The sequence below is a fragment of the Oreochromis aureus genome, linkage group 3, assembly GCF_013358895.1.
Source record: "Oreochromis aureus strain Israel breed Guangdong linkage group 3, ZZ_aureus, whole genome shotgun sequence".
Classification (NCBI taxonomy): Eukaryota; Metazoa; Chordata; class Actinopteri; order Cichliformes; family Cichlidae; genus Oreochromis; species Oreochromis aureus.
Genome location: NC_052944.1, coordinates 49,243,877 through 49,313,890, shown reverse-complemented (window position 1 = coordinate 49,313,890; position 70,014 = coordinate 49,243,877). Strand labels below are relative to the sequence as shown.

General features: G+C 40.7%; 11 protein-coding genes, 1 long non-coding RNA gene and 1 pseudogene across 13 annotated transcripts; 7 read left to right on the top strand and 6 right to left on the bottom strand.

The window, feature by feature from the left end:
- Positions 1-10: 10 nt before the first annotated feature.
- On the bottom strand, positions 11-1,863 carry LOC120439492 (tripartite motif-containing protein 16-like; the record flags this gene model as incomplete). The annotated part of the gene is made up of 1 exon (XM_039610548.1): positions 11-1,863. A coding segment is annotated over one exon (861 nt), but the record flags the coding sequence as incomplete, so codon positions are not given.
- A 5,137-nt stretch (positions 1,864-7,000) lies between these two features.
- LOC120439496 lies at positions 7,001-8,516 on the bottom strand. Its single transcript, XR_005612661.1, has 3 exons — positions 8,376-8,516; positions 7,600-7,768; positions 7,001-7,276 (listed from the first exon to the last, which is right to left on the bottom strand). It is a non-coding gene; the product is annotated as an uncharacterized LOC120439496 (long non-coding RNA).
- Positions 8,517-13,594: 5,078 nt separating this feature from the next.
- Positions 13,595-14,015, top strand: LOC120439488 (histone H2B 1/2). Its single transcript, XM_039610543.1, has one exon. It carries the CDS (start codon positions 13,612-13,614, stop codon positions 13,984-13,986), a length of 375 nt encoding a protein of 124 aa, XP_039466477.1. The 5' UTR covers positions 13,595-13,611; the 3' UTR covers positions 13,987-14,015.
- A 9,722-nt stretch (positions 14,016-23,737) lies between these two features.
- Positions 23,738-27,496, top strand: LOC120439466 (annotated as a pseudogene).
- A 7,119-nt stretch (positions 27,497-34,615) lies between these two features.
- Positions 34,616-35,291, top strand: LOC116328959 (histone H4). The gene is made up of 2 exons (XM_039610545.1): positions 34,616-34,645; positions 34,977-35,291. The coding sequence occupies exons 1-2, from the start codon at positions 34,632-34,634 to the stop codon at positions 35,272-35,274; spliced, it is 312 nt and encodes a 103-aa protein (XP_039466479.1). The 5' UTR covers positions 34,616-34,631; the 3' UTR covers positions 35,275-35,291.
- A 3,877-nt stretch (positions 35,292-39,168) lies between these two features.
- On the bottom strand, positions 39,169-39,629 carry LOC116318753 (histone H3). The gene has a single exon (XM_031737874.2). The coding sequence runs from the start codon at positions 39,607-39,609 to the stop codon at positions 39,199-39,201; it is 411 nt and encodes a 136-aa protein (XP_031593734.1). The 5' UTR covers positions 39,610-39,629; the 3' UTR covers positions 39,169-39,198.
- Positions 39,630-39,917: 288 nt separating this feature from the next.
- Positions 39,918-40,568, top strand: LOC120439483 (histone H2A). The gene has a single exon (XM_039610539.1). The coding sequence runs from the start codon at positions 39,956-39,958 to the stop codon at positions 40,340-40,342; it is 387 nt and encodes a 128-aa protein (XP_039466473.1). The 5' UTR covers positions 39,918-39,955; the 3' UTR covers positions 40,343-40,568.
- Positions 40,569-49,449: 8,881 nt separating this feature from the next.
- LOC120439487 (histone H2B 1/2) lies at positions 49,450-49,885 on the top strand. The gene has a single exon (XM_039610542.1). The coding sequence runs from the start codon at positions 49,467-49,469 to the stop codon at positions 49,839-49,841; it is 375 nt and encodes a 124-aa protein (XP_039466476.1). The 5' UTR covers positions 49,450-49,466; the 3' UTR covers positions 49,842-49,885.
- Positions 49,886-52,250: 2,365 nt separating this feature from the next.
- On the top strand, positions 52,251-52,934 carry LOC120439475 (histone H1-like). Its single transcript, XM_039610530.1, has one exon. It carries the CDS (start codon positions 52,280-52,282, stop codon positions 52,916-52,918), a length of 639 nt encoding a protein of 212 aa, XP_039466464.1. The 5' UTR covers positions 52,251-52,279; the 3' UTR covers positions 52,919-52,934.
- A 1,831-nt stretch (positions 52,935-54,765) lies between these two features.
- On the bottom strand, positions 54,766-60,061 carry LOC120439482 (histone H2A). The gene is made up of 2 exons (XM_039610538.1): positions 60,033-60,061; positions 54,766-55,145 (listed from the first exon to the last, which is right to left on the bottom strand). The coding sequence occupies exons 1-2, from the start codon at positions 60,055-60,057 to the stop codon at positions 54,784-54,786; spliced, it is 387 nt and encodes a 128-aa protein (XP_039466472.1). The 5' UTR covers positions 60,058-60,061; the 3' UTR covers positions 54,766-54,783.
- A 324-nt stretch (positions 60,062-60,385) lies between these two features.
- On the top strand, positions 60,386-60,875 carry LOC120439480 (histone H3). Its single transcript, XM_039610536.1, has one exon. The coding sequence runs from the start codon at positions 60,402-60,404 to the stop codon at positions 60,810-60,812; it is 411 nt and encodes a 136-aa protein (XP_039466470.1). The 5' UTR covers positions 60,386-60,401; the 3' UTR covers positions 60,813-60,875.
- Positions 60,876-63,912: 3,037 nt separating this feature from the next.
- Positions 63,913-64,368, bottom strand: LOC120439493 (histone H4-like; the record flags this gene model as incomplete). Its single annotated transcript, XM_039610549.1, has 1 exon — positions 63,913-64,368. A coding segment is annotated over one exon (300 nt), but the record flags the coding sequence as incomplete, so codon positions are not given.
- Positions 64,369-68,059: 3,691 nt separating this feature from the next.
- On the bottom strand, positions 68,060-69,717 carry LOC120439478. 2 transcript variants are annotated; one of them, XM_039610534.1, is made up of 6 exons: positions 69,238-69,717; positions 68,911-68,972; positions 68,776-68,835; positions 68,632-68,691; positions 68,418-68,549; positions 68,060-68,335 (listed from the first exon to the last, which is right to left on the bottom strand). In XM_039610534.1, exons 1-6 carry the CDS (start codon positions 69,428-69,430, stop codon positions 68,306-68,308), a joined length of 537 nt encoding a protein of 178 aa, XP_039466468.1. In that variant the 5' UTR covers positions 69,431-69,717; the 3' UTR covers positions 68,060-68,305. The 2 variants fall into 2 exon arrangements, with proteins under 2 accessions (XP_039466468.1, XP_039466467.1); XM_039610533.1 differs by having other exon boundaries at positions 68,060-68,549.
- Between the last annotated feature and the right edge of the window lie 297 nt (positions 69,718-70,014).

The window sequence follows — 70,014 nt, the reverse complement described above, 5'->3', positions numbered from 1 at the left end:
CAGTCTCCTTGTTATTAAGGGTCAATTTATTGATATCAAACCACATCTTAAAAATTTCCCGTTCATTTTCAATTGTATACAAGAGATTCTTTACATTTTATGTCCAGAACACAATAAATTTGTATCTTCTGTATAAACAACACAGTTTTCCATTTTCCACAGGAATAGGCGACACATCTTATTCCATATCTCTCTAGTTTCCTGAATAACTGATATGATCTACTGTATGAAAAGCTTTCTGTAGGTCAAGATAAAAACCATCAGAGAATTCATCATTTTATTGATTTTAAAAGACTACGAAACTTAGATTTACTCTCATCAACACAGCGTCAAAGCAGTTTGAGAATTATTCACAACATTTAATCTATCAGTTAATTTCTGCCACAAACTCCCATCGATCTTACTGAGTTCACGAGACATCACACACTGGACTGACTGAGAGACATGAACTACTTTTTGTGCAGGTTTTCTTCTATTAAAACAATATTTTCTTCTCTGTAAAGGAAGTAAATAAACAACAGAAAGGAAGAGAAATCCTGTCAATTCAGAAAATAGAACAAACTACATAATATGTAGTTTGTTCTATTTAAACTACATTAGACTGGCCCCCAATAAAATCCAAATCTTTAAGAAATAAAACTAAATAAAGTTCCAGTGTTATTGTCGTTTAAGCAATGAAAAAACTTGAGGCCCTAAAACTGTTGAATTATTGCTTGATTATGTTTATGATCATTACTTCCTTTACTTACTTTGGGGTCCAGTGGAAACTGTTTTGAAATAAATTTCTCACATGTCACTCTGATCTGTTCACAAAGACTCAACAGAGAAAAAGTGCTGCATTGATTTGAATACAGTTTCAGGTAAATTTATAGGTAACTACAGACAATCAATCAGAAGATGTCAAACTCGCAGCCATAAAGTGATCTCTGTGCAGAGAAGAAACAGCACAACAGTGAGCTCTCAACAGCAAAGACAAGAACAAAAAACTGGAAGCTCAAAGGTCTATTTGACTTTAATCAGCTCTGCAGTTGCAGTTTTAAGCCCCAAAAGATAAAGTCCAGCATAGAGCGGCTGAGTGAATGTGGTCTGGACTCTGTGGAGGAGAGTCATGGTTTCAGAGATGATGTAGAAAGACAGAATACCTGCTCTGTGATCCAGGTACACTCCTACTCTGGAGGACCGAGGACCTGAGAGGACAGTTTGGACTTTGTTGTGCCAAAATATATAACTGTTTGTGTCACAATGTAAAGACCAAGATTTGTCATTGAATCCAAATACGCATTCATCACGGCTCCCTGCTCTGCTGATATTCTTGTATGCAACTGCTACATAAACTCCTCTCCCTCTCCACTCCACCTCCCAGTAACAACGTCCAGTCAGACTCTCTCTACTCAGGACCTGACACCATTTAGTGAATCTGTCTGGATGATCAGAATAAGACTGTTGTTGATTCATTCTTGTTGATTTTCTGTTCCCCTCAGATAATAACAAATGTGTGTTTGCTGTGTTTGGAGCCAGTGTGATTTGACGTGAATATTTTAAGAATCCAGCTCTGGTCTTTGGCTCTGGTGGTGACAGTAAAACATCCTCTTCAGTGACTGTCAGTGAGATGTTTGTCCATTCCTCTCTCAGAATGTCCTGTAGTTTATCTCTGGTCTCTGACACAGCTGCTGTCACATCCTCAAAGTAGCTCAGAGGACGAATATTGATGCTGGATGAGTGTGTAGACTCACTGAGTGCTGACAGTGAGGGGTAGTTGTGTAGAAACTGGTTGTGATCCTCTGTGTGTGAGAGCTGCTCCAGCTCGCCGTCTTTCCTCTTCAGCTCAGCGATCTCCTGCTCCAGTTTCTCCTGAAGCTCTTTGACTCGACTCACTTCAGTTTCTCACAGTAAGAGGCTGGACAAGATAAACAGGACTTGATGGCTTTCAGCTTCCTCCCAGTGCAGACATCACAGGCCACATCTTCAGGTCCAGCATAGCAGTGATCAGCTGGAGCAGCTTGGAGTCCAGTCTTCTTCAGCTGCTCCACTAAAGCTGCTAATATGATGTTTTTCTCCAGGACAGGCCTCGGTGTGAAAGTCTTCCTGCACTGAGGGCAGCTGTGGATTCCCTTCCTGTCCTCTTCATTAAAGTGGGTTTGAATACAGTTCATGCAGTAGCTGTGTCCACAGGCTGTAGTCACCGGATCCTTCAGTAGATCCAAACAGATGGAACAAGAAATTGTTTCTCGGTCCAGCTGAACTCCTTTCTGCGCCATTTCTCCTCTCAGTCTCTCTTTGGCAGAAACGAAAGCATTCTGACCTCTGATGTCATAACATACTTTTCTGTAGTGAATGGAGCCTGTCGGCTCTGGAATGTTACAACATGTTTGTTACACCCATCTTCAAACTGCAGATCTAAAGGGGAGGGAACAAGGAAATACATTTACAGTGTTTCAGGAAGAAGAGGGAGTTTGACGTAGACGCTGTTTGTTTAACACTTTGAACATGAACAAAGGAGGCGGATCAGTTTTTACATTTTTAATATATGAATGACAAGTAAATAAAAAGCTGTCACACCATGGCACATATTATACCATGAATTGTTTCTCATTTCAAAAATGTTCACATTCAGACACAAAAATCATTAAATATTACACAGTTATTAATCCTTCAAATATGAGACATTTGGCTTTCAGATACAGAGCCAGTGTCTTTATCTTAACTGCAAGTATTTTTGTGTTTTACGCCGTTGAATATCGAGTTAAATATGCTGCAAAATGTGAACATTTACAGAATAAAAAGTCAGAATGTGTAGAACAGGTTTTTTTTCACTTATAAAATGTTTTCAAATTCTTGTCTTTTAAACTCGCAGATACAGAAAGAAATATTCACAAACAATTAATACTTGGACAGTGGATCCAGCCTTTCAGAAGTTTCCACCTTGTAATATTTTACTGTTGTCTATCTCTGTATTTAAAAAAATCAGTTTGAGGTTGAAACAGTCGTGACTTGAGTCTGCTTCTGGGTCCACTTTCACGCTGGCCTCTTGGCGCTGAAGGCTTGACTTCTCCCTCTCGAGTCACCAATTCACGCATTGTGAGCTTCGACTTTTGCTGCGCTTCTTAAGAGAAATCTGGTACAAAACTTGCACTTGTAGCTGAAGCGGGACAGGGGGTGATGAGGGAGTTTGTGTGATTGAATGCAGAGTCCATAGGAATGGAGGTCACCCAATCAGAATATTGATAACTGGTACGTATTGCGGGTCTTTGTGTTGTGTCTTTCTGGGGGTGTCGATCAGAACAAGCAGCAGCCAATCAAATGCAGTCCAGTCATTTATTTAGTTGTCTCAGATATTTACACAGCACAGTAATGAAGGGCACAGTACAGGTTTTACAGTCTTTGTAATCTGTGAGTGTGCATAGGTTTGCTCTGAAGAGGAAATAAACAACAAGAAATAACATTTAGATTCATGTCACGTCTAGTTTATATAATAGTTACAATCACTTAAACTAAAACTCGTACACATATTTCTGTGTTAAACTAAGTAGATCCTAGTCATGTCCAAATTCATGGGCTGCATCCTCCTGAGGACCCAGCCTTCGCGGTCAACGTGGGCCGGGTGCTCAGAAGGTCGGGTAGACCGGAAGTAAACGGCTGTGAAATTGGACGGTCTAGCCTTCTAGCGTTAATAAACTCAGCCGTCTGCTCCTTGCTATGTAAAACATAACAGGACACTGGCATAAATTCTCGACCATCTCACACTTCTGTTTAATCACTTTTCTGTTTGACGTTTATTCAGCTGTGTGAAAACCAAGGAGGAACCCACCAAGGGGATTAATAAAGTTTTATTTTATCTAATCTAATCTAATAACTTTGATCTCAGCCAAACCGATTTACTCCGGAACAAATAAAACACTGAAAAAAGCCAAACAATAACATTTTTAGGTTGTCTAAGTGACTTATATGTTACGTTTAACCTGAGTAGCGAAAGTCCGCGATGATCTGAAAATGAATTGTGCCGTTCTCGGCGGCTTCAGTGACCCTCGAGCTCTCTGCTAGCAATCGAGCTAGTGGGTAACAGACGTCTCTGAAAACGTCGGCGCACTTTTGCAAATATGCGATATCTTGATAAACCGAGCAGATATTTGAAGTTTACACACCCACATTCTCGCCTGAAAATATGTTAAAAGTTTATTTTGTGACCCAGAAAGATTAATAAGAGTAATTTTAAAACTTAGTAGCGGCCGCCATTGACGGAAACTGGAGTTTGGCTGGGCCGGGCTATGAATTCTGGGATATGGTGGGGCTTGAAGGACACACCATCCTTCAAATTCGGGGAAAAGGAGGACGCATTTATCAGCTGCATTTGGAGGAGTCTACGAATTTGGGCAGCCTTCGGCGCGTCGCTGTGACGTAATCGGTCTACAAATGCGTCATCAGGACCACAAGAGCACCTGGCTGCAGCCACTGTGGAGCTCCACAGTAACCGGATACACGTGACCTCCACACTAACCGGAAACACGTGACCTCCACAGTAGCCGGAAACACGTGACCTCCACAGTAGCCGGAAACACGTGACAGCGAAAACTAAATTGCGTTTTTGTTACTATTGATGCTGCTGAGAAATAAAAATGGTTTTAAGTGGGGTTTTTTAACACTCTGGGTTTGTTCAAAAAAATTCACCATCCCCTAAATTGTTCGTGGCCAAAAGTGTACAGTGATCCCTCGCTATAACGCGGCGCACCTTCCGCGACACTCACTGTTTCGCTGATTTTTTTTTTTTTTTTTTACAGCACATCGTGTTGTGCGTTCTGATTGCTGTAGACCATTGTCAATCGATCTAGTCCAGTGTCTCTTGTACAGGAGCGATCCCTAATAGGCCCACGGACCGGTACCGGTCCGCGACAGTTGAGGCTCCGGTGTGAAATGTATGGTTGTAGTTGTGTCTTATTTTGAAAGAACTATTTACGCGTTACCATAGCGACCAGAGAGCATTAAGAAGCAGAGAGGAGGACGTCACTGTGATTGTTGTTGGCGCACAGCTCAAGTCACGTTTATTATTATATTTACAAAATACCACAGTTTCTTTTTTTATTCTTTTGTTGTATTTATCCGCGACACCTTAAAGGTCGTTCCTGAAAACATTGTATGACATTAAAGTGGTCCGTGGTGCAAAAAGGTTGGGGAGCGCTGCTGTACAGTACAGAATGCTTGTCGAATTTACATAAATCTTCGATCGCTAGCAGTGTAACTCTAAAGTGCTGCACTGTATGTTTGTAAGTTTTCTCCCAAACAAACACAACAATGCCGACGAAACGTTTTGCACCCTCAAATGCACCTTTTGGTTTCATTCCATAATACTGGACTTATGTTTCTACGAAGGTTTGAACTCTAAGAGCGTTTAAACAAAAGAGAAAAGTATGACAATGTTCATGCCTGTCTGAGAAAAGTGTATAAAGCATGTAGTGAGGGGTTTACAGTCTTAACATCTATAATAATTGTAAAAATAAAGTTGGCTGCTTCATGGATTTCACCTACCGCGGGTTATTTTTAGAACGTAACTCCTGCGATAAACGAGGGACTGCTGTATTATTAATAGTAGAGTCTGGGACATCTAATTGATTAACATCAACACTGATTATTATGCACTGTTATTTTTGTTCAAGGAGAGCAAAAAATATAAAACTCTCTCAGCTTGTTTGTTGCCAAAAATGGCCACTTTTTGTGTATGTTCACAAAATGCTATAAAATGTATATTTCTTAAAACATTTATCTACTTTTACTGACGTGACTCTTTAAAATAGCACCAGTCCTTTTCATCAAAATCAAAATTGTATCTAAATGTTTTACTCTTTATAGCCAGTTAGGTTATATATTACCATTAACTGTTCAGATAAAACGGTGATAAAGTCCTAATGTTTTCATGAAACTTCCTTCTTTTCCCAGCATCGGGGAAAAGGCTGTTTTGCAATTGTTGAGGTCACTAGTGTGTGCCCCATTTCTTCCAGGATCACTCTCTTTATAGGTTTTAGTGGACTCCTAGTACTGTGAAATGGTTTCATGGGACAAAGGCATTGTATTCCAAGATCTGGGAGATTGTAGAAATGAGCAGTGATGTCCTTGCTACCATCTTTCCAGAAAAATAAGTGATCTGGAAGCTGTTAGGCTTACTTACAGCAGCAGCACTTTCTGCACCTGCATAAACTCCCGGACACATTTACTAACAGTGTTTGTTGCTGTATGTGCTGCAGCTTTGAATTTTTTATTAATATATATTTTGTTAATATTTTGGCTATGGTGTCTTTTTATGAAATGTACAAGAGTAAAAGTGTTTTTAGCATGTGCTTCAAAGCTAAGTTTGACTGGGAAACTCAAATCTCATTAGCCAGTATCAACAAAAATTCACTGCAGCCTGTGTAATATTTGATGAGTCATTATTTATTTCAGTCTATCTTGCAAATACATATTTGTGTTGCAATGTCATGCACAAACACACAGAAGTATTAGATCCTTAAGATCAAACCTGCATCATTCTTTTGGTCCACTGCAGTGTGGTAGTCAAAAAAAAAAAAAAAAAAAAAGAGGTCAAGCCACAAATGGCCAGGATAGAGCCCAGAGGGGTAATGCGTAAAATGTATAAAAATATTATTGATTACAGGGTAATATATTAATGTTAATATCAACAAACAATGCTGTTGCATTTACACTTAATTTTTTTACTATAACATGGAAACAAGTGAATATTTAATAATAAGTTTAACTGGAATTCTGTACACTGAAAAACAAACAACAACACATAAAAAACACAAACAAACAGCCAGTGCCTTCATCTGTCCATTAAATGTCAAAAATCGCATTGACCCGTAGTCCCTGCTCATCAGCACAAGCTTTTAAAAAGAGCTCCATGTCCTCTGCAAACTGAAAACAAAGAGGAAGAAGTCCTCTACACAAAAACACTGCAGATGACAAGCCAGGCAAACATCTATTTGAATGCCTCCTCATCATGAGAGACTTGAAGTTTTTTTTAAGAAGACTAAGACCACAGTGAGGGCATTTCATTTTCAAGGACTTTCCACAAGCCACAGTCTCATTTAGCACAGAGGGTAGAACACATGAATGTTCTACTGAAGATTCAGAAAATGGTTTAGATACTGGAGACAAGACATCGAGAGGGAGATGGGGCTCCTCGGAGAGTTCAGTGGGGAGCAGTCCTGAATGCTGACATGAGAAAATTTGCCTTGCCATATCCCAACGCTGTATGACTGTCATGTTACAGACAGGGCAGTGAAAGTGTCTGTAAGAGAGAGAAAAAAAGAAAACAAACAACAACATGTAATTTAAATGTAGTTGTATAGAATGCAATCAGTTTATCTAACAATCGGATTGTACATATTAACAAAAATATCCAAGCCATCCTCAATAATGAAAGCAAAATGGTGTGGATCACAAGGAAAAAAATTTTTTTTAATGAAAACACGCTTTTTTCTCTTGCTGATGAATGCACTGAACTGTACAATGTGAAAAGCAACTTTTAAGTCAACAAAGAGACTGCAGAAGTGCTGAAAAGAAGAGCATATTTATAACTTTAACTATGAGGTATATTTAATATCAACATACCTTTGAAAGGCAAAGCATTTTTAATGTGTCCATTTATATGCTCCTCAATCTTTGCCTTGACAGTAGGGCTGAAAGTGGGGCACAGAGGGCAGTGAAAGAGTCTTCTGCAACATGTTGTGCATTCCTGCAATTCTGGATTGGTGGCAGAACTCCAAATTGATATGAGCATCTAAAACAGAGAGAAAAACAGATAAACACCATATACACATTTAAGTTCAGGTTTTAGCAGAAATACCACATTACAGTTAGCATGTAAGAGATTTGGTGAGAAAATTCTTTACAAAAGCATAATTTACAAAACACTTTTATTTGTGGCATACGTATCTATTGACATATAACAGACAATTTAACAAAGGCTAATTAAAGTCTGGGCAATAAAAAAGCAGAACAGAATGGAATAGAGAATATTAGTATTTATACATATATAAACCTCTTTGTGACGACCTTTACAATGTTTTTGCAGGTGGAATGAAAGACATGAATAAAGTGCAATATGCAGTAAATGGAGCAATGTGCATTGATGTTACAGATAGTGAAAAGTAGTTCAATAACAAGCAAAAAATAAATACGTTTGAAACTGACCACTAAATGCTAACCAGAGGTGTCAAAAGTACACACACTCCTTACTAAAGTTTAGATACTTCGGAGGTATGACCGTTTTTGTAACGCTAACGAAGTGCCAAAGTAATCAGTGTAAGCAAACTAGATGATTCCTAAAAATATATAATTATTAACGGCAAAAAAAAAAAATTATACATGAAAGACTCTGTCCCAACCTTTAGGATCCACTTGCAAGATTTCCACAGTCGATGATCCACGCAGGAACGTATTTCTGCCTACTGTGGAGGTCACGTGTTTCCGGTTACTGTGGAGATCACGTGTTTCCGGTTACTGTGGAGGTCACGTGTTTCCGGTTACTGTGGAGCTCCACAGTGGCTGCAGCCAGACCCTTCTCCCATCAGGAGGATGCAGTTCATAAATTTGGACATGACCCCTAACTCTGACGTTACAGCGTTCACAAAGACAAACACAGTCCAACAGCACCATCTACTGACTACACAGGTTTACAGCAGAGTGATCATGTGACTCTACATTTGCACAAACATGAGTATCAAGCTAGTTGCAAACTGTCTGTATCAGTGTTTCCATTCTGAAAGACATGGAGAGGTTTTACAAAATAAATACATATGAAATAAAATAAACTAATAAATCATCACACTTTTAGATTCAAATATTTGATTAATTAAGCAATTCCAGGTTTCTAACTTATGAGGACAACATAAAGTCTATTGATCAATTTTAATGACACAGTAAGTATGTTATATTACTGTGAACATTTAGAATCATCAATAATTAAAGACATGATTAAAGACAAAAATAAATCAGTAAAACTGTGTCCACGAGCAAGAAAAAGCTGCATTTATTAAAGGAAAAATCATTATTGAACCTCTTTTAAATGTAAAAATGATGCAGATGTTTGCTAAAAATAGATCCACAACAACTGCATCTGTTTCCTTCCTGGTAATAATTAAAGCAACAAGAATGATAAATGTTAACAATAAATAAATAATAAATAAAACAATAAAAGCAGAAATGCTACTCAAAACATAAACCTGCTTAAAAGATGCTGATCAGTACGACAGAAAATCTTCATCACCTCATCATGACGAGAGCAGATGTTCTCCTGGAGCTTCTTGGAGGGGGCCACCAGCTTGTGTTTCTTTAATGGAGCTGCATCATAGTGAGGTTGGAGGTGTTTCTCACAGTAAGAGGCTGGACAAGATAAACAGGACTTGATGGCTTTCAGCTTCCTCCCAGTGCAGACATCACAGGCCACATCTTCAGGTCCAGCATAGCAGTGATCAGCTGGAGCAGCTTGGAGTCCAGTCTTCTTCAGCTGCTCCACTAAAGCTGCTAACATGATGTTTTTAACCAGAAAAAAAAGGTGCAGTTTGAACCTTGGCAGCATTTGTAACCCTACATTTAAATATGTATCACTTTGAACTTTGCCAAGATGTGTCACCCTCATTTAAATTGTAGAAGACTGACCTTTGGTTATATAGGATAAGAGAAAATCATGTATCTAAATTTACTGTGATGCATTTGCTCTTTTCTGCCAACAAGTAACATTGATAAACCCAGCTAAACAAATCATGCAAACAAACAGTAACATCTCCACAGAAAGTAACAACAGCTGCAAGTAAATAAACCTTAAACCAACAACTGCAGATCACAACGTTTGCATCTAAACTAAACACTTAAATACAACACTTAAAACACAAGACAGGAACTCCTAAAGCTTGACTGCCTGTAATAAACCACCTCAGAAGCTGCAGCACCTTCATTGTAGATTTTGCAACTACTGCAACACATACAATGAATCACTGCAACTATTTCCACTGAACCTGCAAATGATAACGCTCCAGAGCAACTGGGCAATCATCAATGCGATAAAAGAACGCTATCACTTCTGCAACAAAATAACTCCTAAACCCAGCAACCTTAACCAAAGGTTGTCCTGCATTTAGCTTTACAGAATATCGTGACCTGCTCAACCTGTACGCCAAACCAGCTCCCCACGCCTCATTTACGAGTTCTCAGTAGTGATTTTTTAATTTTCTGAACAACCACTGACAGACTCTGCCACACAGTGACACACGTCAATAGTTTGATCACCAACAATGATGAGAAAACATAAAGGAAGAAAGTGCTAAATCTGGCAGCTTAGTGCTTGAAATAACTTCTGCAACTAAACAAACTTTGGTCAGCTCAGTTCTTATGTTCAAAATGATGAACATGCTGAGGCAACTGTTGTGATTTGGCACTATAAAAATAATATTTAATTGAATTGATCAGTAAATAATATCAGAAAGAACTGATTAAAACCTACTTACAGAAAACATTGAGACGAGTTCAACAAGTCAACACTGTGGGGTCAAAGGTCAGTTAGTGAGTCTGACCCCCTACAACATCGAAATCTTTCACAAAACTATAAAATCTTATTGGCAATAAAGAAAAACACTGAGTTTTATTACTGCGTGTATATTTTTTGTATTTGTTTCCTTCTGCATATAAATTAAGTAGAAGCAGTTTTGGGTTTAGTGTTTTAAAGATAATTATAGATTTCTTTGTTTAAACAACAAGTACCAGCAGTCAGTGTAACTCACATGTGATCTCTGTGCAGAGAGATAACAGCAAAACAATGAATGATGGTGATCAAAGAAACTGGAAACTAAATCACACATTTTAAGCAACTGTCCCTCTGTGGTTTCTGTCTATTTCAGTTTAATGAACTCTGCAGTGACTTCGTGGTATAAAAGCCAAAGTCCAGCATAGAGCGGCTGAGTGAATGTGGTCTGGACTCTGTGGAGGAGAGTCATGGTTTCAGAGACGCTGTAGAAAGACAGAATACCTGCTCTGTGATCCAGGTACACTCCTACTCTGGAGGACCGAGGACCTGAGAGGTTAATATAGTCAGTGTTGTGTAAAAATTCAAAATTGTTTTGGAAACAATTTTCAGAAACAATAATCAGTGAATCTGTGTGGATGATCAGAATAAGACTGTTGTTGATTCATAAATATTGTTTTTCTGTTCCCCTCAGATAATAACAGATGTGTGTTTGCTGTGTTTGGATCCAGTGTGATTTCACATGAATATTTTAAGAATCCAGCTCTTTGGCTCTGCTGGTGACAGTAAAACATCCACTTCAGTGACTTTCAGCTTCCTCCCAGTGCAGACATCACAGGCCTCGGTGTGAAGGTGTTCCTGTGCTGTGGATTCCCTTCCTGTCCCCTGCATCAAAATATATTTTAATACAATTCATGCAGTAGGTGCATCCACAGCAAATAGTCACCGGATAATTCAGTAGACCAAAACAGATCAAACAAGAGAAGATTTCTTCTTCCAGCTGAGCTACTTTTTGTGCCTTTTGTCCTGGCAGTAACAAATGAATGTGTTACTCGGTGTGTGTCTGTGAGTTTCTCTTTTGTCGAAGTGAAACTAGACTTAACAACCTGTGTCTGTGCAGTGAGTGGGGGCTGTCAGCTGTCAGATATATGTGTACAGAGTGTATCTGGTGTGTTTATAGAAGAGTAGGGAAGCGATATCAAGCTTTGACTTATTCCGAGAAGAGGAGTGATTTGAAGCACTTTAACGTTTTTTAAAAGAACATCCCATCTTTAAAATGTTTGTAGGCTCAGTTTTAGGTGATAAATTTCAATCAGTTCCAATGCAAAAAATTAAAAATCTGAAAAATACAAAATCAGTAAAATCATATGCTTAAAGAAGAGACTGTCTATGAATCAGTCACTGCAATACACAGAAATAAATGAGTTCTGCAATCAAAAAAAACAATGTAACTAAACACTCATTATAATAACTACTAAACACTGTGACGTGATGACAGTATGAGGACTTTCATCTAGTACAGACCATCATACTGTCTCTCTCCAGGTACATATTATATGCATTTAGTGACAGCAGTAAAAGAAAGAGGTAATCGTAAAAGCGCTCCTACCTTGTGACTGAAAACCTTTCTGCAACACTTTCATGATATGAGGTAATAAGACACAGTTTCTTCAGCACCAACAGCCACTCTGATGCCACTCGGGAACATATCGGCCACTCTGCCTGCTGTGTAAAGTCAAACGGCTCCGGAGGTCCAAATTTAGCCATCTCTTCCTCAGCGTGAAGTTCTTAATTCTGACACCATGTATTGAACTGTAGCAGCAGTGTACGTGGCTACATCAATGCTCAGTAACAAACACACATAGGTGAAAATTTAGAGACTGCATCCTCCTCAGGCCGCAAATGGCAGAAAAATGCGTCTCTTTTTTCCCAGAAATTGAAGGATGGGTTGAGTGTATCCTTCGTGAATAAATGAATTCTTAATTTGTATAATTTAATGAAGTTTACTGAAGGCAAAGCTGGAGCTAAGGCTAAGACCCGCTCATCCCATGCAGGGCTTCAGTTCCCCAAGGAAAAAAAAAGCAAGATAAGTGTTGACAAGAAGCTATCAGCTCTCTAAGTTAACTCAGGGTTTTTCCAGAGCGTTCTTGTGAAAGTGTTGGCAGCATCAAACTAATCTAACTGTCATCTATGAATCTAATTCACGGGTCATATCTGTTCTCCCACAGAAAATGATCCTTATTACTGCCAACTCTTCCAGAGATGTGAAAATCGACAATACAGAGATCATTAAAATCTACCAGTCAAACACAACACTGTTGTAAAAAGGAAGATGAGAGACGGGCGCTTGAGTTTGTGCAAATCAAAGTGGAATGAATGTGATTGGCTGAACAGGTGTTCTTGCTGTGTGTTCTGTGTTATCCATCAGCATCAAAGAGACTCAGCAGCAGATTAAAATGAAACAGAACAGCATTTATATATTAGAATAAATCACCAAATGAATACTTTTGCCCATGTTCCTGTGGAAATGCAACGCACTGTTTGCTCTCCCTCTCTCTTTCTCTCTTCAGTCTAAGTTCAGTCTAATATGTGCGCTCCAGTGAGACATATTAGACTTCAGTAAAACTATGCAGTTACCTAATTATGCCCAGTGTTTAATCTCCACTCAGAGCTAAAACTCAGCGAAGTTTTAAAGCTGTGTGCTGGTGACGGTAAACTGTGACTATCACCAGGTTACATGGGCGCTACAGAAACACAGAGACACGAAACCAGGTGGAATTGTTATTCAAATGATTTCATTGTTGGCTGAAGATAATACTGATACTAACACATCCATATCTGCCACACAGAGCTCTACATTTACTGCTCATTTAGAACAAATGACAGTCTCAGCAAACGAGGACACAATCACACAGTCCACTGTCTTTGTTAGATGCGCGCCTGTTTCAGCAAAATTCATAAATTCCCTCCAACACAACGTCCGGCCCACTGTGCGGCTCCACCAATGAGATCCGAGGGCCTGCGCAGTGGTATTAGCATACAGCCTGTATAAAAAGCGCTGCTCTCAGTCACGGAGCTCATTCGTCGAGTATCGAGGAAAGAAAATGCCTGAACCCGCCAAGTCAGCGCCCAAGAAGGGCTCCAAGAAAGCCGTGACCAAGACCGCCGGCAAGGGCGGCAAGAAGAAGAGAAAGACCAGGAAGGAGAGCTACGCCATCTACGTGTACAAGGTGCTGAAGCAGGTCCACCCCGACACCGGGATCTCCTCCAAAGCCATGAGCATCATGAACTCGTTTGTCAACGACATCTTCGAGCGCATCGCTGCCGAGGCATCTCGCCTGGCCCACTACAACAAACGCTCCACCATCACGTCCAGGGAGATCCAGACCGCAGTGCGCCTGCTCCTCCCCGGTGAGCTGGCCAAGCACGCCGTGTCTGAGGGCACCAAGGCCGTCACCAAGTACACCAGCTCCAAATAAACGGACTGGCCGTCAGACGTCAACACAACGGCTCTTTTCAGAGCCACACACTAAACTAACGAGCAAAATTCCTACCGTCAATCAGGCTATGTTGTGACTACTAGAATCGCGGATGTGCACCTCCGTCTCACTGGGTGGTATTAATCCGCTGTACAGAGATGTGTTCCTGCTTTTTACATTGTGGAAAGACAAACTCACTACAAACAGAATTAATGCGAATTTGTATTTAACACGTCGTTTTAGTTCGAAGTATACTTTTTTTTTTTTTTTTTTTTTTTTTTTTTTTTTTTTTTTTTTTTTTTTGCACAGTCACGTTTCATTTTGTAGCAGGTTCTTCATACATACATTCATGTTGTCCTGTCATATGCAGCACCATCCTCCTGCTCCACTGTGTACTGCACATGGTTAAAATGACAGACCCACCTGACTGGATGTGCACTTTAACACACAACTAGACTAACTAGGATACCAAGGGCTTGTTTGTTGGGCTATTAGAGGGCAAAAATTGGCTAATTAATGCCAAAATGTATACAAAGAAAGATGTGAGTTGATATCATCACTTTTTTGTACTCTTTCCTCACGCGTGGTGCCCCTTGATGGATGACACTATTTTGCTTATACTGCCTATGCCACAGGCAGGCCCTGCTGTGTCCTTCCCATCCAGCTTTCCTAGCAATGCCCAGAGGAATTTCCATCAAAACTTCTTCAATCTAATTCTTAATTTGATGGCTCCGTGCCACCTTTTTATCTGCCTTTATATAATGCTACAATAGTTGCATTATATAAAGTGCTGTGCGTAAGAGGACTTGTACCGGAGGTAGGTAGGAATGATTTCCTGTGGTGTTCAGAGGGGATTTTTGGTCATCTCAGTCTCTCACTGAACCCACTCCTGTGGTCAGTAAAGAGCCCCAAGAAGGTGCTGAAGAAGGCTCCCGCAGCAAAGAAGTCCCCCGCCAAGCCCAAAGTCAAGAAGAAGTGAGCTGCCACCACTCTCACACTCAACAACGGCTCTTCTCAGAGCCACCACAGCAACACACAAGAGCTCCTTCCTCACACTCACTCACCACTCTATCATTCAGAATGTCCTTATTATTGAAGCACACACTTTCCCCTCATTTTACTCATTACATTTATGACTTGTATAGTATTGTGATGCACATTAGTGATGTCTTCACAAGTCTGCAACTCCAGAAAAGACAACAATACAAATATTAACAACTCAATATTTACAATCATATCTTCATAATACAACACATCACATTTTTATTTTTTGAAAGCCTACACTGGCTGTTGTAGTGGTAGTAAACTGTATATTTTAATGATACCTGACCAACATAATCCACTTGAAATGCTCTAGTCTACAACCTTACCTGACTAAATCTAGGCCAGTTGAATTGACATCGGTGATTTCAAGGATACACATTTTACTCCAAGCTGAACCCGTACTGCTATTTATTTTACCATGTATTTATTCATTACTCATTTCATAACCATTTTGATTCATGTACATTTGAACTAATGGAGTTCTGTAGCGTTAAGGCCACAGGGAAATCCGTCATATCCCAGCTGGAGGAGAAGAGTCAGTGGCTGCCCTGTGTCCCCCTCCTCAGTAGTTTTCCACTAATTCTATTCTTGAGTTGGGAGGCCTGTCCTCTCCCCAGACTAGTAACTGTGGCTTCCTGTTCCTGGCTGACGCAGCTTTCACTCCTCATTTAATGAAAGGCAGACCCCCACTATCAATACATTTTTGACACTATACAGTTACACACCAAAGTTGATAGCTAATCCAGCTGATTTGGCACGTCAGCGGTCAGGGTTCAGCAACGTAATCTCAGTCTTGAGAGCTTTAAGGTTACATGGCACAGTGGAACAAATTCTCTTCTTAAATAAATAAAAACGAAAAAGGGTTACCTTAAATGCATCATGTTGTTAATTTGCAAGTTCATAAGCATTTTCCCTTTCCATTTCACAATCAATTCTACCCCAGGTCAAAAATATGAATAGGAAAATTTCCCTAATATAATATTGTTAATAAATATACCCGTCTAGCAATTAATTGCATAAGTGCATGGAGGCAGGACATCACAGTAGATCATCAAGGAGTCACAAATAAAGAAAGACCACACAATGGTGCATGTTTAAATAAATAAAGTTTATTGGTCAAAATTAGTTATTAAACAAATAAACCACATTTTTTAACCCCCCAAAAATACATGTTCAAAGCAACACAACAGCAGCCCAAGTCTAATATGACTTCATTGATAAATTGATAAAGGAACACATTTACTACATTTAATGAATACCAAACGTTCTACAAAGACAGCAATTTTGTAGTGAGTAATGTACTAAGCAGGGCCAGATCTACAGTGGTGGCACATCACTCAGTGATGCTGCAGTGTTAGTTTGACCCTCTATGAGCAGTTATTAATTCAATTCTAGATTTAGCAGTATTGATAAATTGTCAATATTATTTGATCATTGCAGTCTCAGCATTCACACAGGGGAAAGAGGCCCCCTCCTTGATTCAGCGATCATCTTTCCCTTTTCACATAAATGTCCTCCTTGACTCAACACTCAGCGTTCCTCTCTGTTCAGCATTTATACATCCTCATCATTGAAAGAGTGTCCACTCCTCTGACATCAGCAGGGCAGACCAGCAGTGTCCAAAGTCACTTAAATCAGATTTAATCTTCCCCCTGATTCTCAGTCTGACTTTCAACAGGTTGTCTTTGCCATGTCTACAAATATTTATTTTAATGAGCTGTTGAACATATGTCTGTGAAGGTTCTCAGTCATCCAGACGCTTCCAAGCTCCTTCGACTTGAACTATGAAAATGGCAAATGCATAACGATTTAAAATGTCATGTCTGACACTTCAGGCTTTGAAATGTTGAAGTTGAAGTTCTTCAACATGCTGATATATTTACTGTCAGCATTTTAATCACAATTTAATGGCTGTAGACTGCAGCCATTGCTCTAACACTATGTATACATATAACAGGGCTCAGTGCTGCTTCTTACAGTTTGAGCTTTATTTCTGAAGAGCACATTAGCTTACTAAAAACAGTACCTAGCTAATACTGTTGGGACTTATTTTTTTTAAGCAAAGATGATCAGACAGTCATGTTAGCATGTTGCCTTCAACAGGTGGTTAGGCTGCCCACAGGCGCACACTCGGACGTTCAGCTCTACATTTCCTTGCAGTCCCTTCATATTCTTAATATATCAATGATATATCCATGCTCTGTTAGCTAATATAGGAGCTAATCCTATCGTTAATTCCAAAGCTAATTCATTTGTCAATATGTGATGGCTGCACTTACAGCCACACAGTGGTAATATTCACCATATTAGTGTAGAGGCTTATACATAACATTGCATTCACATTTGTCTTTCTTTAAATATAGGAATTAATTTACAGGACAATAAATAACTGGTTTTGATGTAGAATTAATTCACATACATAACACTGCATTCTAAAATAAGTGCGCACATTTTAGTTTACACTGTTATGTGTGATTTAATCTTTGTTTTCTAAGTTACCTTTGTTGCAGCTGCTCCAGTCCCTTGATTGAGGAGCCAAGAGGTGGAAAAGAGGCGGAGCGAGCTTTAAAGGAAGACTGCAAATTGATTCGTTCCAGAACTCGGGACCATGGGGGTGGTGGGGGGGATTAATGAAGAATTTTAATTTTATGCGTTTTGACTCTTCTGGTCCTACATAGGAGTTATGGAAAGAACTGCAAATATCAGTGTAATGAAATCAAACTCTGCGAGGTGGAGCTTACATGGCGACAGAAATTGTAGGAGAGAGGAACCATAGCAGCAGCACTAATGGAGCAACAGCACTACAAATTAAAGCAAAACATTAATGGAGATTAACATGTTCATTTAGATATGTGTTTATGGATTTTTTACAATGACAGAAATATTATTTTATCTAGTGGATGTAAAGGAATGTCTGTCACTTTTATTTATGTAGCAAATACTTAAAGCACTTATTAAGATAGAGGGTAACTGACCCAAAACACTTTCTGGTTGATGGAGAGGGAACAATAACTTAAATCTAAATCCTGAACCATTAATCAGGAACAAACAGGTTCATCTTCAGCTTCAGAACCATTTTTGTGCTCAATGGAAAACTCCTCTTGTGCTTTCATTTCTGGTGAGCACAAACATAAAAAAACTCAAGGCTTTTCAACATGGTCCTGTTTGGTTGCCAAAATATATTAAGAATGAATCTACAACTTTAAATTAACTGCTGCATTATGATCGCCCACCCTACAGCTGAATTGACAGCGTCAGTTTTTTGGATCCTGGTTTAGCAGATCGCTGCCATCTACTGGCTGATCGGCAGTAATGCTATAGACCCTGTGCATGAGAAAATGCTAACTTCCTGGTTTGAGACCGGATGTAGGGCTGTACGTTTCCGGTAGCTTTACTTTGTGGTCAATCGCTACTGCAAAGATATACTCCAAAATCATGTCCAAAACTCAAAAACGGAAAGATCGCATTTAAGTTACAAAGAGCAGAAGGTGGGAACACTCACCACTGTCGTATCATAAAAAATCTAATGATCAATTTTGACGCTTAAAGAGTGTAGATCCAAGGGCGTAGGTTTGGCATGGACGGAAGGGACATGTCCCCACCAATAATTTGATCTCTTCGAGTAAAGAAAAACAAACCCAATAGAAAGGAAAAAAAAAACGATCTGTCAACGTCTCATTCACCCAGCGGTGCAGAAAGAGTTAAATTACGTTCTCTACTGGAGTCCTACCTCATGTGACAAATATGGCCAATGTGATTGGCTGTACCTTTCAGGGAGCTCTGTTTAGTTTTAGCAGCGGCAAGCCTGCGCTGCGAGGACCTGCAAGGAGGAGAGGAGGATGGCAGCAAAAAGGAAGAACCTGGATATAAGAAAGTATTTTTCAAAGAAACCTGTAAGTCACTTAAAGTCAAGTTCACTCATAAAATGTGTCCGTCATAATAACGTTACAGGCTATGCTAGGCTTTGGCCCACATCAGTCTAAAAATGTATGTAACCATGAATAACGTGTTTTGGAAACCAACTGCACAACAGGCAGCACTATTGGTTCTCTCAGTCTCAGAGTAGCATTTCTAATTTTGATTGAAACTGTCAGAGAAAACGGAGCCTCGAGCAAGCCAGGATATTAGTTTACAGAGGCTGTACCATGTCCACCAGGAGAGACTGGACAGTATAGATGTAAAACAAATATCTCAGTTAACCACAGTGATGGGAATAACGGCGTTACAAGTAACGGCGTTAATAACGGCGTTACGTTTTTCAGTAACGAGTAATCTAACTAATTACTATTCCTATCGTTACAACGGCGTTACAGTTACTAACAAGGAAACGCTGTCCGTTACTATTTTTCAACAAACAGATGGTTGAAGCTGTGTTCAGCTTACCGCATCTTATATCAGCTGCACGGAAGTAGCTGTAAGTAATCTGGACGCTACAGCTTTAAGCAGCTGCGCGCTCCCGCGGACGGTAATCACGATCACTGTCTAGCACAACACCTGGAGCTCAGGAGGCAAAACAATCGCATGAGTGCTGCTGTTTGACTGAGGAAGAATAAAGTAGTCGTGGTAAGTCAATCACATGACCACTTAAAGACAAAGCAACAAGGTGCCAGTTTTTAAATTGTGTTGATAGGCCACGTAAAACCAGAGTCATGATAAACAATATATAGGCGGCGTTTTTTCCTCAATAGTTTCGCCACGTTAGCGCTAGCAAGCACTCTCTGCTTATGAGCAAAAAAACAAAACAAAACAGGGGAAGTTTTAGGAGTGACGGCGAGAGAAAGAGAGAGAGAGAGCAGGAAAAGAGAGAGAGCCACTTTTGAGATGTGAGAGATTTGTGACGTTTAGTGTGTTTGGAGTGTGTAGTTAATGTGTTGTCTTGTGTAGTTAGTGTGTAGTGTTGTGGATAGTTTTGTGTTGTGTGTCAGAACAATGAGGCGACTGCTGTCTCCAGGTAGAAACAGGAGTGATACACCTGCTGCTGTCAGACCTGCAGGTATCAGGCTGTGATGTTCTCCTTTGTAGTGGACAGAAATTATTTTTTTGGAGTGGCACAAATAATTTGTGTGGCATCTTATTGAAGAACAGCTGATTGTTCTTTAAATAGTTTGAAATGGTTATTTAAAAAAAGGGTAAAAGGTAAATGGATGCAAATAACTTTGTTGTTTGCAAAACTTCTGCATAGGATTTTAAAATTGACAATTAATATTTGCATTTGAAGTTATGAAATATGATTCATTAAATATGTTTATGGTTGTTACAGTAAAAATATAACTTTTTCTACTCTGATTTTATGTTTTTTGTCTGATTTTAGATCAATTCTGGTTATACAGTATGACAAAATGAGAACATAACTGTAAATTCAGGCACGTGAGGTTGTGCTGAAAAGAATGATACCAAACAAGGCAAAGCAAATAGTTTTTAAAGGTAATATGTGGAGGGAAAATCAAGAGTAGTAAAAAAATGGCCAATTATACCCTGGACCCCAGAGGGTTAAACGTTTTGTTTTTTTTAAAGTAACGCAATAGTTACTTTTCCAAGTAATTAATTACTTTTAGAATATTGTAACTCAGTTACTAACTCAGTTACTTTTTTGAAGAAGTAACTAGTAACTATAATTGAATTACTATTTCAAAGTAACTTGCCCAACACTGGTTAACCAGAGGAGAAGGCATGTGTTTGGCTCCTTCACATAGTGGACATTGAGTTGTTGTGTGGGGCACCAGTAATCCATGTGTGTTGCTGTAACAGTAGTTCATGTTTAGAATAAAAAATCCCAGCTCACTGATTTGATCGGGGCAATAGTGCCTAAAATGTTGCATAATTTTGCTGAGAGATCTTTTAATTTGTGGTAATCTTAGATGAGTAGTTTTATGGACAAAAACCAGCAGGTCATTCAGTGTTCCCTTAGTGCTAATGTATCAGAGATGTGGGTGCACTATAACTGAACTAATGTTGTTAAGTCCTTAAAGTCATATTCTTTTATTGTCATGACTCTATTTTTATTTTTGTATGATACCTGATATATATGGAATATGGCTGAAGTAAACTAAAGTCTAAAATACTTAGTCAGTCATTTGTTTAATAGTAATTTAACATTATATAATTCACATATAAAACTATGAATTTTAATTCTAAATGGTTTAAAAGCATGTAGAATAGCATATGTAGGCAAGTATATTTCTCCTTTTTTTTTTTTATCAAGAAGCAAAGACAAAAAGGAAAAAAAAAGAAACAGGGCAGGGTTCGGTGGTCGAATCATCCGTCCCCACCAATGCCAAAACCAAATCTACGCCCTTGTGTAGATCGATCAGTTGTTTACATAACTCAACACAGGCAGAACTACATCACAAAATCAGAAGACACATCGTCCACATTCAGAAGCACATCTCTGTATAGTGACTGGTCTTATGATTTAAACAGGCAAATGTTCAGCATTTAAACTACAGGTGAAGAATAGTCAAACCAGATGTTTCCCCCGTTATGTCGATATCAGCTAGTCAAGTACACACCTACACAGCATGTCAACAAACCGTGAAAAAAAGCCACACAAAAAATGAATAATTGCTGGTAAGAGTTTCTATACATTAGTATTTACGAAGGGTATGTTGTGACTTACCTTCAAAATTACAGTGGTCCCTCGCTATAACGCAGTTCACCTTTCACCTCGCTGTTTCGCAGATTTTTAGTGCAAGTTTGCATGCGTTTCTTTTTTTTTTTTACATCACATTGTGTCCTGCGTCCTGATCGCTGCAGACGATCTCCTCCGTGAACGTTTCTTCTGTACAGTACAGAATCGCTGCATCGATCGCTAGCAGTGTGACTCTGAAGTGTAGTAGCCTACTGTATGTCGACGATGTCGATGAAACGTTTTGCACCGTCAAAAAATAAAATTGCTTTCTTGATTTCACCTATCGCTGGTTATTTTTAGAACATAACACCTGCGATAAACGAGGGACCGCTGTTTACAGATACTGAGAAATATAACATTTGAATCCCTTTTCTCTTTTGCTCTGAGGCGCGGGGGAAAAATATCGACAAGTCGATGAACATCATTTACAGATATATTGGGTAAATGCCCAAAACACCTATTGAAATGTAAATCGCCGCTTGATTCATTCATTTGCTTAACTTGTTTTGGACCATAAACAGGGTCTAAACAGCCTCTTACTGTGAGAAACACCTCCAACCTCACTATGATGCAGCTCCATTAAAGAAACACAAGCTGGTGGCCCCCTCCAAGAAGCTCCAGGAGAACATCTGCTCTCGTCATGATGAGGTGATGAAGATTTTCTGTCGTACTGATCAGCATCTATTAAGCAGGTTGTGGATCTATTTTTAGCAAACATTTGCAGCATTTTTACATTTATAAGAGGTTCAATAATGATTTTTCTTTTAATAAACTCAGCTTTTTTGTGCTTGTGGACACAGTTTTACTGATTTATTTTTGTCTTTAATCATGTCTTTAAATATTGATGATTATAGTCATTCAGACAATTCATATACTTTATTATGTAAATTTATGAATAGACTGTTGTCCTCATAAGTTGGAAATCATGAATTGCTTACTTAATTAAATATTGTAATCTTAAAGTGTTGTGATTTATTAGTTTATTTCATATGTATTTTATTTTGTAAAACTTCTCCAGGTCTTCAGAATGGAAACACTGATACAGACAGTTTGCAGCTTGATACTCATGTTTGTGCAAATGTAGAGTCACATGATCACGCTGCTGTAAACCTGTGTAGTCAGTAGATGGTGCTGTTGGACCGTGTTTGTCTTTGTGAACGCTGTAACGTCAGAGTTAGAATCTACTTAGTTTAACACAGAAATATGTGTACGAGTTTTATTTAAAGTAATTATAACTGTTATATAAACCTACAGACGTGACATGAATCTAAATGTTATTTCTTGTTGTTTATTTCCTCTTCAGAGCAAACCTATGCACACTCACAGATTACAAAGACTGTAAAACCTGTACTGTGCCCTTCATTACTGTGCTGTGTAAATATCTGAGCCAACTAAATAAATGACTGGACTGCATTTGATTGGCTGCTGCATGTTCTGATCGACACCCCCAGAAAGACACAACACAAAGAGCTGCAATACGTACCAGTTATCAATATCCTGATTGGCTGACCTCAATTCCTATGGTCTCTGCATTGAACCACACAAACCCCCTCATCACCCCCTGTCCCCCTTCAGCTACAAGTACAAGTTTTGTACCAGATTTCTCTTAAAAAGTGCTGCAAAAGTTGAAGCTCACAATGCGTGAATTTATGAGTCGAGAGGGAGAAGTTAAGCTTTCAGGGCCGAGAGGCCAGCATGAAAGTGGACCCACAAGCAGACTCAAGTCACGCCTGTGTCAACCTCAAACTGATTTCATTAAAGACACAGATAGACAACTGTAAAATATTACAAGGTGGAAAGTTTTGAGAGGCTGGATCCACTGTAACAGAGGAGAGTGGTATTATTTCCAGTGCAGGTGAGTTGTATTGCAAGAAGATTGCTTCCTTAGCAGGCTGGTGAATCTGGGTTTTGGAGGGAGGGAGACCTTTTCTGAAGTCATGGATGGTTACAGTGAGCAGGAAAGCAGACAGGCAGGTTTCCAGATTCTCCACAGGAAGTTGGGTGAAACTGAGCAACGCCTACTGGCAGGTAAGATTCAGGCAGGCAGCTGGTTGGAGGGAAGCACCAGTGACAGAAGAAATCCAGATAAGAGTGGAGGTGAGTGGATAATGATCTGGAGGTGCAGGAAACTGGAGACACAAGAAGGTGAAATTAAACAGAGGAACATTTGGAGCAAGCAGAACATGGAGGCTGATTTAAAACTACTGTTTAGATGACAATCTGATAAATACTGGAGCTCTGAGGTGGACCATAAAACTTCATCGCTGATTGCAGACAATGAGCCGCATGTGGAGGCAGATGTAGACCCAGAACTTCACCTGGAGGCAGGACCTGAGCTTTGAGTAAGAAAACATTCCCCAAAACACCACCGACACCCCAGATCATGACACCAGCACTTGTATTCACTGATCTGAGGTTGGAGTCACAGAGTTGTGGTTCTAAGTAGTAAAAATAATAAATAAGAGTAAAATTTGAATTGGAAATCTGCAGCTCTCAATATATTTGTGAAAATATCAGTTGATTGCAAATATTTTTTTTCTGTATCTGCGAGTTTAAAAGACAAGAATGTGAAAACATTTTATAAGTGAAAAAAAACCTGTTCAACACATTCTGACCTTTTATTCTGTAAATGTTCACATTTTGCAGCATATATAACCTGATATTCAACGATGTAAAACACAAAAATACTTGCAGTAAAGATAAAGACACTGGCTCTGTGTCTGAAAGCCAAATGTCTCATATTTGAAGGATTAATAACTGTGAAATATTTAATAATTTTTGTGTCTGAATGTGAACATTGTAGAAATGAAAAACAATTCATGGTATAATATGTGCCATGGTGTGACAGTGTGACAACTTTTTTATTTACTTGTCATTCATATATTATAAATGTAAAAACTAATCAGCCTCCTTTGTTCATGTTCAAAGTGTTAAACAAACAGCATCTACGTCAAACTGCTCCACTTCCTGGACTGTGTCAAAGCCTGATAACTCCTCCCTCTTCTTCCTGAAACACTGTAAATGTATTTCCTTGTTCCCTCCCCTTTAGATCTGCAGTTTGAAGATGGGTGTAACAAACATGTTGTAACGTTTCAGAGCCGACAGGCTCCATTCACTACAGAAAAGTATGTTATGACATCAGAGGTCAGAATGCTTTCGTTTCTGCCAAAGAGAAACTGAGAGGAGAAATGGCGCAGAAAGGAGTTCAGCTGGACCGAGAAACTATTTCTTGTTCCATCTGTTTGGATCTACTGAAGGATCCGGTGGCTATTCCCTGTGGACACAGCTACTGCATGAACTGTATTAAAAGTTTCTGGGATGAAGAGGACAGGAAGGGAATCCACAGCTGCCCTCAGTGCAGGAAGACTTTCACACCGAGGCCTGTCCTGGAGAAAAATCATCATGTTAGCAGCTTTAGTGGAGCAGCTGAAGAAGACTGGACTCCAAGCTGCTCCAGCTGATCACTGCTATGCTGGACCTGAAGATGTGGCCTGTGATGTCTGCACTGGGAGGAAGCTGAAAGCCATCAAGTCCTGTTTAGTCTGTCTGGCCTCTTACTGTGAGAAACACCTCCAACCTCACTATGATGCACCTTCATTTAAGAAACACAAGCTGGTGGCCCCCTCCAAGAAGCTCCAGGAGAACATCTGCTCTCGTCATGATGAGGTGATGAAGATTTTCTGTCGTACTGATCAGCAGAGTATCTGTTATCTCTGCCTGATGGATGAACATAAAGGCCATGAAACAGTCCCAGCTGCAGCAGAAAGGACTGAGAAGCAGAAGGAGCTCGAGGTGAGACGACTAAACATCCAGCAGAGAATCCAGGAGCGAGAGAAAGATGTGAAGCTGCTTCAACAGGAGGTGGAGGCCATCAATGGCTCTGCTGATAAAGCAGTGGAGGACAGTGAGAAGATGTTCACTGAGCTGATCCGTCTCATCCAGAAAAGAAGCTCTGATGTGAAGCAGCAGGTCAGATCCCAGCAGGAAACTGAAGTGAGTCGAGTCAAAGAGCTTCAGGAGAAGCTGGAGCAGGAGATCGCTGAGCTGAAGAGGAAAGACGGCGAGCTGGAGCAGCTCTCACACACAGAGGATCACAACCAGTTTCTACACAACTACCCCTCACTGTCAGCACTCAGTGAGTCTACACACTCATCCAGCATCAATATTCGTCCTCTGAGCTACTTTGAGGATGTGACAGCAGCTGTGTCAGAGACCAGAGATAAGCTACAGGACATTCTGAGAGAGGAATGGACAAACATCTCACTGACAGTCACTGAAGTGGATGTTTTACTGTCACCACCAGAGCCAAAGACCAGAGCTGGATTCTTAAAATATTCACGTGAAATCACACTGGATCCAAACACAGCAAACAAATATCTGTTATTATCTGAGGGGAACAGAAAAGTAACATTTATGAATCAACAACAGTCTTATTCTGATCATCCAGACAGATTCACTTATTATTATCAGGTCCTGAGTAGAGAGAGTCTGACTGGACGTTGTTACTGGGAGGTGGAGTGGAGAGGGGAAGGAGCTGGTGTAGCAGTCGCATACAAGAATATCAGCAGAGCAGGGAGGGACAAAGAATGTGGTTTTGGATACAATGACAAATCTTGGGTATTACGTTGTGACACAAACAGTTTTGAATTTCGTCACAACAATGTCCACACTGTCCTCTCAGGTCCTCGGTCCTCCAGAGTAGGAGTGTACCTGGATCACAGAGCAGGTATTCTGTCTTTCTACAGCGTCTCTGAAACCATGACTCTCCTCCACAGAGTCCAGACCACATTCACTCAGCCGCTCTATGCTGGACTTTGGCTTTGGGGGGCTGGAACTACAACAGCAGAGCTGATTAAAGTCAAATAGACCTTTGAGCTTCCAGTTTTTGTTCTTGTCTCTCTTTGCTGTTGAGAGCTCACTGTTGTGCTGTTTCTTCTCTGCACAGAGATCACTTTATGGCTGCGAGTTTGAAATCTTGTGATTGATTGTCTGTAGTTACCTGTAAATTTACCTGAAACTGTATTCAAATCAATGCAGCACTTTTTCTCTGTTGAGTCTTTATGAACAGATCAGAGTGACATGTGAGAAATTTATTTCAAAAGTTTCCACTGGACCCCAAAGTAAGTAAAGGAAGTAATGATCATAAACATAATCAAGCAATAATTCAACAGTTTTAGGGCCTCAAGTTTTTTCATTGCTTAAACAACAATAACACTGGAACTTTATTTAGTTTTATTTCTTAACGATTCGGATTTTATTGGGGGCCAGTCTAATGTATTTTAAATAGAACAAACTCCATATTATGTAGTTTGTTATATTTTCTGAATTGGCAGGAATTCTCTTCCTTTCTGTTGTTTATTTACTTCCTTTACATAGAAGAAAATATTTTTTATACAAGAAAACCTGCACAAAAAGTAGTTCATGTCTCTCAGTCAGTCCAGTGTGTGATGTCTCGTGAACTCAGTAAGATCGATGGGAGTTTGTGGCAGAAATTAACTGATAGATTAAATGTTGTGAATAATTCTCAAACTGCTTTGACGCTGTGTTGATGAGAGTCAATCTAAGTTTCATAGTCTTTTAAAATCAATAAAATGATGAATTCTCTGATGGTTTTTATCTTGACCTACAGAAAGCTTTTCATACAGTAGATCATATCAGTTATTCAGGAAACTAGAGAGATATGGAATAAGATGTGTGGCCTATTCCTGTGGAAAATGGAAAACTGTGTTGTTTATACAGAAGATACAAATTTATTGTGTTGTGGACATAAAATGTAAAGAATCTCTTGTATACAACTGAAAATGAACTGGAAATTTTTAAGATGGTGTTTGATATCAAGAAATTGTCCCTTAATAACAAGGAAAGTGAGTTCATGCTTTTCGTGAGTAGAAAAGAAAATGAATGAATATGAATATTTCTACATAATTTACTTCAACTTCTGCTAGCAACACTACTGAGGTGACTATAGCTCAGGAGGTGGAGCAGGTCATCTACTCCATAATAGCCTTCAGCTCCTGTCTAGTTAAACCAATTTAAAAACAAATGAAAATAGCCACCAGTGTATAAGGACCTCGGCCCAGCAGCCAGAAATCCACCCAGGCAAAGCAGCAGCTCGGCAATCTCTAAATTAAAGCAGGACATCACTTACACTGAACAGCTGACCTCAGCAGGAATATCCCTCCCACCTTGCTTCATATCTAGGGTTAGGGTCACACCCTAATAAGTATCGGCAAGTGGAGGCGGAGTCCACTACAAGTTTCTCCGCAGGAATAAAACAATATTTTCTTCCTACAGGGGCACAAATAACTTTAAACCTCTACCAAATTACCAAAACGCCAGCGGAACATTTTCTGTGACCTACGGCTCCAATAGAAGGCTATGGGACGCACATACAGCTGTCATAGAAAAGTAAAAGATGCCAAATAGCACAGCTTATATGAGGCATTCGCACAGCTCCAGGTTCACACAAGAGATAGAGTAATTACCTGCACCTGTGCTTATTAAAGGAAAAACCCAGCTCAGCCTACCAGAGGACGGTCTGATCCAGGTCTAACCTGTCACATGAATGTGTGTCAATGTTAAATAGTAAGGACTTGCAAAGAAAACAGCCAGTGAATGTAAAAAGGTAAGTAATGCTGTATTGTTGTAAGTAATATTGTATAATGCATGTGGGATCATGCCTACTACAAGTGTCAAATGATGGAGTAAAGAGGCCTGCACATAGATCGATGTCCCATGCCCATCACTGATTCAAGCTTACAATGACCATATGGGAGGCACTGATCTATAAGACATGCTGGTCCACATGTAAAAGACTCCAGCAAAATCAAGGTGATGGTATTTTCTGCTGTTTGGCATCTCAAATGCCTGGCTTGTTCACAAGAGGGACTGTGCCCTACTGAATGTGAAACCGCTCCCTCTCAGAAGGTTTTGTCTAGCAGTTTCCATCAAAGGTTGGTTGACCATCATCTTCTTCTCCACCTCAAATGTTACCTCAGCAGAAACGTTTCACCCCAAGACCTTCACATCCACAACAAGATGTGCGTTATGACAACTTGGGACACCTGCCACTTCACTCTGACAACCGAGGCCGGTGTAACCTCTGTCCAAAGGGAGTGTCAAGCAGGGGCGGATCTAGAGAAATTTTCTTAGGGTGGCAAGAGGGTGGCAAAGAAATCAAATGGGGTGGCAAAATCAAGGCTTTTTTTTCAAACACATATGCAGGTGGTTACATATGGTTAAAATAATTCAAATGCAGTAAGTATACACGTTTTTCATATAAATATAGTCTATAACTTAATTATTGTCTGTAGCCCACATAATTACACACTTTAGTTACATAAAACATGTGAGTTTTGATGTTATGTACTGTAGCCTGTATAATAAATAAATATGTAGCCCAATAAGTATAAAATCCAGAAAGCTACACAACATGGGGCGGTTCATTTACAAACACAAGTCTAATTTGAGTTTCACTGTTTTTTGTTAGAAAACAATCACATTGTTACAGCTTAAATTACACAAAATGTCAGAAATCTGCACTGTCATAAACAAAAATTTTAACCTAATTTTTCATGATTTGTTGGATTAACCCACTGAGGTCTGAAATACAACCGGCCATTTTTGACTCCTTTTGAGTTTACGTTTGTATTTCACCCTCAAATTGTTTCATTTTATTTTTCCCCCTTGCCTTGTTTGGTATCATTCTTTTCAGCTCAACTGAATTTAGTTGTTTTTTTCACTGACATACTGCGTTAGTATTACTATTACTATTAATAGTACTATTACTGATCTGAAATCACACAAAGAACTTAAAATCCTAGTAGTATTTTTTACTGTAAAAAAAACCACAGACATGTTGAGTAAATATTTATAACTTGAAATGCAAATATAAATTATACATTTTGTAAACATATACAACTATTTATCTAAAAATGCAGCCAATACACCTGCCGCTTTTTCATTTTGTACAACCATTTAAAAATATTACTAAAACTAAAATGAGAGAACAATCAGGTGTCGCAATAAGAGGCCCCACAAATGATGTGTGCCAGTAAAAAAAAAGTTTGTCCACCAAAAGACAGAGGAGAACAGCACAGGGATAAACCTGCAGGCCTGACAGCAGGAGGTGTATCACTCCGCTGGTTTTCTACTTAGTGACAGTGTTTACGTTTCAAATGTGCCTCAGTGACATTCATTAGTGCCCTCACTGACACACAAAACAAAACGACTACACAACAGAACAACTACACAAGACAACACAATACACTAAGTATACACTCCACACTAAATGTCACAAATCTCCCACATCTAAAAACTCTCTCTCTCTCTCTGTCTCTCCCTCTCTCACTGGCTCGCTCTGTCTCGCTGCCGTCACTCCCAAAACTTTTCCCTCTTCCTAAACAACCAAATCCCACATGTTGACTTTTTTGAATTGGTCGACATGGTACATTTTTCCACCGATAGCAAAGAGGTGGCTTTTTTTCTTTTCTTTACTGTTTTCACGCTGTCCTTAGAAAACGCTTAAAACACACACACACACAAAAACGTGACGACAGTATTTAGTAAAAAGCGTGGCTTATATATATTATCATAACTCTGGATTTACTGGCCTGTAATTAAAATTTAAAAACTTTGAAGTCTGAACTTTCAATGTGGGCTGAAATAGAGACTCAGCGTGGCTGCAGCTTTTTTGCTATGTCAACTTAACATAGTCATGTGATTTGGAGGTGCAGCGTGTCTGTGGACCACAGACGGTTAATAACACTCACCTTCCTTCCATTTCCAGAGTGTAACATCCAACCACCTGTGTAAAATCCGAAATTCCCATGGTGTTGTTCAAAATGTGCTCTGGCACAATCATAAGCATCGCTTGCTACTGAAAACAAGAAAAAAGCCGGTCCTGCTATGGGCTGAACCATTTGTTAATGGTGCGGGGGGGGGGACACTATCCAATATATTCAGTTTTAGCATTTATATTCACTGTTGACTGTAACTACGCTCAATCTGTTAATACTATCTTATTTTAATAAACAACACTGTCATATGCAAAACTGGGGTGGCACTTGGGGTGGCAAGGGATGATTTTAGGGTGGCACTTGCCACCCCATGCCACCCTTCTAGATCCGCCCCTGGTGTCAAGGTGAAATTGTCAGAAGTGCAAAGTGTTTCTGTGAAGAATGCCCACCAGCAGTGCTTTGTTGCATATCGCCAGACATAAAGGAAATCTAACGCCTCTAAATCTCAGTGGCACTGGGTTCTGTACCACTACAACTCTCTTTTATCTGTTCAGTGTACTCTGCTGCGAAGTTACAGAAGTTTATAACAGTTTTATTAAACTTTAAAAAAAATATTTTTTGTATTCTGAGTTTTGCCATGAATGAAAATCTCTACTGTTTGGTAGAGGACTATGTTTAAAAAAACTATAGAGTTGGTTGAAAAAAATATCTAAACTTTGTTGCTGTTGTTCTAAAGGAATAAACAATGCAAAGAAATATTTCTTAAATTGCAGTTTTCTTGGTGTGAACCTCAAAGGGTTAATCCTTGAAGTGATTCCTCTCTAAGGCTGTAAGCTGTACAGAGTACTGCACATGTAACTTTGAACGATTCTTAATGAGGTATCGTTCATAGACTGTTTTTTTAACCTGAGTATTTAATAAAAACTCAGTAAAATAAATAAATAAATAAACACAGAGTCAGTTCTAAAAACAATCATCAGTGGAAAAATTAAACATAACTTTGAACTTAAGCTGCCAAATGGCTGTAATTGGTTTCAGCACATAAATATTGGGCTTTGCTGTTTGAATCCATAGTTAATTATTAATGAGGGGTTACTGCAGTGGAGGCTTTAAAAAACAACAAACAAATTGGTGTTACTGTCCTTACAGATGTGGCAAGAGACAGAAAAGATGCTGCTGTTTGCACATATTCAGTCCAGTTTACTGAAGAACACCTCAGGCTGTCAGGTTGAAACAGTCGGTCGTGGTTTTGTAACATAAACACTGGACCTCCTCTCAGCGTCCCCGCTCAATCTGCTATTCCCAAACAGAGAGACTCAAGTTTCTCTGTGACTGCAGCTGCCAGTTAAAGCTGGCGTCACAGCCCAATTTAACAGCATTATGGTAGTAATTAGAATCAAACATATGATAAAGGAGAGCCCTTGAGGACAAATCAGCATCATGAGAACTGCTGATAATGAATGAAAAAATCTTTAGGAAAATTTATCTGAGAATTTTTTACTTTAGTCTGGCCCCAGTCCCATCTGCTATCATGAAGAAGGCAGGTTTTTAACCCATGCTGCAGCGAGACACAGAGTGGCGATATAGATTGGCTTCACTTTTTGTAAGCTATTAGGTCGTCCATGTTTTTTGTTCGGTTGTAGGGGAAAGCCGGACTGTAGCCACCCTACAAAAAGGGCAAACTCTCACAAAAGCATGATGACACTACACAACAAAGCAAAAGAAAAAGGCACCAACCATCTTACAGCCACAGCTCAATGCAGCTTCAGTGATGAAGGTGCTGAACATGGTCCATTCAGTCTCAATGTCCCCAGTCTCACACAGACTCCTGTCAAAGCTCTGCCGTAGGTGAGAGTTGAAGATGCCTCTACTAAGTATTCCCGACACACCATCATTATACATTTAGGTCTGTCCAGTGTCCTCCCACGCTGACTGATTTATCTCACCCCAGGTGGGGATCTTTTGACAGCTTAGCACCTCTCATCACTCGAGTGTCCAGAACATACGGCCGGAAATCTGATGATACGTTTACTAACCTGATCATCAACATGTGACCTAGGGTGTCCTGGTGCCACGTGCACTTATGGTGACTCCTGTGTTTAAATATCTTTTTGTACCTTATCGTACCATAATTAGTGCAGAGACAACCCCCCCACCCCCGTTCCTTAGAGAAGGGGGGGCTTTTGGTCACGTCTGAAAGCTGAACCAGACAAACGGACTCAAATGCAGATCACACACGGAGGCACTGGTGAATGGGATTGAATGAGGGTTCCAGCTAGTGATGATCTGCAGGTAGATGAAGCTAGCATGAGCTGAGGTGGAAAAGCCAGAAAAACCAGCATCAGAATGAAGGTGAGTAATGTCGGAATTTGAGCTTAAAGGTCGGCTGGATGACTGTGAGCAAAGAAACATAAGGTGAGCAGAGAATATCACTATGACAGGTTTCAATATGCATGATAATCTGCACTAACTGAGGTTAGCTGAAGATCTGGCAATGAGTAGTGGTGAGCACTGGTCTTAACTATCAGCACCTTAATTGCCAACAAGTGTGGATACAGGCAGGAATGCAGCAACTCCACCCAGAGGTGGAACCACCAGCTCTGTGGAAAAAAAACAGCACTCACCCACACCATGACACTTTCCCTGTTAATGTCTGTTAGTGTCTGACTGTAATAATCTAAACCCCAAATCATTCTACAATACATCTGTATGCTGTAAATACAAGAAAATAATCATTAGAGTATAATGTGTTAAATTTGCTTAGATGAGAGGCTCCAGCAGTAGATCAGAGGAATAGGAAAGGATTTGTCTGTCTGTTTCATTTGGCTTAGCTCTCGGCTTGAGAGTGTGTGTAATTGTGTAGAGGGAAAGGAATTTATGGACACTGGGGGTCCGCCTGTCATAAAAGGAGACAAGAAGCTACAGTTGGGGGATGCTGTTGCTTTTCGAGAGCATCGAGAGCATCCTGAGCGGCTGCATCACTGTCTGGTTTGGGAACTGTGCCATATCGGACCGCAAGACCCTACAGCGGATAGTGGGAACAGCAGAGAAGATCATCGGGGTCTCTCTCCCCTCTATTGAGGACATCTACACCACACGCTGCATCCGCAAAGCCACCAGCATTGTGGCTGATTGGACACACCCCTCTCACACACTCTTCACACTCCTGCCATCTGGAAAAAGGTACCGAAGCATTCGGGCACACACATCCAGACTGTGCAACAGCTTTTTTCCACAAGCCATCCGTCTCCTCAACAAAAAGGGACTGGACTGATAAACACACACACACGCGCGCACACACACACACACTATCACTCAGCTTAACTCAACTACCTCAAAACATTGAGACTGGACTGACTAATCAACACAAGCGCAAACACACTGACCTACACCACCAAACTATCGTACACACCAACCTGTAAATGCTCTTTTGCACAATATTATTGCTGGACTTTTTGCACTAACTTCTTTACTTCCTAATTTTTGCTGCTACACTAAGGAATGTTTACTGTTCCTCCACTACCTCAACTCATCACCACAAAACCTTATTATTATGTTACGTTGTGTTTTTTTTGTCACACTGTCACTTTATTGCTCTTGTTTGCACATTTGCACGTGCACTTTGTTGTCTGCTGTCTGTTAACAAAAAAAAAAAAAGTCTTCCTTAGATAGTTAGTTTTTGTTAATTTATGTTGTAATTTATGTTAGGTTAGTCTGTCTTGTCTCTGCTAGCCAGCTAACTAGGCTTCTTAGTTAGCTAGTTTAGTGTTTTTCTGTTAATTTATGTTGTAAATTTATGTTGCATGTAGCACCTTGGTCCTGGAGGAACGTTGTTTCGTTTCACTGTGTACAAACTGTATATGGTTGAAGTGACAATAAAGCCAACTTGACTTGACTTGACTTTTACCTGAATTTAATAAACGCTCATAATTGTCAAAACTTGTCACCTTTTTATATAATAAACACATCAGACCAAAATAGAAAGAGTCACATAATACTCCTTTTTCAAGTCCTAAATTCAAAGCTGAGGTTAAAAGTTGCGGTTTGGTGTGAGCCTCCCTTAACAAACAGCGTTTCCACATTCAGAGAATAGAAGAGTGGGCGGAGCCACTGAGCTTCGAGCCGTCCAGTGAACCGTCTGTTTTCTTTTACGTCCGCCGAGCACACATAATAACACGGTTCCGTGGGGTTTGGGATTCATTCGACTTTGTTCGTTCAAGAAAGAAACTATAACCATGAGTGGAAGGGGTTTCTGGTCAGAGGAGACGTGGTAGAAACTTTATCCCCTCCATTAAGGATGGAAGAGGAAAATTAACCCTCAATGAGAGTGAGAAAAGACACGCAGTCAAAGAACAATGCGCTTCCATGTTTTCGGCATTACCTTCAGACAGCAATGCTTTAAAATCATTGTTAAATGTTATTGAACCTCTTGAACCTTCTGTTTTTGATCCACTTCTTGGGGTGATAAGAAAAGAAGAGGTTGCAGTTGCTATTGAGCAACTAAATAACAATAAAACTCCAGGTCTAGATGGTCTCCCAGCTGAGTTTTACAAGTTGGGTATAGAGAAAAAGAAAAAAAGCAAGGGTGGCAAGGGACTCGGCAAAGGAGGTGCTAAGCGTCACCGTAAAGTTCTCCGTGATAACATCCAGGGCATCACCAAACCCGCCATCCGCCGTCTGGCTCGCCGTGGCGGAGTGAAGCGCATCTCCGGTCTGATCTACGAGGAGACTCGTGGAGTGTTGAAGGTGTTCCTGGAGAACGTCATCCGTGACGCCGTCACCTACACTGAGCACGCCAAGAGGAAGACCGTGACCGCCATGGATGTGGTGTACGCTCTGAAGAGGCAGGGCCGCACTCTGTACGGCTTCGGCGGTTAAACTCATTTGGCCTGATCCATCAAACGGCTCTTTTAAGAGCCACACACTTCACTGTAAGAGCTTTGTTCTGGGGTGATGGTGGGTGTGTAGGTTTCCTTTTTTTTTTTTTTTTTTTTTTTTTTTAATTATTAGACATCTTTTCAGCAGAAACTTATGAAAATTTTAGTGAAAAACATGCCAGCATCTCCCCACCAACTAACATTCAAAACATACTTTAACTCATCATATAAGAGAAGAAGGTGTTGAAAAGCACACATTACAGACTTAAAGTAATTAATTCAGCCACAAACTGATCTTCAGCTGTTACAGACCTGATCAATAACTTGTTTAATTACTCCCTTACAGCGGGAGTGTAGAGAACAGTCTTCAAAGCACTTTGAATCACTTCAATCACCTTGTTGTTGAATTGTGCTATATAAATAGACTTGCCTTGCCTTAAAATCCTGACATAACCTACATAAAAGGAACATTATCTAGCAGATGTTTTTGGTACCTACATCTTATGCATTTGAAATGCAACATCTGTTTAAAGTGCAAACACAGTATCGAAGGCTGTAACTGTAAATGCTCTGTGATGGAACAACGCACATCACAAACAAGTTTTGCCAGGTTGTCTACGTTTATTCAACATGCTTCCAGGTAAAAAAAAAAAAAAACCCTTTAAGAAAGACCACATTTACAGAATGACAGGAAATACACCATACACAAAGCGTGTTTGCATGTAGCACACAGCTGTGGCTCGCTGTCGGTCTAAATGAATCTCAGACCTAAACGAGAGTTTGTAGAGATTTATAATTATAAGTCTGAACCTCTTTAATCTACTCAGCTGTCTTGTTTTTAAGTTTTAGTGCAAGTACTTTAAGGAACAAACAATGAGACAATGTTTATGCTCTTACTACACAGATTTCTGTTTTTACAGCAACTTTATGAAAAAAAGTCTGGGTAATAACTTTACAATTTAAGTCAGTCAGATTTGTCTTCATGCAGTAAAACAGCTAAATGTGTTGCACACACTGATAGACTAACAGGGCTGGCCCACTTCAGTTCTAGTGTGAACATGAGTTTGACACCTATGGATTAAAGATTTAGGCTACGTTCACACTGCAGGTCTTAATGCTCAATTCTGATTTTTTGATCAAATCCAATTTTTTTGTCTGCTTGTTCACACTACAAATAAAATGCGACAGCAAACGCGCTCTAGTGTGAACGCTCAAAGCGGCCCGCATGTGCAAAAGAAGACGTCACACACAACACGCTCTGTTTAGACCCAGAGCAAACAATATTGTTTGACTGATGGGCCTTAATATAAAGACTTCGGACTTTACGTTTCCCAATTTTGCTTTAAGTTTTTTTGTTATTTACGTGATAATGTAGATAACCTAATAATGATCCTTATTGCTGTTTTAGAGGAGCGGTGCTTCAAAGGATAGTTGCAGATTTCTGTCAGAATCTGCAGATTATACAGTACAAATAAAATGTTCACGTTTCTCCAACGTTGTCTTCCCAACAGTTTCACTGACATCTACACTGGATGGACAGGAAGCGTTCACGATGTCTTCTCCGGCGCTGATAATTGGCGTCTGTCTTGTGTCAGTGACGTAAAAGATGGATTTAATGCGACATGACCATTCAAACAGCAGTCGCTTTCTAAAACATCGGATATGTATCGGATTCAGTACCACATACGAAAGTGACCCAGATCGGATTTGAAAATATCGGATTTGTGCCGTTCACACTGTCATACCATGATCGGATATGGGTCGCATAGGGTCAAAAAAATCGGATTTGATGCGCTTTCGCCTGCAGTGTGAACGTAGCCTTAGTTTCATTACTTTAAGCAAGTGTACTCTCAGAGGTTGTGAGTGGCTCTTAAAAGAGCTGTTAGTTGGGTGAGGACAGTCGCTGGATTTTAGTATTTTAGTATAGTATTTTTAGAATTTTAGACTTTAGTTTACTGCCATATAAATCAGGTATCATACAAAAATAAAAATACAGTCATGACAATTAAAGAATATGACTTTAAGGACTTAACAACATTACTTCACTTATAGTACACCAACATCTCTTACACATTAGCACTAAGGGAACACTGAATGACCTGCTGGTTTTTGTCCATAAAACTACTCATCTAAGATTACCACACAGTAAAAGAGCTCTCAGCAAAATGATGCAACATTTTAGGCACACTATTGCCCCGATCAACTCAGTGAGCTGGGACTTTTTATTCTAAACATGAACTACTGTTACAGCACTACTGGTGCCCCACACAACAACTCAATGTCCACTATGTGAAGGAGCCAAACACATGCCTTCTCCTCTCGTTAACTGAGATAAACTGCTGGCATATTTGTTTTACATCTATACTGTCCAGTGTCTCCTGGTGGACATGGCACACAGCAACATTGTTTAATCTCATTGTGTCATTGTTGACCTGAGCCATGTTTTTAGTCTTGTGAGAGCACTGAAGCTTCTTTCAGCCTCAGCTGAGGATACTGGGATGACTAAAAGCAGCCTAACAATTGTTATGATAATAAATACTAGTTAATCTATAGCACCGAATCATCATCAGTCACCTGTGACCTCGCCTCTTCACCTCTGAGCTACAACATGGCAGAGCTGCCTCTATCACCTGATAAATAACAGCGAGACATTCCAAATACATGCAGTCACACATGTGCTTCAGATACAGTAATGAACCAACAAGTCATCATCCAATTTCACCTGTGACCTTGTATCACCATTACTCTCTGAGCTTTGTGTTGGTTCTTCTGTCACCTGACAAATAGGACATACATGACAATAAGAATAAAATGTGTAGCTGCTTCAGTGTTTCTGTCACTTTGTGCAGATCTTGACTCATCAGTAATGTTTGTAGGGTGAGTGCATTTTTAAAACAATTTGTGCAAACTGCACTACAAGGTGGAATATTTGCAAAATCATGACTACCTCATGATATTTTGTCTCAAAAATGAACCCTATGAATATGTCAGTACCATTAGGATGAAATTATTGTGTCACCAACATTTTAACGTTAGACATAATTTTAACAGCCTCTGTAAACTAATATCCTGGCTTGCTCGAGGCTCCGTTTTCTCTGACAGTTTCGATCAAAATTAGAAATGTTACTCTGAGACTGAGATAAGTAATAGTGCTGCCTGTTGTGCAGTTAGTTTCCAAAACACGTTATTCATGGTTACATACAATTTTAGACTGATGTGGGCCAAAGCCTAGCATAGCCTGTAGCCTAGCATAGCTCCCTGATAGGCACAGCTAATCACATTGGCCATATTTGTCACATGGGGTTCTTAGTGTTAGAGGTGAGAAGGTCAAACCAGCTATTGACAGTATAGACAGCAGCACTGTTATATGTACTGGATCATTACCAGCAGAGCAGGACTGATACTGTGTTTCCACCCTTACAGTTACTTTAAAGAATTGTGTAAAAATGTTAAATAATGTATTTTTGGGAAGGAAAAAAGAAAGCACCTGAAAGATAAACTTAAAAAAAAACAAAAAATAAAACCATACAGATTCATGTTAGACTTACTGACATGTCTATAGTATTTTCGATCACATTTAAACAATAGGAATTTACCAAAGGTACTTGAGAGCACAGGGACTATCATATAGCCTAGCACAAAGCACTCCAATGTGATGAGCTTGGGAAAAAAAAAAAAAATTAAAAAAAAAATAAGTGAGTAAGTAAAGAGACTTTAGCATACAACAATTCATGCCAAAAATTAATTTAGAATTTTTATAACTGAAGTCAGTGAATTCCACCTTCATGCCAACTGTAGTTTCTAGTATACAAATAGCATGAAGATTAAAGTGTGAGCATAATAATGATGTAACTGTAAGAAAGGAGCTCTTGGTGTGAGTGAGTTGGCTCTGAAAAGAGCCGTTGTTGGTAGGAGAGCGTGTAGCTTAAGCTCTCTCTCCGCGGATGCGGCGAGCCAGCTGGATGTCTTTGGGCATGATGGTGACCCTCTTGGCGTGGATGGCGCACAGGTTGGTGTCCTCGAAGAGTCCGACCAGGTAAGCCTCGCTGGCCTCCTGCAGAGCCATGACGGCAGAGCTCTGGAAGCGCAGGTCGGTCTTGAAGTCCTGAGCGATCTCGCGGACCAGGCGCTGGAAGGGCAGCTTGCGGATGAGCAGCTCGGTGGATTTCTGGTAACGACGGATCTCGCGCAGAGCCACGGTACCGGGCCTATAACGATGGGGCTTCTTGACGCCTCCGGTGGCCGGGGCGCTCTTACGAGCGGCCTTGGTGGCCAGCTGCTTCCTGGGGGCTTTGCCGCCAGTAGACTTGCGAGCGGTCTGCTTGGTTCTTGCCATTTTTTCTCTCTTTGCCTTTTACTTTGCTAACAGCATAAAATGTAGCAAACAGAGGAGACTCGCTGCTCTTAAAGTCTGTGACTGGCTGTGACGCGGTGCCGCTCCGGCTCGTGATTGGTGAGGGGCTGCACGTGGTGCTCAGCACCGTTCAGAGGAGCACCGCCCCGCCTCGGTGTGTGCCGCTCATTGGAGAAAAGTGCATTGAATTTGCGCGCTGCCGTAAGCCTCTCTGCGATTGGTGCGTGACGAAGCTGCGCGCGCTCTGCGGAAATATAAGCGAGGCTTTGAGCAGATCGGGCCACATTTTCTCTTAGTCTCGGTACTACGAAGAAAAGAACCTGTGAAAATGAGTGGGCGTGGCAAGACCGGAGGCAAAGCCAGAGCAAAGGCTAAGACTCGCTCATCCCGTGCCGGGCTTCAGTTCCCCGTGGGTCGTGTCCACAGGCTGCTGCGCAAAGGCAACTATGCGGAGCGTGTGGGAGCCGGCGCCCCCGTTTACCTGGCAGCTGTGCTCGAGTACCTGACCGCTGAGATCCTGGAGCTGGCTGGCAACGCAGCCCGCGATAACAAGAAGACTCGCATCATCCCACGTCACCTGCAGCTGGCCGTGCGCAACGACGAGGAGCTCAACAAGCTCCTTGGGGGAGTCACCATCGCTCAGGGTGGTGTGCTGCCCAACATCCAGGCTGTGCTGCTGCCCAAGAAGACCGAGAAGCCCGTCAAGGCCAAGTAAACGCAAAGCGCTCAGCTTCACCAAAAACAAAGGCTCTTTTAAGAGCCACACACTTCTCTCTCAGCAAACATCCTCCTTGCTGTTAATGTGTCTTTAGCAAGTTGCTTATTAGGAAATTTAGCGGGCATGCGTCTTAAATTATTTTAAAATATACATTCTTCAGCTGCCAGTGTTGCCAGTTTAGCGTGAAACAGGCTCTTTGACTATAATGATGTGATGTGTAAACCTCTAAACTGAATAAATTGTTTTCATTATTTATCCCAAATAGTGTCTCAGTATGTCTGATACAAAAGAGAAAGTGGAAACTATCAAGACAGAGTTTTGGTATGATTGTGTAACTGTTAGCCTCAGTCAGTCAATGGTATAATTCAGATCATAGATCAGTACATTAGGATATTTTTATAACTATAAAAAAAAAAACTATAAAAAAAGCTGACAGTTTCGAGACTTCACACATCACACCTTCAAATCAAATCACCTTTATTGTCACGTCACATGTGCAGGTACACTGGTACAGTACATGCGAGTGAAATTCTTGTGTGCGAGCTTCACAAGCAACAGAGTTGTGCAAAATACAATAACGTGCAACAAGCAAAATATAAAAATGGTTAATCTAAAAAGTAATAAATATATGTACCATATATAAAGGTATATACATTACTGAATGTGTGTACTAAATATGTTTTTCTACGTGTGTGTGTGTGTGTGTGTGTGTGTGAGTGTGTATATACATGTTTTACAAATGAAATAGAGTAAACAATAAAATAAGATATATAAAATATAAAATATACAGAGGTAGGTATGTGCAAAACAGTGGCATTAATGTACAGTATGGAGTGCATAATGTTGAAGTTCCAGTAGTGAGGGTGAGGTGTCTATGACGTGTTCAGCAGTCTGATGGCCTGGTGGAAAAAGCTGTCTCTCAGTCTGCTGGTTCGGGACCGGATGCTGCAGAACCTCCTTCCTGATGGAAGTAGTCTGAACAGTTTATGGCTGGGGTGACTGGAGTCCTTGATGATCCTCCCGCTTTCCTCAGGCACCGCTTCCTGTAGATGTCTTGGAGGAGGGAAGCTCACCTCAATTATCCGTTCAGCACACCGCACTACTCTCTGGAGAGCTTTGCGGTTGTAAGCGCGTGGTGTTGCCATACCAGGTGGTGATGCATCCAGTGAGGATGCTCTCAATGGCACAGCGATAGAAGGTCCTGAGGATGCGGGGGCTCATGCCGAATCTTTTCAGTCTCCTGAGAAAGAAGAGGCGCTGCTGCGCCTTCTTCACTGTCTTGTTTATGTGTACTGACCACGTAAGATCCTCAGCCAGATGTACACCAAGGAAGCGGAAGCTGCTCACTCTCTCCACAGCGGCGCCGTTGATGGTGATGGGGTGTGTACTCCTCTGCACCTCCGAAGTCCACTATCAACTCCTTTGTCTTTGCGACGTTGAGGGTGAGATGGTTGTCTTGACACCAGTGGGTCAGGGCGCTGACCTCCTCCCTGTAGGCCGTCTCATCACCGTTGGTGATAAGACCCACCACTGTAGTGTCGTCCGCAAACTTCACAATGATAAAGTGATAACCTGATAACCTTTGATAAAGTCTTGCGTGTGTCAGCTTATTTTTATAGATTAAAAAAATGTAAATGTATTGATTTGAATTATAATATTTCCGAGATTCGAATCGATTCGGGACCTTGTGAATCGAAACGAATCGATTCTAGAAATCAGTGACGATACCCAGCCCTAGCGACATCTCACTTATTCTGATGCGTCAGCGGGTCCGCGCTTTGTTTACGTCTTTGTGCAGAATCGGTGTACCTGCTCTCATTTACTGTCTTAGCTGTTTAGTGGTTGTTGAAATGTAGTCAAATTTATATTTAAAAAATCACGTTATCCAAGCTAGAATCAATTTTAATCGATAATCAAAACCCGCCCCTAGTAACTGTGTAATCATGCTTATGTACATCTGGATAATGACACAAACTAGTGTGTGGCGCTTCACTTTTTAATAAACTAAAAATCAGATAATAGGATCTGTAGTGTTGTTTATTTATATTATGGTGCTTATCATTTGTCATATTTATTACTGTGTGCATACTTTATTAAGAGAGATGAAATTTAAAAAAATTATCTTCCTTGCTGGTTCCATCGAAGAAGAAATGCTCAAGTAACTATGTAGCACGTACATAATCCAATTCCACAGCACAATGTGATGTGGAAATCAGCTGTGTTTTGCTGCCCATTTTATTTCGAATCTGGCGCGAATCGGCGAGCCAGTTCCTGAATCAGTCACGTGGTACGGACTGCCCGCGAGGCCTCGAACGTCACTGCATACATAATCAAAGCAACCCTCGATACAAGCTTCACAAAAGCTCCCCCGAGATTACCTGACACACGATTCGAAGCTTCGACACACAGGACACATCACTACTAAAAAGCGACTAGCGACATTTTCTGGTATTATTGGAGACTTATTTATGACTGCTTTTGACGGATAGTCCTCCCCAAGCTGCTATCAGGGCAGGAGGTTTTCACCCCTATGCGTCCAAACGGCAAATGAATCGTTCATGAGCGAAGCCGCTGCTCCCGCACTGACTGTAACGCGGTCAGGGGACATTGAGACTGAATGGACCGTGTTCAGCACTTCCATCACTGAATCTTCATTGAGCTGTGGCTGTAAGATGGTTGGTGCCCTTTTGTGGTGGTAACTGCTGAACCATATGGACACCGGAGGTGAAGGGAGCCACCAGGCTGTAGAAGAATTCCTATTGGGTTCAGGTAGCCTGTGGGACCTCGGAGGCAGCCAGGCCAAGTGGAATGTGTAGCGCTCATTGTTAACATAAATGGTCATTCACATAATTTGTATTCTATGCCATTTTTTTTCATGTCACTGTTATAATGAAGTACTTTGTCATGTAGTTTTCATCTGTCATACATTTTTTTTTTAAATTGCTTTGTTGTGTAGTGTCATCATGCTTTTGTGAGAGTTTTCCCTTTTTGTAGGGTGGCTACAGTCCGGCTTTCCCCTACAACCAACTCAGATGAAATTCTCTTCATGTGCACCAGTGACTGTAAAAAGAACATGGGCGACCTAATAGCTCCCAAAGAATGAAGCCAATCATTGGCTGTATCCCAATTCAGGGTCTGCAGCCTTAAAGTACGCAGCCTCAACGGTCCTCAAGGGCCGCCTACTCAAAGACCGCTAAGGCCGGAAGTGCGAGGCTTGTGAAATGGGACGGTCTAGCCTCCGTCGCGCTGCTCAGGTTGCCTAGCAACCATGATAGCTGGAAACATGTGGTTGACAGAAATGAAGGAGAACACATTTTGTTCATTTGTTTGTTTGTTTCTACACGAGCTTTGTGTGATTTAATAAGTATCTGAGGCTGAGACCACAGGACTGTAAAACATGATTGTTGGCCTTCATATCTGTACTGAACAGTCATTTAAGATTAGCTAGTAAACAACAATTAGTTAATGTTGTCCATGAGACTAAAGTCAGTGTAAATATGATATGGCCAATATTATAGTTATTATATTAATCATAAGTTATTACAGCAGTGAGTTTGAACTCTCAAATCAAATCACTTTTATTGTCACATCACATGTGCAGGTACACTGGTACAGCACATGTGAGTGAAATTCATGTGAGTGAACTGTGTCAAATACTGAGCTTCAGTAAAGATTCAAGTTGCAGTTATTTATATTTCCTATCACCTTAAATCTTCACTCAAAGACAAGTATCTTTGACAGTGTATATATAGGTGTATTATATATAAGAGACAAATGCTGTTCCTTCAGTATGTTGGCATTACTAAATTTGGCTCAATGCTTACATATATGTGTAAAAAGAAAATGTACGAGCTGTGATAACTGTTTCTGATAAAATGAAGATCAGACTGATATATTAAATATTTCTTTATTGGGTGAGAAAATCAGACCATGTCATAACTGCTTTAAGTCATACAGAATAGATATCAGAGCCTTAAACAGGCTGACTTCTGCTAAATGGGTCAAACTGGGCAGAAAGTCTACAAACACATAACATCCTTATAGAATATGATGTAACACTATAGATCAACTTACCTCACAATATATAAAGCATATAAACAATTACAGCAATATGATGCAACAAACACAGCAGTGCTACTAATCCAAAATACTCAAAGCTTCATAGAACTGAAACAAACATTTATTTTTAGCTCCATTCTGCTGCTGATACATACTTTAGGTTTCTGAATATTAAACTTGTTTCTGCCTTTCATAGTGTGTAACTTGAAGGCCCTGAGTACTTTCTCCCACACTGAAAACACTGGAATGATACAATTATTTGAACATTACCTAATAGACTGATTCAGGACAGACAATTAGTTATGTTAAACTTTCCTAGCAGTCCTTCACAAACAAGGAACAGTCTGTCTATTCTCTCCATCTGTCAGCTGCTGCTGGCTCTTCCTCCTCCTCTTCCTCACACACTGCTGAGTTTGTCCTGGTGGATCATCAGGGGTGCAAAGCCTCACAGATGATGTGCAGCAGTGGGTCCCTCAGTCTGTCCTCACTCTGGACACTTGCAGTTGTCACACATGGAAATCAAATGTGTGATAAGCTGCAGGATTCAAACACAAGTGTAACTTATAAATACATGTTCATACTTTTATTACACAATCAGAGAGAAAGAAACAGAGAGAGAGTGCAGGACAGACAGACAGGTGACAGTCTCAGGTGTACACACTGCTACAAAACAGCACAAGAGAAGGAGGATTTAGTGTTTGTGTTATTACGAGTGCTAAACAAGAAGAGTTCCCAGATGGTACAGTGGACACATGTGTGACTCCTGTGATTAAAGCATCTTTCTTTCAGCTTAACGAGTGAACCGTCAGCTCGTTCAAACACACGTTAAAGTCCGTTTGGCTCGACACCACCGAACAGAGGCAGCAATATAACATAGCTAACATTAACAGTGCAGTGAATCCTGCTTGTGCCGTCATATTAAGGACTGCAAACCGGGCAGCATCACTGACTTTCAGCTTGTTGTGTTTGTGGATATATGACTGACTTTAATTATCCATAAAATCATCACATCTCTGTAAGATAAGGTCGACTATTGGACGGCGTATATTTGAAAGGCTTTAAAACCAAGTAAACGCTGAAAGTACAAACATCGCTAATGTCACATAACTTTGCCGACATGTGGCCAACAGTAATGTTTTAATGTTCTTCAATATTCAACATTTGCACATAAATAAGTGACATATTATTCAGTACTTACGTTTAACAGTTTACTCTTCGGCCGCTCCGCTTCTGCCGTCTGTGGCAAAATTATCCACACCGACTGCCGCGCTATGAATTGTGGGATATGTTGGGCCACGAAGTCTACACCGCCACGTCCTTAAAATTCAGGGAAATGAAGGCCGCATTTCAAGCAGCCTTTGAATTGGGACAGTCTTCGGCGCGTCGCTGTGACGTGATCGGCCTTAAAATGCGGCCTTTAAGGCTGCAGACCCTGAATTGGGATACAGCCTAGATTTTTTCATTCATTATCAGCAGTTCTCATGATGCTGATTTGTCCTCAAGGGCTCTCCTTTATCATATGTTTGGTTCTAATTACTACCATAATGCTGTTAAATTGGGCTGTGACGCCAGCAGCTGCAGTCACAGAGAAACTTGAGTCTCATGTTTGGGAATAGCAGATCGAGCGGGGACGCTGAGAGGAGGTCCAGTGTTTATGTTACAAAACCACAACCGACTGTTTCAACCTGACAGCCTGAGGTGTTCTTCAGTAAACTGGACTGAATATGTGCAAACAGCAGCATCTTTTCTGTCTCTTGCCACATCTGTATTTATGTGCTGAAACCAATTACAGCCATTTGGCAGCTTAAGTTCAAAGTTATGTTTAATTTTTTCACTGATCAATAATTTTAGAACTGACTCTGTGTTTGTTTATTTATTCATTTATTTATTTATTTTACTGTGTTTTTATTAAATAAGGAGGTTAAAAAAACAGTCTATGAACGATACCTCATTAAGAATCATTCAAAGTTACATGTGCAGTACTCTGTACAGCTTACAGCCTTAGAGAGTAATCACTTCAAGCATTAACCCTTTGAGGTTCACACCAAGAAAACTGCAATTTAAAAAATATTTCTTTGCATTGTTTATTCCTTTAGAACAACAGCAACAAAGTTGGGTTTTTCCTTTAATAAGCACAGGTGCAGGTAATTAGTCTTTCTCTTGTGTGAACCTGGAGCTGTGTGAATGCCTCATATGAGCTGTGCTATTTGGCATCTTTTACTTTTCTATGACAGCTGTATGTGGGTCCCATAGCCTTCTATTGGAGCCGTAGGTCACAGAAAATGTTCCGCTTGTGTTTTGGTAATTTGGTAGAGGTTTAAAGTTATTTGTACCCCTGTAGGAAGAAAATATTGTTTTATTCCTGCGGAGAAACTTGTAGTGGACTCCGCCTCCACTTGCCGATACTTATTAGGGTGTGACCCTAACCCTAGATATGAAGCAAGGTGGGAGGGATATTCCTGCTGAGGTCAGCTGTTCAGTGTAAGTGATGTCCTGCTTTAATTTAGAGATTGCCGAGCTGCTGCTTTGCCTGGGTGGATTTCTGGCTGCTGGGCCGAGGTCCTTATACACTGGTGGCTATTTTCATTTGTTTTTAAATTGGTTTAACTAGACAGGAGCTGAAGGCTATTATGGAGTAGATGACCTGCTCCACCTCCTGAGCTATAGTCACCTCAGTAGTGTTGCTAGCAGAAGTTGAAGTAAATTATGTAGAAATATTCATATTCATTCATTTTCTTTTCTACTCACAAAAAGCATGAATTCAGTCTCCTTGCTATTAAGGGACAATTTCTTGATATCAAACCACATCTTAAAAATTTCCAGTTCATTTTCAGTTGTATACAAGAGATCCTTTACATTTCCTTTACGTTACCTCCAGTAATGCTGTGAGGAACCTTGGAGTCATTTTTGACCAGGACATGTCCTTCAATGCACATATTAAACAAATATGTAAGACTGCTTTCTTCCATTTGCGCAACATCTCTAAAGTTAGAAATATCCTGTCTCAGAGTGACGCTGAAAAACTAGTTCATGCATTTATTACTTCCAGGCTGGACTACTGTAATTCTTTATTATCAGGATGTCCTAAAAACTCCCTGAAAAGTCTTCAGCTGATCCAAAATGCTGCAGCAAGAGTACTGACAGGGACTAGAAAGAGAGAGCATATTTCTCCTGTTTTGGCTTCCCTTCATTGGCTTCCTGTTAAATCCAGAATTTAATTCAAAATCCTGCTCCTGACAAACAAGGTCTTAAATAATCAGGCCCCATCTTATCTTAATGACCTTGTAGTACCATATCACCCTATTAGAGCACTTCGCTCTCGCTCTGCAGGCCTACTTGTTGTTCCTAGAGTATTTAAAAGTAGAATGGGAGGGAGAGCCTTCAGTTTTCAGGCCCCTCTTCTGTGGAACCAGCTTCCAGTTTGGATTCGGGAGACAAACACTATCTCTACTTTCAAGATTAGGCTTCAAACTTTCCTTTTTGCTAAAGCATATAGTTAGGGCTGGACCAGGTGACCCTGAATCCTCCCTTAGTTATGCTGCAATAGACGTAGGCTGCCGGGGACTCCCATGATGCATTGAGTTTATCCTTTCCAGTCACCTTTCTCACTCACTATGTGTTAATAGACCTCTCTGCATTGAATCATATCTGTTATTAATCTCTGTCTCTCTTCCACAGCATGTCTTTATCCTGTTTTCCGTCTCTCACCCCAACTGGTCGCAGCAGATGGCCGCCCCTCCTTGAGCCTGGTTCTGCCGGAGGTTTCTTCCTGTTAAAAGGGAGTTTTTCCTTCCCACTGTCGCCAAAGTGCTCGCTCATAGGGGGTCATATGATTGTTGGGTTTTTCTCTGTATCTATGAAGCGCCTTGAGGCGACTTTTGTTGTGATTTGGCGCTATATAAATAAAATTGAATTGAATTTATTTGAATACTTTAATGAAGTTTTTTTTTTTTTAAAAACAAAGGCAAAGCTGGAGCTAAGGCTAAGACCCGCTCATCCCATGCAGGGCTTCAGTTCCCCGTGGAAAAAAAAACATAAAATAAGATAAGCGTTGACAAGAAGCTATCAGCTCTCTAAGTTAACTCAGGGTTTTTCCAGAGCGTTCTTGTGAAAGTGTTGGCAGCATCAAACTAATCTAACTGTAATCTACGGATCTAATTCACGGGTCATATCTGTTCTCCCACAGAAAATGATCCTTATTACTGCCAACTCTTCCAGAGATGTGAAAATCGACAATACAGAGATCATTAAAATCTACCAGTCAAACACAACACTGTTGTAAAAAGGAAGATGAGAGACGGGCGCTTGAGTTTGTGCAAATCAAAGTGGAATGAATGTGATTGGCTGAACAGGTGTTCTTGCTGTGTGTTCTGTGTTATCCATCAGCATCAAAGAGACTCAGCAGCAGATTAAAATGAAACAGAACAGCATTTATATATTAGAATAAATCACCAAATGAATACTTTTGCCCATGTTCCTGTGGAAATGCAACACACTGTTTGCTCTCCCTCCCTCTTTCTCTCTTCAGTCTAAGTTCAGTCTAATATGTGCGCTCCAGTGAGACATATTAGACTTCAGTAAAACTATGCAGTTACCTAATTATGCCCAGTGTTTAATCTCCACTCAGAGCTAAAACTCAGCGAAGTTTTAAAGCTGTGTGCTGGTGACGGTAAACTGTGACTATCACCAGGTTACATGGGCGCTACAGAAACACAGAGACACGAAACCAGGTGGAATTATTATTCAAATGATTTCATTGTTGGCTGAAGATAATACTGATACTAACACATCCATATCTGCCACACAGAGCTCTACATTTACTGCTCATTTAGAACAAATGACTGTCTCAGCAAACGAGGACACAATCACACAGTCCACTGTCTTTGTTAGATGCGGGCCTGTTTCAGCAAAATTCATAAATTCCCTCCAACACAACGTCCGGCCCACTGTGCGGCTCCACCAATGAGCTCCGAGGGCCTGCGCAGTGGTATTAGCATACAGCCTGTATAAAAAGCGCTGCTCGCAGTCACGGAGCTCATTCGTCGAGTATCGAGGAAAGAAAATGCCTGAACCCGCCAAGTCAGCGCCCAAGAAGGGCTCCAAGAAAGCCGTGACCAAGACCGCCGGCAAGGGCGGCAAGAAGAAGAGAAAGACCAGGAAGGAGAGCTACGCCATCTACGTGTACAAGGTGCTGAAGCAGGTCCACCCCGACACCGGGATCTCCTCCAAAGCCATGAGCATCATGAACTCGTTTGTCAACGACATCTTCGAGCGCATCGCTGCCGAGGCATCTCGCCTGGCCCACTACAACAAACGCTCCACCATCACCTCCAGGGAGATCCAGACCGCAGTGCGCCTTCTTCTCCCCGGTGAGCTGGCCAAGCACGCCGTGTCTGAGGGCACCAAGGCCGTCACCAAGTACACCAGCTCCAAATAAACGGACTGGCCGTCAGACGTCAACACAACGGCTCTTTTCAGAGCCACACACTAAACTAACGAGCAAAATTCCTACAGTCAATCATCCTACTTACTGTGTTGTCCGCTACTAGAATCGCGGATGTGCACCTTTGTGTCACTGGGTGATATTAATCCGCTGTACTGAACCCAGCCTACAGAAATGTGTTCCTGCTTTTTACATTGTGGAAAGACAAACTCACTACAAACATACAATTAATGTGACTTTGTATTTGACACTTGGTTTTAATTCCAAGTATAATTGTTCTTTAATTCCTGATATGCAAAGTTGAGTTAATCATTAGATTAAAATGCTTTGGTGCAGAAAACTAGTATCAACATGCAGCTTGTTACTGCACGGTTGTGTCTGTATTCATTTTGTTGCAGTTTCTCCATACATGCATTCATGTGGTCCTGTCTGTTATATGCAGCACTATGCTCTTGCTTTGCTGTGTACTGTACTGCAGCGGTCCCCAACCTTTTTTTGCATCACGGACCGGTTTATGCCCGACAATATTTTCACGGACTGGCCTTTAAGGTGTCGCGGATAAATACAACAAACTAGTACCGGTACCAAAAAAGATTTATTCATAACACACGTGAAAAGACCCAGGAAATCCGAGTTAACGATAAAAACGATAACACGCTGAAAACCGATTAAAAACCCTGAAAAACATACATTTCACATCTGAGCCTCAACTCTCGCGGCCCGGTACCGGTCTGAGGCCCGGGGGTTGGGGACCGCTGCTGTACTGCACATAGTTGAAATGATAAACCCACCTGACTTGATGTGCACTTTAACACACAACTAGACTAACTAGGATACAAAGGGCTCGTTTGTTGGACTATTAGAGGGCAAAAATTGGCAAATTAGATGCCAAAATGTATATAAAGAAAAATATGAATTGGTATCATATTTTTTTTTTTGTATTTTTTCCTCACTTGTGGTGCCCCTGGATGGATGACACTGTAGGAATTTGCCTATACTGCCTATGCCACAGGCAGGCCCTGCTGTGTCCTTCACATCCAGCTTTCCTAGCAATGCCCAGAGGAATTTCCATCAAAGCTTTCTTCAATCTAATTTGGTGGCTCCGTGGCCACCTTTCTATCTGCCTTCATATAATGCAACTATTGTAGTAAGTGCTGTACAGGAGGCAGGAATGATTTCCTGTGGTGTTCAGAGGGGAATTTTGGTTCTCAGTCTCTCACTAAACCCACTCCTGTGACTGGTCAGCACGTGATGGAGTGGGTCAGAGCTGTTGTGCAGCATTTTACTTATCTTGCACAAAAAATTGTGGCCACATATTTTTCAGTAGGTGGGAGAATTACAGAATCCTCCAGAAAGAGGAGCAGAGACATACTGGGCATAATTAAAAATACTATACTAGATTAAACTGAGGTCACTATCCAGGACATGAGATAAGCTTTATTAGTGCCAGAGCTGGGAAATGCACCGACATGGGCAGAACAGGATAAAATAAATAGCAAATAATAACAACAAAAATATTATATTACAATAATAATGATGAAATTTCCCCTTGTGGGATTAAAGGTATATCAAATCAAATCAAATCAAATAATAAATCAAATAGATACAAGGATAAAATGTTCGACTAGTAGTGACAAAAAGAATGTTTAACAGTGAGATGGTGGATGTTTTTAGCAGGTATTGAGTATTACACATGTGTGTATTCACGTGTTCATTGACTGCTGTTGTTTATTGTAGAGTCAGTAACTGTAGAAGGAAACAGAGTCAATGCAGACTAAGAGATCAGAGCCAAAGTGTGGAAGCGAGCTGCTGTAAGGTCACTAATGAAGCTTCTGATGTGCAACAATGTGAGTGAAACTGTGCTTTGGTTAGAAGCTCTCACAGAAGTGTCGCTGCTCCGTGGGCCTCCAGCAGCATCGGTGTGTTTGCTGGGAGCTCGCGGCGTCACTTTGTCCCACAGCTGCGCTCACCAGATGCTGCTTTTCACTCGGAGTGCGTGAACAAACATGTGTATCAGCTGGAAAAGGCTTTTTACGGAGCTCTGCTGCGGCTCCATCGGTTTTAGCAGAGAAAAGAGTGCAAGAAGCCGCCGAGCAGCGCTGAGCTCCGCACAGAGTCGCTGAGCTTTGGGAGCTCCACGAACCGAGAACAGGGAGCACGAGAGCCCGACACGAGGCCTGCACGAGGAGACACAAGCCCGCTGTGGACTGCTCCACTGTCGGCCTGCAGTGCTGCTCACACACTCACTTTGAGCTCTTTGAACCCGAGACACGAAACACAAAATGAAGCATTGCGGGGCACGCGAGAGAGCTGCGCGCTGCCTTCACTCTCCACGGTTCTCATGGTGCGTTTAAGTGCAGCGTGGCGCTTCCGACTTGCCATCACTGTACCGTGAATCTCGCTGAATCTCGATCAGACTCGAAAGAAGAAAAATGTCCGAGGAAGCTCCCGCACCTGCTCCCGCCCCGGCCAAGGCGGCCAAGAAGAAGAAGACGACGGCTTCCAAGCCCAAGAAGGTCGGCCCCAGCGTGGGCGAGCTGATTGTGAAAGCCGTGGCCGCTTCCAAGGAGCGCAGCGGCGTGTCCGCAGCCGCTCTCAAGAAGGCTCTGGCTGCCGGAGGCTACGATGTGGACAAGAACAAGGCCCGCGTCAAGACCGCCATCAAGAGCCTGGTGGCGAAGGGCACTCTGGTGCAGACCAAGGGCACCGGGGCCTCCGGATCCTTCAAGATGAACAAGAAGGCTACTGACAGCAAAGCCAAGAAGCCCGCAAAGAAAGCCGCTCCTAAAGCCAAGAAGCCCGCCGCTGCCAAAGCCAAGAAACCGGCAGCAGCTGCTAAGAAGTCGCCCAAAAAGGCAGCAGCAGCCAAGAAGCCCGCAGCCGCTAAGAAGTCGCCCAAGAAGGCCAAGAAGCCCGCGGCGGCGGCCAAGAAAGCCCCCAAAAGCCCCAAGAAGGCTGCCAAGAGCCCCAAGAAGGTGCTGAAGAAGGCTCCCGCAGCAAAGAAGTCCCCCGCCAAGAAGGCCGCCAAGCCCAAAGTCAAGAAGGCAGCCACAGCAGCCAAGAAGAAGTGAGCTGCCACCACTCTCACACTCAACAACGGCTCTTCTCAGAGCCACCACAGCAACATACAAGAGCTCCTTCCTCACACTCACTCACAATAATATCCTTATTATTGAAGCACACCTCCCCCTAATTTTCACATTGCATTTACAACCTTTATCTTTATTGTGATACACATTAGTGCTGTCTTCACAAGTCTGCAACTCCAGAAAACACAACAATACAAATATTAACAACTCAATATTTACAATCATACCTTCATAGTACAACACATCACACCACTTCTTTTACTGTGAAACATTGTCATACAAGAAATACACTGTTAAAAGTTAGCAACTATATTTTACAGTATTCTATTAAACAACACATAATACATTCATAGATGCATGTTATTATTCATGTATGAAATATTGAGTTCTATTTTTTAAAAGCCTACACTGGCTGTTGTAGTGGAAGCACACAGTATATTTTAATGATACCTTGCCAGTATCATCTACTTGAAATGCTCTACTTTACAACCTTATCCGAATAAATCTAGGCCAGTTGAATTGATATTGGGTGATTTCAAGGGCACATTTTACTCCAAGCTGAACCCATACAGCTGTTTATTTTAGTATGTATTTAATTCCTTACTGATTTCATACATGGAGTTCTGTAGCATAAACGATGAGGGGAATTGCGTTATTTCAAAATATAGTCTTGAGTTTACTTCTTGACCTCACCGATCCTTTTGATATCCCAGCTGAAGAAGAGTCCGGGGTTGCCCTGTGTCCCCCTCCTCAGTAGTTTTTATATTAATTCTATTGTTGAGTCTGGGGGGGGCCTGTCCTCTCCCCAGGCTAGTAACTGTGGCTTCCTGTTTATCTGGCTGAGGCAGCTTTCACTCATTTTATAACAGACAGACCCCCACTGTCAATACATTCTTCCCTCCATACAGTTACACACCAAAGGTGATAGCTAAACCAACTGATTTGGCACATCAGAGGTCAGCGTTAAGAAACTTGATGCCATTCTTGAGAGCTGTAAGGTCGTATGAAATGCTTTGTCAACCCCTGTTTTAAGGGCAATAGTGGATTTTTGTTCTCAAAGTCATTCTAACAAAACCCACACTTATCAATAATTTCCTGTTCTTCTGATCTCCAGCTGCCCTCTATTACATAAGCAAACCGAAGCACATTCTGTTGTAATCGTTGTTTCATTCTACTTACAATAGACAAAACACCTAAGTGTAGATGTAAGTGACTTTGCAAAATGTCCCAACTTCAGCAGCAGTGCTGAACATTACTAACAGCTCCACATTTTCCTCCCTCTGTACCAGAGAAGCCCACCTGTCCCTCTCCTCCTCCTCATCATGTTGTGTTATGATTTTCTGTTGCGTTTGTGGTTTTGCCACATCATGAACTGTGTGTTGTCTGTTTCCATGAGCGTAATTTATAATGAAAACCAGATCCTGGGTGAAGCTAATCATTAGTGCTACTGCAGTCATAGTTAGCAGATCACCAATGAGAAGCTTCAAATTTTCACACCAAATTGAGATATGAGGACACAGATTGGACAAGGCACAAGACTTGACCACACAACAAGAGAGAGACTGCAAGTTTGTCTTTAGTTTTCATTTTTAGACCTGTTGTACTATTTTAGTTCTACTCTGATGACAAAACCACAGTAGAAACTATTGACTTGTAAGTAAAGGTAAATTTGAGACCCTTAATGTGAAAGATGACAAATTAATGTACATTTTTACATGAATAATCTATATTACACAGTACACAAATCCTGATGGACACACAGTAAAAACAAGAAGGATGTTTGCTCAGAGAGAAGTGTGTGGCTCTTAAAAGAGCCTTTGTTGTTGGTGAAGCCGAGCGCTTTGCGTTTACTTGGCCTTGACGGGCTTCTCGGTCTTCTTGGGCAGCAGCACAGCCTGGATGTTGGGCAGCACACCACCCTGAGCGATGGTGACTCCCCCAAGGAGCTTGTTGAGCTCCTCGTCGTTGCGCACTGCCAGCTGCAGGTGACGTGGGATGATGCGAGTCTTCTTGTTGTCGCGGGCTGCGTTGCCAGCCAGCTCCAGGATCTCAGCGGTCAGGTACTCGAGCACAGCTGCCAGGTAAACGGGGGCGCCGGCTCCCACACGCTCCGCATAGTTGCCTTTGCGCAGCAGCCTGTGGACACGACCCACGGGGAACTGAAGCCCGGCACGGGATGAGCGAGTCTTAGCCTTTGCTCTGGCTTTGCCTCCGGTCTTGCTTTTTTTTTTTTTTTTTAACACTTTATTTAAAGTATACAAAATTACATATAAAATGTACATACACATACAATGACATATACAAAACCATGATCACACACCACTCATTAAGGAAAAAGGAAAAACAAGGAGGAGAATCCAGCATCCGAGTCCACAAAGCACTTTTAAAACTTACAGTTTCAATACGTTCCAGGGGAAAACTTTCCCAAGTTTCAGGTCCATTGTTCGTCTTCTCCTCCGCAGATCTGTAATGATATGTTTACTCACCACATCACTACTTATCATCTTTTGTTCTATCACCCTTTGGCACGGGTTTTCCAGATGTGTGTGTTTATTACACACATTACTAACCAAAAGAGTCTCCTTTTGTCTTCACCCATTTTTTCTTTAAACAAACCATATTTAACCGCTTTAATATTAACATCAACATCAAAACCAATTTCTGTCATCTTCTGCCTTATCTCAGTTGTCCTATAACAGTCCAATAGAAGATGTTCTAAGGTCTCATCTTCATCACAGTCTATCATAGGACATTTCATGGTGGTAACAAAACAACTCCATTGAACCACCGCTCTCACAGGGAGGCGCCCGAGCGAGATGAGCCATACCACGTCTCTCATGCTTTCGGATAATAATTTGTCTTGTATATTTTTAACTACTAAAAATTTTCATCTTTGTCAACATACTTATATTGAATCATACCTTCATTTTTAATTTCATTAATTTTTTATAAATATTTTTCGTATTATCTTGGAGAATATTTAAACTATAATGTTCCCATTGACTTGATAAATCTCCAAACATAAGTCTGTGGTATGGTACGCCCGCTCTGGCCCTGCCTCTTTTTTTTTTGCCACAATTCCTCTTTCCTCGAACCCACGGGGCACCCCGAGAAATTGCGCTGAGAGTGATTCTAATAAAAGGAATTCGCAACACAATCTCTAGGTCAGGGGCTCCCAATCCCCGTGCTTCCTACTCTTGTACATAAATTTTCTCTTAGTCACTTCTCGATTGGATCCCCAGATAAATTTAATGCACATCTTACTTATTTTCATTACGGTTGTTCTCGGAGGAGGAAATATTGTGGCAAGGAAAAGAAGTTTTGAAATTATGTGTGTTTTTACAATATTAATACGTGTTTTATAATTTGTGTCTTTATTTTCCCATTTCATAATTTCCATTTTGATTTCATTTTCTTTCTTATTCCAATTTAATAGGCTAGAGTCAGTATTATCAATCCATATACCCAAAATTTTAATCTCCCTGGATAGAGAGATCATCATTTTAGGTTGGCTGGTAAGATGTCCAAGCCACACCCCTTCAGTTTTATCTTGATTCAGCTTGGCACCTGACGCCTGTTCGTATTGGTGTAATATCTCCATAACTGAAGACAGTTCGTTTTGATTTTTAATTATCACCGTCACATCATCTGCATACGCCAAAGCAGCGATTTTATGGGATTTATCAAGGATGTATCCCTTAATCCGTTTATCAGCATTTATCCTTTTCAATAAGGGGTTAATTGCAAGGACATATAACGCAGCACTCAAAGGACATCCTTGTTTAACCCCGCACTCAGCACTAAAAGGAGATGAGAGCTTTCCATTTACCTTAACTCGCACTAGGGACTTTTTATAAATCAATTGAATAATGGAAATAAATTGGTCCGGGAAATTATAAGCTTTCATCACTTGCCATAAGTAGGAATGGGAAACAGAATCAAAAGCCCTCCTTTGGTCTAGGCCAAGGATGCAGAGTTCTGAATCCTTTCCATTATAAATAATTTCTCTCAACATACATAAATTATCCCACATCAATCGTCCCTTAATTGCGCATGTTTGTTCTTTTTCAATGATAATATCTAATACATCCTCTAGTCTAGACATAATTATTTTAGCAAAATTTTATAATCTACATTCATTATTGTTAATTGTCTATAATTATTAATGTCTTCTCTATCACCTTTCTTATATAATAAACACATAACTCCTTCATAAAACGATTTACCCATTATTCCTCTTTCTATTCCTTCATTAAAATACTGAGTTAATAATTCAGACAGTTCTTTACTCACAAGTTTGTAAAATTCAGAGGGGAGTCCATCCAGACCAGGTGTTTTATCGGTACTAAGTTGGTTAATTACTGACTCCACTTCCTCTCTTTTAATTTTTCCAAGCAAAGTTTCATAAATGACAGAATCTAATGGTTCAACCGCTCTCAAAAAATTGTTAATAGCGTCACTGTTCGTAACTATGGATGAAAACATATCCGAACAATAGTCTCTAATAACTTGTCTTTTTCCCTCTTCTTTAAAAACTGACTTTCCATGTTTATCCTTAATTGAGACAATAAAATCATTACGACATTTCTTTTGATTATTTAGGATCATATAATCACTGTTCCCGTGAAAGTCAGTACGTCCTAACATATTAAATAAAACCTCTCTATTGACTTGATCAATGTCCTCTTTAAGAGACATCATTTGATTTTCCTCCTCCTCATCTTTCTCCTTCTTATTTCTTAAATATATATATTTACTCACGTCTTCGTTATATTTTACATTCTTTGCATGGTTTAATTCTCTCGCTTTAAATTTAAAAAACTGACACATACGTCGTTTAAAAAGCTCCCAAAGTTCAGAGAAAGAAGTAGTAAAAATCTTAAGATGTAATATTTTCTTAATTTCAGATTTAACTTCCGACACAAGCAGCTCGTCTGCTAACAAGGATGTATTCAATTTCCAATAGTTCAAAAAGTTCATGGGGCAACACGAAACTGTTGCCATAACCACCATATGATCAGAAAAGTCTGTTAATAGAGTGTCATATTTCAGACCTTGAACATTATGTGATATGTAGAATCTATCAATCCTTGTTTTAGTTAAAGAATCAAATCTAGTGTAATGGACGGTATGTGGATGCAAGTGCCTGTATAAATCACGAAGTGCTGCTTCTTTACAAACTTTAACCAACAATTTGCTTTCTCGCAATTCTCTAAATTCAACCTTGGATATTCTATCAGTTGCTTCAGTAACAATGTTAAAATCTCCACACAGAATTATATTAAAACCAGTCTCTAATAAATACTTAAGTTTTTTCAATAATTGTATCTTTTTCGTTCGTTCGGGTGCATTATAAACATTAATAATACTTAACCTTTGCCCGTAATAAGAGCAATCAACAAGGAGGAGTCGTCCCGGTATTATATCTCTTCTTTTGATTATATTCACCGTATCTTTTTTAAAGAAAATACCCACTCCATCAGAGCTGTCTTCCCCTATCGATATTATTGAATGACCAGTGTTCCACATTTTAGTTAATTCACATATATCTGCGTGTGTTTTTAGTCTCATCTCTTGAAGGCACAAAATATCATAATCAAGCCTTTTTAAGAAATCAACCTTCCTTTTCCTGCTCTTATCTGATTGGAGACCTCTGACATTAAATGTTATTATTTTAATGTTACTCATAGGTTCACTAAAAGAGAGTCCATCTCAGAATTATTACTCACGGAGGACTTGGTCTATTATCCTTCCGCTTATCTCTTCCACAGCTAGAAGCAGAAACGCTCCTTTTTCTGCCTCCTCTCGTATCCTCGTTGACGAGCTCATCGAGGGCCGGGTGACTTCCACTAAAGAAAGTCTTCCGTTTTCCTTTCGTTTCCTCAGGCAGCGAAGCAAGAGCCAGAGATGCCGCCTCTGTGAGAGGGAAGGATCCATGGTCCTCGCTATCTCCGTCGTCCTCAGGTGTCTGCTCGCTGTCAATTTCCTCGTCGTTACTATCACTTTTATTCTCACCATCAGATGTCTCTATGATTAGGTTACCATCTAGCTCTTCATTACTCTCGTCACTTTTTTTACTTGACTGAGACAGTGGAGATGGTAACTCATTTTGAACAGGGCTAGACTGGTTATCCTGATCATCCACTTGTGGGTTGTCCAATCCAAACGAAACTGGGAGTGGCAGTGGGACTGCCGTCGGGGGAGGGGGAAGAGGAGGAGAGGGAAGAGGAGGAGAGAGGGGGGGCTCTCTCACCTGGTTATTCACGGGGGGATCCATAACTTGAGAAGGATCCTCCAAAGAAGGGAAATCCATGGTGTCAGAAGGTCGAGGTTGTTGGGAAGATTTCAGTATATTCACAAAGGACTTGGGGCATTTAAAGAAAGTGTGCCCTTTCGCACCACAGAGGGAGCACTCACTTTCATTTAGACAAATTTTAGCCTTGTGGCCCAACTCACCACATTTCCAACATTTAATAGTGGAGCATTCTCTCGCCTGGTGGTCTGGATCTTGGCAGATGAAGCACCTCACCGTTTGGCCAGGATAGATAATCCTGCCATTATAGGGGCCCAACGAGATGGAATTAGGGATGGAGATAATATGTCCAGCTTCATCTCTACGCATCCGAACTTTGTACTTTCGTACTCCATACCAGAGGCCGAATTTATCCACTGGCTTGACTGGGGGTTGAAGAATCTCGCAGTACCTTTTAAGATATAGCTCGATATCTTGGTCTGGAATCCTTCCAGTCCAGAATTTGACAACAAGAGTCACTACCTCTACCTGGACAGAAGATTCCACTTGCCAGTCTTTCCATTTCGGATGTGATGCGTTGGAGAGAGAGATCTCTAAGAAGCGACGTAAAGGCGCCTCTTGGGTGAAACACAGCTCAAAATCCCGTTTACTGGGTAGAGCAATGAAAGAGTATATGTCCTGCACATTCAGCCATGATGTTTGTAATAACAGCTCTTCAGCAACATAATCACGGGTCGGGGGGTCCCCGTTTCCGATGTACTTCAATCTCACCCATAGATTGCTGAAGTTTGAAGCAAACGATAGTGGGGCATACGGGGGCATGGTTACATAACTACTAATAACCTCCGGTCTTGCCACGCCCACTCATTTTGACAGGTGCTTTTCTTCGTAGTATCGACACTAAGAGAAAATGTGGCCCGATCTGCTCAAAGCCTCGCTTATATTTCCGCAGAGCGCGCGCAGCTTTGTCACGCACCAATCGCAGAGAGGCTTACGGCAGCGCGTAAATTCAATGCACTTTTCTCCAATGAGCGGCACACACCGAGGCGGGGCGGTGCTGCTCTGAACGGTACTGAGCACCACGTGCAGCCCCTCACCAATCACGAGCCGGAGCGGCACCGCGTCACAGCCAGTCACAGGCTTTAAGAGCAGCGAGTCTCCTCTGTTTGCTACATTTTCTGCTGTTAGCAGTAAAAAGCAAAGAGAGAAAGAATGGCAAGAACCAAGCAGACCGCTCGCAAGTCTACTGGCGGCAAAGCCCCCAGGAAGCAGCTGGCCACCAAGGCCGCTCGTAAGAGCGCCCCGGCCACCGGAGGCGTCAAGAAGCCCCATCGTTATAGGCCTGGTACCGTGGCTCTGCGCGAAATCCGCCGTTACCAGAAATCCACCGAGCTGCTCATCCGCAAGCTGCCCTTCCAGCGCCTGGTCCGCGAGATCGCTCAGGACTTCAAGACCGACCTGCGCTTCCAGAGCTCTGCCGTCATGGCTCTGCAGGAGGCCAGCGAGGCTTACCTGGTCGGACTCTTCGAGGACACCAACCTGTGCGCCATCCACGCCAAGAGGGTCACCATCATGCCCAAAGACATCCAGCTGGCTCGCCGCATCCGCGGAGAGAGAGCTTAAGCTACACGCTCTCCTACAAACAACGGCTCTTTTCAGAGCCAACTCACTCGCACCAAGAGCTCGCTCCTTTTTGTTTTTATAATATTCATCTCGTACTCGCACTTCAGTGTTCTTGCTGTTTCTAGACTACAAACTACAGTTGGCATCAACGTTGAATCATAAGTGGCTTAATGTGTGTGAATGGGTGGATGACTGCTTGTAGTGTAAAGCGCTTTACGGTCCTTAGGGCCTAAATAAAGCACTATACAAATACAGGCCACTTACTATTTACTTCTGTCTCCCAGAGTAGTAGTACTAATTTTGATTGAACTGTCGGAGAAAACGGCAGCCTCGACTAAGCCAGGATATTAGTGTACAGGGGCTGTTAGACTTATATCTAACGTTACAATGTTGGTGACTCAAGAATGTCATCCTAATGGTACTGACATGTTTACAAAATGTACAATTTATATTTGCATTTCAAGTTATAAACACTTAAACATTTGTTTTTTGTTTTTATTGTTAAAAAATACTATGATTTTAAGATCTTTGTGTGATTTCACATCAGTAATACTAATGCAGTATGTCTGAGGAAAAACAACTAAATTCAGTTGAGCTAAAAAGAATGATACCAAACAAATGGTAAATGGCCTGTATTTGTATAGTGCTTTACACATCCAGTCATCCACCCATTCACACACCAAGCAAGGCGAGGGGAAAAAATAAAATGAAACAATTTGAGGGTGAAATACAAACGTAAACTCAAAAGGAGTCAAAAATGGCCGCTTGTATTTCAGACCTCAGTGGGTTCATCCAACAAATATTAGGTTTAAATTTTTGTTCATAACAGTGCAGATTTCTGACATTTTGTGTAATTTAAGCTGTAACAATGTGATTTTCTAACAAAAAACAGTGAAACTTAAGTTAGACTTGTGTTTGTAAATGAACCGCCCCATGTTGTGTAGCTTTATGGATTTTATACTTATTGTGCTACATATTTATTTATTATACAGGCTGCAGTACATACAATCAAAACTCACATGTTTTATGTAACTAAAGTGTGTAATTATGTGGGCTACAGACAATTAAGTTATAGACTATATTTATATGAAAAGTGTGTATACTTAATGCATTTGAATCATTTTAACCACATGTAACCACCTGCATGTGTTTGGAAAAAAAGGCTTTGATTTTGCCACCCCATTTGATTTCTTTGCCACCTTAAATTTTTCTCTAGATCCACCCCTGCTATAGATTAACTAGTATTTATTATCGTGACAATTGTCAGGCTGCTTTTAGTCATCCCAGTATCCTCGGCTGAGGCTGAAAGAAGCTTCAGTGCTCTCACAAGACTAAAAACATGGCTAAGGTCAACAATGACACAATGAGATTAAACAATACTGCTGTGTGCCATGTCCACCAGGAGAATGGACAGTATAGATGTAAAACCAATATAGTAGTAGTTCATGTTTAGAATCAAAAATCCCAGCTCACTGAGTTGATCGGGGCAATAGTGCCTAAAATGTTGCATCATTTTGCTGAGAGATCTTTTACTTTGTGGTAATCTTAGATGAGTAGTTTTATGGACAAAAACCAGCAGGTCATTCAGTGTTCCCTTAGTGCTAATGTATCAGATGTTGGTGTACTATAAGTGAAGTAATGTTGTTAAGTCCTTAAAGTCATATTCTTTAATTGTCATGACTTTTTATTTTTGTATGATACCTGATTTATATGGCAGTAAACTAAAGTCTAAAATACTAAAAATACTATACTAAAATACTAAAATCCAGCAACTGTCCTCACCCAACTAACAGCTCTTTTAAGATCCACTCACAACCTCTGAGAGTACACTTGCTTAAAGTAATGAAACTAAATCTTTAATCCATAGGTGTCAAACTCATGTTGTTCACACTAGAACTGAAGTGGGCCAGCCCTGTTAGTCTATCAGTGTGTGCAACACATTTAGCTGTTTTACTGCATGAATACAAATCTGACTGACTTAAATTGTAAAGTTATTACCCAGACTTTGTTATAAACTTGCTGTAAAAACAGAAATCTGTGTAGTAAGAACATAAACATTGTCTCATTGTTTGTTCCTTAAAGTACTTGCACTAAAACTTAAAAACAAGACAGCTGAGTAGATTAAAGAGGTTCAGACTTATAATTATAAATCTCTACAAACTCTTGTTTAGGTCTGAGATTCATTTAGACCGACAGCGAGCCACAGCTGTGTGCTACATGCAAACACACTTTATGTATGGTGTATTTTCTGTAATTCTGATCTGTAAATGTGGTCTTTGTCAAACGAGCTGTTGCTGTTACCTGGAAGCATGTCAAATAAACAGACAACCTTCCTTGTTTGCGATGTGCGTCGTTTCATCACAGAGCATTTACAGTTGCCATTGATACTTTGTTTGCAGTTTAAACAGACATGTTGCATTTCAAGTGCATAACACCTGGGTACTAAAAACATCTTTAATAATGTTCCTCGTATGAAGGTTATTTCAGGATAGTGAGACTGTTCTGTTCATGTTGTCTGTCATCAACACCATGATTTTTACATCTTTTATTTTACTTTTTCCTTTAATCCCACACTTACTCATTCAATACTGAATTGTTAAGCCTTCTCAGAAAGGAAGATAACACATCAAAAAGGTTACATTGAAATGATTGGTGAAAATTATATTTCAGGCACACATGAGGAAGAAGTTTCAAAAGCTTTGCAGGGCTTCATCCATGTCTATAATTACAAATTAACATAAAACTTAAAATTGAGCACCACTCTCCTAGATCGAAGGTGGGTTGGTCATCTTTAAAAACAAAATAAACAATTCTGCTTTAAGCGGATTTCTGGCCAGAAGACATTCACAAATAAACTGATAAACCAGTGAAATCTGTTCCGTTTTTCATTTGGTCTATGAATGTTTACACTCCTGCTATAGGAGTGTATTAAAACAGTGGCATTGGTTAGATCTGGAACCTCTGAAGTTCAGTTCGTGACTTTGTCAATTATTTTAATTTTTAAATCAAAAGCACGCATTACAAATACCTTAATTTTATGGCCTGTAGTAAAGCCACGATTGATTGAAGCTGTAATTGATTGTTATAAGTTACACCGTAATACTCTACCTCTGAATCTCGTGGGGAAGATCCTGTCACGTGTTGAACTACTTCCAGAACTTTTCTCCAAAGCAAGACAAAACACCGCAGAACAAAGCTCTTACAGTGAAGTGTGTGGCTCTTAAAAGAGCCGTTTGATGGATCAGGGTGAATGAGTTTAACCGCCGAAGCCGTACAGAGTGCGGCCCTGCCTCTTCAGAGCGTACACCACATCCATGGCGGTCACAGTCTTCCTCTTGGCGTGCTCAGTGTAGGTGACGGCGTCGCGGATGACGTTCTCCAAAAACACCTTGAGCACTCCACGGGTCTCCTCGTAGATCAGACCGGAGATACGCTTCACTCCGCCACGGCGAGCCAGACGGCGGATGGCGGGTTTGGTGATGCCCTGGATGTTATCACGGAGAACTTTACGGTGACGCTTGGCGCCTCCTTTGCCGAGTCCCTTGCCACCCTTGCTTTTTTTTTTTTTTTTTTTTTTTTCTGGTGACGCTTGGCGCCTCCTTTACCGAGTCCTTTGCCACCTTTGCTTTTTTTAGTTTTAAAAGCCTTTATTTCCAAAATTCACGGCAGATTCACAAGCAAATGACACATAAGAAAAATATTTTTTTACATAAATATACATAGCAATACACATAATAATTTACAATAGATACATAAAACACAAAATCCAAAAAAAAAAAAAAAAAATATTATACTCTCAAAAATTTTAACATTAAATCTTATCAATTAAATCTTCAAAAGGTCCCAAGGTAAAGGGCTATTCTTTTTTTGTTCTAACGTTTTCCTCCTTCTCAGGTCTGTAAGGATATTCTTGCACACAGCCACACTATCTATCATTTTTTGCTCGATGACCACTTTGGCTCTCGTTTTCCAAATGTGGGTGTTAATGACACACATGATAAGCCAAAAGAGGCGTCTTTTACTGTCGTACATTTTTTCTTTAAACAGACCATATTTTATAGCTTGTATGTTGTTATCAATTTCAAACCCTACTTTAGTCATTTGCTGTCTAATCTCAACTGTTCTATAACAGGATAACAGTAAATGTTCAAGGGTTTCATCCTCGCCACACCGTGGCATCGGACATTCTTTGGTGGTAACATAACAGCTCCACTGGACCACCGCTCTAACAGGGAGACGTCCAACAGAAATCAGCCACACCGTATCTCTCATATTTTCAGAAATTAATTTGTCACGGATATTTTTAACTATTAACGGGTATTGTTCTACGCCCGCGTCTTTATATTTTATCTGTCCTTCATTATTTTTATTATTAATTATATTATATACTTGTCTAGTGCTTACTTCTGTCCAATTAATGCTATGGTCTTTCCACTGTTCTGTAGTGTCGCCAAAAAACAACTTATAATAAGGGCTTGGCGCCTCCTTTGCCGAGTCCCTTGCCACCCTTGCCCCTTCCACTCATGGTTATAGTTTCTTCCTTGAACGAACAAAGTCGAATGAACCCCAACCCCACGGAACCGTGTTATTATGTGTGCTCGGCGGACGTAAAAGAAAACAGACGGTTCGCTGGACGGCTCGAAGCTCAGTGGCTCCGCCCACTCTTCTATTCTCTGAATGTGGAAACGCTGTTTGTTAATGACAAATTACGTCTAACCGAAGGGAGGCTCACACCAAATCGCACCCACAATGCCTGAGTCGAGTTCACATTTTCATTTCACAAACTAAACCCAAGTGTCCGCATTAGTAACAAAAACCAGACACCCTCTTAACATTTTTCCCACAGTCTAGCATAACTGTTCAAGCTAAATTAAAATTTATTACCATCAAAACGATTAACACATGTATAGATCACACACAGAGAGGATGTCACTGTAGTTTGAAATATGAAACTAAAGGCTAAAAGTACAAAAACAAATCCCGTTTATTTATTGTATTTGTAAGCCTGGCCAGCAGATTTTACAATCAGAAATGTGAAGCCAAACATTTGCTTCACCAGGATGAGCTCTATAAGCTCTTGTTCACATGTCATTTTATTCCTGAGAAATCTACAAGTGTATTTATTCAGTGTACAGTAAACTGCGATGGAGACAACCAGTGCTACTCCACCCGCAGTCACAGTCATGCTGTTCCTCATTTCCGACAAAGGCCAGTAGATGGCGGTAGTTTAAGCTGCTCCTGTTTTCTTTTACATCTTCTTTTACATCAGGTGTAAATTTAGGAGTCTATCAAGCAACCCTTGAGAGTCATTTCCTAACAGCAAAAGTGAGTGGAAGAGTTTAGTCTTTGTTCATTCAAAGAAAGAACTGTAACCATCAGTGGAAGAGGCAAGTGTGGATTCATTTCTGAACAACAAAAATAAGTGGAGGAGGTAAGGGTGGCTTTTAGGAAATATTACTAAAGATGAAGTAGAATGTGTGATCAGTCAGTTAAATATGAATAAAACCCCTGGTTTAGATGGACTTCTGTCTGAATAGTAGTGAATGAAATATCTGAATTTTTAGCCGCTGTTAACTGAGTTAGTAACTGAGTGTCAATATTCTAAAAGTAATTAATTACTTGAAAAGTAACTATTGCATTACTTTAAACGTTTAACCCTCTGGGGTCCAGGGTATAATTGGCCATTTTTAACTACTTTTGATTTTCCCTCCACATTTCACCACTAAAAACTATTTACTTTGCCTTGTTTGGTATCATCATTTTCAGCACAACCTCACGTGTCTGAATTTACAGTTATCCATTTACCTTTTACCTTGATTTTTTAAATAACCATTTCAAACTATTTACAGAACAATCAGCTGTTCTTCAATAAGATGCCACACAAATTATTTGTGCCGCTCCAAAAAAATAATTTCTGTCCACTATAAAGGAGAACATCACAGCCTGATACCTGGGCCCTGTTTCAGAAAGCCGGTTTAGTGCAAACTCTGAGTAAGTATACCCTGAGTTAACGAAAACTCTGGGTTTTCGGTTTCACAAAGCGAGTTTAGATTAATTCTGAGTGAGTTACTATGACGACACACTCCGTGAAGCTAACCTGCCCCCTAGCAGGTTTACTTCAACTAACCCTGAACTTCTCCGCCTCTTTGTCGGAAACCTGACTGTAGGAAGTGTCAGACATGGCGTGCCCCTTCCTTGAAGAGCCAGTAGATGTTGAAGCCCAAATTCTCCGCAGAGCTCTCCGCCGGGAGAGAGTGATTAGAGCGCGTTTGGACATTTTATGATTTTCTGTGTGAACGTTACCGTTTTTCAGCACAATCTATAATTTATTTGAATAACATCCTCAGGCCTTATATTGCTCATGTGACACATCGCGGACATTCTCTCAGTTCTGTACATATTATTTGTATTGCACTTCGTTTTTTTGCAAACGGGAGCTTTCTGTACAATATTGGTGACGCTGAGCACGTTTCCAAGGCTACCGTCTGTCGGGCCGTCAGGAATGTGACAGTTGCACTGAAACGTCTCCTGTACTCGTTTGTGGTGTTCCCCGGTCATAGACCCACAAGATTTATCAAAGAGGGATTCCACAAAATTGCAGGTATCAGGATGAACAAAACTTAATTCATGATGTGGTGATACTTGAACTACTACTTAAATGTTACATTTATTTTCAGGGTTCCCAGGCGTGATTGGCTGTATAGATGGCACTCACATTCCAATCATTGCTCCTTCAGTAAATGAAGGAGACTATGTGAACAGGAAGTCTTTCCACAGCATTAATGTACAGGTACATATCCCTGTAGCATTTCAAACTAACAAATTATGTCATTATAGTAATGGATGCTAATTTGTGTTCTCTGCACTGTGAAGATCATATGTGATGCTGCCAACATTATCACAAATGTGGAAGCCAAGTGGCCAGGCTCTGTGCATGACTCACGAATTTTTCGTGAATGTACACTGAGCACAAAATTTGGACAAGGTGAGTTGAAAATACTTTAAAATATATAAAGACCAATTGCTACAAGGACATTTGAACTGAAGTGTATCCTTCTGTCTTAGGAGAGTTCACTGGCTACTTGCTTGGTGATAGGGGGTATCCATGTTTACCCTATTTGCTTACCCCTTACCCTGACCCTGAACCGGGCCCACAGCAGCGATATAATCTGGCTCATTGCAGGACAAGAGCCAGAGTTGAAATGACTATTGGAATGCTTAAGGCCCGGTTCCAGTGCCTGCAAAGACTCAGGGTCACCCCAGAAAGGGCATGTGACATTATTGTGGCATGTGTGATTCTTCACAACATTGCCACAATTAGAGGAGAACACTGTCCTTCTGAACCAAACATCAGCAGTGATCCAAACCATGAACATCCTGACCCTCCCACGGACATACAAGATGGAAGAGCAGTCAGAGACACCATATGTCACAATCATTTCCTTTGACCCATCACCTCAACATGTTGAAAGAAAAATAAACAGATTTTTTGTTCAACTGGCTTTATTGGTCGCCTGTATTTCCTGTACACAAAGTATTAATAAGTATATTAGTATGTTGTTCAAACACTGAAATAATTCGTCCATCTCTGACCACTTCACCCACCCTTAACTGATGTTCCAGCAGTAAAATCTCAGTCTTGGTCTTTTGGATCTGTTGCTTGAAGTGTTCCATTTCCAAGTTGCATTTTTCTATTTTCTTGATCAAGTATGTCTTATACAGCTGCTTTACAGGGAGCTATGGAAACACAGGAAATAGCATTGACATTCATAGTACATGCCTACTTAGGTTGGTTGTAAGTCAGTGCTGAACATCTTACTGAGGAAAGGTTTGTTGGAGAAGTGGCTGGACCCTCTTCCTCTGCATTTCCATCATCACTCTGTTCGAGACATAGAAAGTCCATGGTTTTATTATAGTACCACATTTTATTCAATTGTTATATTTTCCATTGTAAGATGTAAACCTCATAAAGTGTCTCTGTTGCTCCCTCCTCTGTAACAGCTGTCAATGTTTCTTCAATTTCCTGTAGTGGAGAAATTAACAACATTGCTGTTCTACTGTAAACTCATATGATCTGTGGAGTATTAAGAGTACTCACAACTGCATGTTGGTCTGGCTCAACAGGAGGCTGCACCAGATGCAGTACACCATCACCATCAACTGATAGAATATGAGGTTTATACAGGTCACTTATAACTTACAAGGAACCAAATGGCAATTAACAAACATATACCAATCACCTTACACTTCATTGTCATTATGCTCTCAAAGACAACCAAGACTGAGGGAAGGCAAAATCAGTAGGAAGATAACTTCACTACAAAATAATTAATTATGGTAAAGAGTTTATCAAATGAATGAGTAGCACCGCAAAGGTGACTGTGACGAAAGGATGCATGCACATCATGTATTATTTTGAATTTACCTCTTATGTAGGCACTTGTGTCTTGCGGGGTTATTGACTCAGAGGATGTCCCCGCAGAGATGCCTTCAGCCACAGGGCGCCCACTGTTTTGGCTGAGGGCCAACTGCTCAGCCTCTGTGAGTGGTGGTGGTGGAGGACCCCCACCTGTTTTTCGGGCCTCCGCTTTTTTTCTGTTGGCTATAACGGGCCACATTTGAGCATACAGAGTAAGCAACTATGTACTTGTAATGTGCTCAGATAATTTCAATAAGTGCTTACAGAAAGAAAATTAATGTAGCCTCTAACTGCAATTGATTTACATAGGACAAACAGACCAAGCACTATGGCTCATAATACAATTACACCTTACCTGTTTGGACTATGTTTTTATATTTCATTTTTACTTGCTGCCAGGAACGTTTGAGGCCTGTTGGGTTGCACCTGCGCTCACATCACATCACAAAATAAAATGTATGAAATGACAAATAAAATGAAATATAATAAAATAACGTGTTAAATGGGTGGAAATCCCTAGATCAATGTTTAAATTAACACTCACGCATTGACTCTGTCGGCTATGTTTTGCCATGCATGCTCCCTTTCTTTTGCAGCTGAGGCTGTGTTACTTTTTTTCTGCAAAATATGCATGTTGTCGGCATATGCTGCCATCAGAATTTCGGCCTCAAGCGCTGTAAAATACATTGACCGCGCCTTCTTTCCCTCCGTCTCCATGGTGCCTCGCTTAATCTGTGCTCCACTAATCAGGGCTTTATGTATCCTCGTGCGCGTGCTTAACTT

Bases quoted from the DNA above. Each gene is read 5' to 3' on its own strand.
- LOC120439488 (XM_039610543.1), top strand. From the start codon at position 13,612: ATGCCTGAACCCGCCAAGTCAGCGCCCAAGAAGGGCTCCAAGAAAGCC.
- LOC120439483 (XM_039610539.1), top strand. From the start codon at position 39,956: ATGAGTGGGCGTGGCAAGACCGGAGGCAAAGCCAGAGCAAAGGCTAAG.
- LOC120439482 (XM_039610538.1), bottom strand. From the start codon at position 60,057: ATGAGTGGGCGTGGCAAGACCGGAG. The intron at 55,146-60,032 runs GTTATTAGTAGT...GCAAGACCGGAG, and splicing joins TGGGCGTGGCAAGACCGGAG to GCAAAGCCAGAGCAAAGGCT.
- LOC120439487 (XM_039610542.1), top strand. From the start codon at position 49,467: ATGCCTGAACCCGCCAAGTCAGCGCCCAAGAAGGGCTCCAAGAAAGCC.
- LOC120439478 (XM_039610533.1), bottom strand. From the start codon at position 69,430: ATGTGGCCCGTTATAGCCAACAGAAAAAAAGCGGAGGCCCGAAAAACA. The intron at 68,836-68,910 runs GTGAGTACTCTT...TCTCCACTACAG, and splicing joins AGCCAGACCAACATGCAGTT to GAAATTGAAGAAACATTGAC. The intron at 68,550-68,631 runs GTAAGATGTTCA...GTGTTTCCATAG, and splicing joins CTCCAACAAACCTTTCCTCA to CTCCCTGTAAAGCAGCTGTA.
- LOC116318753 (XM_031737874.2), bottom strand. From the start codon at position 39,609: ATGGCAAGAACCAAGCAGACCGCTCGCAAGTCTACTGGCGGCAAAGCC.
- LOC120439475 (XM_039610530.1), top strand. From the start codon at position 52,280: ATGTCCGAGGAAGCTCCCGCACCTGCTCCCGCCCCGGCCAAGGCGGCC.
- LOC120439480 (XM_039610536.1), top strand. From the start codon at position 60,402: ATGGCAAGAACCAAGCAGACCGCTCGCAAGTCTACTGGCGGCAAAGCC.